Source organism: Ailuropoda melanoleuca, chromosome 5, assembly GCF_002007445.2.
Source record: "Ailuropoda melanoleuca isolate Jingjing chromosome 5, ASM200744v2, whole genome shotgun sequence".
Lineage (NCBI taxonomy): Eukaryota > Metazoa > Chordata > Mammalia > Carnivora > Ursidae > Ailuropoda > Ailuropoda melanoleuca.
In genome coordinates, this window is record NC_048222.1 from 18,908,133 (window position 1) to 18,978,502 (window position 70,370).

General features: G+C 46.6%; 2 protein-coding genes and 1 long non-coding RNA gene across 11 annotated transcripts in view; 2 read left to right on the forward strand and 1 right to left on the reverse strand.

The window, feature by feature from the left end:
• Nucleotides 1-2,202: 2,202 nt before the first annotated feature.
• SSR1 (signal sequence receptor subunit 1) lies at nt 2,203-40,889 on the forward strand. 3 transcript variants are annotated; one of them, XM_011219490.3, is made up of 9 exons: nt 2,203-2,369; nt 5,192-5,304; nt 8,812-8,899; nt 10,140-10,402; nt 12,361-12,437; nt 13,214-13,292; nt 14,735-14,828; nt 24,847-24,910; nt 40,033-40,889. In XM_011219490.3, exons 1-9 carry the CDS (start codon nt 2,291-2,293, stop codon nt 40,055-40,057), a joined length of 882 nt encoding a protein of 293 aa, XP_011217792.1. In that variant the 5' UTR covers nt 2,203-2,290; the 3' UTR covers nt 40,058-40,889. The 3 variants fall into 3 exon arrangements, with proteins under 3 accessions (XP_011217792.1, XP_019650574.1, XP_002915076.1); XM_019795015.2 differs by lacking the exon at nt 40,033-40,889 and adding an exon at nt 34,028-34,082; XM_002915030.4 differs by lacking the exon at nt 40,033-40,889 and having other exon boundaries at nt 2,204-2,369; nt 24,847-27,417.
• Nucleotides 40,890-47,172: 6,283 nt separating this feature from the next.
• LOC117802290 lies at nt 47,173-57,264 on the forward strand. 3 transcript variants are annotated; one of them, XR_004625386.1, is made up of 3 exons: nt 47,173-48,845; nt 51,537-53,668; nt 57,064-57,264. It is a non-coding gene; the product is annotated as an uncharacterized LOC117802290 (long non-coding RNA). The 3 variants fall into 3 exon arrangements; XR_004625387.1 differs by lacking the exon at nt 57,064-57,264 and adding an exon at nt 56,792-57,025; XR_004625388.1 differs by lacking the exons at nt 51,537-53,668; nt 57,064-57,264 and adding an exon at nt 56,792-57,025 and having other exon boundaries at nt 47,184-48,845.
• Nucleotides 57,265-58,346: 1,082 nt separating this feature from the next.
• Nucleotides 58,347-70,370, reverse strand: part of RREB1 (ras responsive element binding protein 1) — a 126,096-nt gene continuing 114,072 nt past the window's right edge. For 4 of the 5 annotated variants that reach the window (XM_034660364.1, XM_034660365.1, XM_011219492.3 and 1 more), the window contains 3 exons: nt 69,027-69,191; nt 63,218-64,045; nt 58,347-61,792 (listed from right to left, as the gene is read on the reverse strand). In XM_034660364.1, coding sequence (XP_034516255.1) covers nt 61,275-61,792; nt 63,218-64,045; nt 69,027-69,191 — 1,511 coding nt within the window. In that variant the 3' untranslated portion in view covers nt 58,347-61,274. The remainder of the gene's footprint in view (nt 61,793-63,217; nt 64,046-69,026; nt 69,192-70,370) is intronic. The other variant, XM_019795019.2, reaches the window with a different exon arrangement.

Here is a 70,370-nt window from a genome sequence, read left to right on the forward strand (position 1 = left end):
AATTCAGCACATCAGTTACGTCCAGAATAGGCACATTTTATTTGTCCCCGACAACCATTTAAGAGCTGGTTATCTAAAATTCAAGTCCCAAATAAAATCCATTAGAAGTCATTTAATACCTGGTGTGGCAGTCCAGGTTAAGCCTAACTGGATTATCCTTACTGGTTCAGGCTGTGTCTAAACATGTCCTGCGAACTGGGGAGACAGACCTACTAGGATCTCATTTTAATTATGATGAGAATCCTCCCCACTGGAAATCAGTCCTCTGAAGGGAAAGGAGTCAGTGAGATATCCTTGGTCCAGAAGGGAGGGAAGAGGTGATTTTGAGTACTGTATAATGTCTATTTTCTGTGACACAGTTCACACTGCATGCTTTCTGGTGTGAGGAGACAGCAGCAAGTTAAATACAAGGATGTGTTTGTCAAAAAACCTGTCAGACATCAGGAACTCAGAAAAGGCCTGATTGGAAACTCGCGAAACATAAAGCTGGGGAGGGAGAGTGTTCCCTCGCCAGTAGAGAGTACTCGGCAAGGTTCAGCCACTGAGTGGTGGCCATGGCCTTGATGGCTTTGGCACACTGGCAGCTTTGGCAGCAGAGCAGAGATGGAGAGAGCAGCAGAGTGGGAGGGTGCCCTCTGCTTCTGCCAGCTGCCTTAGCCATGCTAAAAAACCAAAACTGAACCAAGTAAATTTGAAGGTCTAATTGGCTTTATTAAGTGATTCATGAATTGGGCAGGATCCCATCTAGCAAGGGACAGCTCCGAGGACAAGGTGTACAAAATGGAAGGTTTTTATAGGAAGGAGGGTGGGGCAAGAAGTTATTAGAAAAGAAAAGAAAGGATTGTTTCAGGCACCATCTCCTGCCCCTTAGGGGGAAGGACAGGCTGTCCTATTAGGTTGATTACCTTCTTTGGGGGGTTGGAGAAGGGCCCATGTGACAAGATTCCTCATTGATGCTGATCAGAAAATTCCTGACTGACCGGTTAAGACTCCTTTTCCGGGGGAAGTTGAAATTGCAATTAAGTTGTGTATCAAGTCCACATTTGGTGATTTGGCCTAAGTGAGGCGATTTTGGGCCTGTGATTTTTCTTTTCAACAGCAGCAGTGGCAGTGGCGCTGGCGGCCTGGTGGAGTGGCGTGGAGCTGAGTTGGTTCGGCCCAGCACTGTCAGATTGTGATTTTAGCAGACAGAATTAGTGGCAACAGCAGCCACAAGCTGCTTTTACAGAGGCCCCAGGCCAGTGAGGCCTTGAGCAGAGCCAATTCAGGAGTAGAAGAGCAGATGGTTCTAGGCCATGGAGCAGGAATCTGAAAACCAGACTGCCAGGTTCGATCTTCCATTTGCCTTTGACTAGCCTTTAAGCCTTGGGTAAATTACTAACCTCTCTGTGTCTGTTTTCTTCTCAGTAAATAATATCCAGCTCATAGGGATTTTTAGAGATTATATAGATTACACATGAAAGCACAGCTCTAAGAGATAGTGATTGACAATAGTAAGCATGCAATCAAGGTTAGTTTGTTTCATCATCCGTATGACATCTCACACTAGTCCAGTCCAATAGTACTTGGTATTCACATTGTTTAATTGCATGAAATACCAGAGTATTGGCAGCAACCTAAAGTCCAACGAGATGAGAAGGAAAGTGAAGGACATTGAACAGCCAATGTTGCCTCTAGTATATATTTGCCAAACGTTTACCATATGCCAGGCACTGTTCTAGGTGATTTATAATTCTGGAATGTCAAGAATTTAAGCACTCGCTATTTAACTATGGCAGATAGGAGCCAAGATTTTCCACTATTTTTTATGCTTTTTGCGTTTTTTGAACAATTATATATTACAAAACAGTTTTGCTTTTCAATGCCACATACGGGTAGTTCATGTTCCTTCTATCACTATTACTTAAAATTATACAAAGACTACCGCGCCGGACACCAGGCGAATCATCATTCAAATAAGGTAACTACTTACGACGCTAATTAATTGGGACCGAAGGACGAGCGGGGCGGGGCGAGCAACAGACTGCAGGTGGCCAGCCAACGTCTACCGCGGGAGGCGGACTTTCGCGGGAAATGTCAGAAGCCTCCTGGGGCTGCCCGCGCTCCCCACCACTCGGAGCCAAGCAGCCACGTTGGCGGCGTTCCTCAGCCAGAGGAGGGGGCGTGGCAAGGGCCCGTGCGTGATGCGTGCCCCGCCCCCTCCCGGAGCCCGGATGAAGAGTAACGCCATTACCGCCGGAGCCGTGGAGAGCACTGGCGGGCGGTCACCAGACGCCGGACCGGCTGCGCCATGAGAGTCCTCTCCCGCCTGCTTCTGCTTCTCTTGCTCGTGTTCCCCGCTACCCTCTTGCTCCGCGGCAGCCCTGGAGGTGAGGCGAGGGGAGTGGGCAGCGGGTCTTGGCCGGGAAGGAGACGCCAGCCCCAGCAAGTTTGAAGCTGGAGGCGGCAGCGGCTCCTGGGTCCGGCGTCTGTCCCGCCAGCCTCTCCCCACCCCATCCCCGACCTCCGGTTCGTAGTAGGGGGTCTCATTGCGCGCGGGGCGAATCCCCACTGGGGCCTCCGCCCCTTCCACGCGGAGCGCGGGGTAGTGTCTGGCGACCTTGCTTGGTGGCCGCTCGTAGCCTTGGGTTTCTCCTCTTGCCCGGGACCCGTGCCTGCAGCTGTGGCCGGAGTTGGTGGGTCCTCGGCTTAGGGAAAGAGGCGAGGGGGCAGCGGGCACAGCTGCACCGCGAGCGCGTTGCAGCCGGTTGTATTTCTTCTGGCCGCCTCTGCTCCACCCCCATCCGCTCTGGGCTGACGTGTCTTTAACTTCCACGTTTGGGAGCCAGCCTTCATTCATTTGCTGAAATTCTTGGTTTCTACACACCTGAGCTCTTATAGCATCTCCTCCCTACCGCCCGTTTCTGGTCATCTCCCTGTTTATCAGCACCTGAACTCTTGTGTGTTACCAGGAGTCTTCATTTCAGAAAAACTCCACATCTTCGCCTTCATTGTCCACCCCAACTCCCAGGCCGACTGAGGAATTCCAGCCTATTACTTGAGCCCTTATTTTTCTTCTCCTTTTTTCTGTAACTGTTTTTTGTTTTGTGGAAGCATCGCATTGTCCTGGGTTGGGGGGGATCGAATTCGACATTATACGTTTATTTCGGTTTATTCTTTCCAGTAGTTAATATGATGTGAAAATAACAACATTAAAGATGCGGAAACTTGACTTTTTGACCTGGTTCTATTATGATCTTCAGTTTTCTAATCTGTAAAAGGCAATCTGACTGAACGATCGCTAGAATTCCTTTTATTCTGTAAGTTTAAGCAAGTTCTGTGGCAAAGCGAATGATAGTGACAGGTATCCACGAGTGCTTTTGCAGAGAAAAGTGAAGTGACTCGCTTCTCTTTAGTGGACAGAAAACCAAATGAGATAATTAACCAGACCTGTTAATGAATTCATTTGCAGGTTTAAAGAGGGATTCTTTTTCCTTTATGAGTTGCTTGCTGGCTGCTTCTTATTTGGATTTTTAAAGAAAATTTGACAGTTGTACTTATTTAGAACCTAGAGTATGTTTTTCAGGTTTGAAAACATTTTGTTTTTTAGGAAACATCAATTGTATCTAAACCTAACTGGATATCTTTAAACATTTTTGTTTTGTGAGGAATGGTCTTTCTTTCAAAGGATGTTTTTTCTTAATTTTGCCAATTGAGAATTGCTAGACTTTTTAGGCACAAAGTTGTCACTGGTTAATATTAATATCTATTGAAATGTAGGATGAAAAGCCATTGTACATATTGAGGAGTCTTGAAATTTAAGTCCAACTTAAGATTATGTCAGCATAGGTATTTTTCTTATTGGTTTTAGAAAATGACTTGTAAATTATGAATGCACTGTCTTTGTTCAGCAAACAGTAGAAGCTGTTTTTCAGCTGTGGTTCAGTGTTCTTTAATGTTTTTCATAAATCTTAACAGCCAGTAAAAACTCAAGGAAGTGAAAAAGGCTTAAAATGCAGCGTCCTTAATATATACTGTTTTTCCTGGGTATTGCAGCATGTACACATGCTTCCTTTCCCACATTTTTTTTTCCCCTACTGAATTGCCACATCATCATTCTTTCTGAGAAATGTTGGAAGAGTCACTAGAACTTTGAAATTTCTTTTGAGTGTCCTGCCTGAGGTAGATTTAATTTGACTTACTTAGTGAACTTTTGCCTATAAAATTATAATTTCTTGGCATTACAGTTATGCTTAATTTTTTTTTAAGATTTTATTTATTTACTTGATAGAACAAGCGGGGGGAGCAGCAGCCAGAGGGAGAGGGAGAAACAGGCTCTCTGCTGAGCAAGGAGCCCAATGCGGGACTTGATCCGAGGACCCTGGGATCATGACCTGAGCTGAAGTCAGACGGCTGACTGAGCCACCCAGCTGCCCCTATGCTTAATTTTTAAGTGTAGGGGAAATAAAAAAGTACTTAAAACATGTTTGAAACCATATGCAAAAATAGATGCATGCTTTCAATGCTATCAACCCTGAAGTTGCCAGTATAGTTTTTATTTTACCAAATGTGCTTTATGCAAGCTAGTTTTTACCGTGGATGCCATACAAATATTTGTTCCTCGGAATTACATGCTATCAAGTTCTAAGAGAGCTGTAGTCAACTTTAATGACAAATGTTTCTTGCCTAGTTATTGAGATTGCTATTTTCCTTTAGACCTGAGCGGGGTTTTTTGGTTTGTATGGTTAATAATAGGGATTAAATTTTGGAGCTTCTTACTCCGATTTTATTTATTTATTTGGCAGAGCACGATGCACATACACACAAGCAGGGGGAGCAGGAGAAGTAGGCTCCCAGTGGAGCAAGGAGCTCAAGCACCCCTGGAGTATCTTAGTTTTAAAACAAAATTACTTAAAGTTTTTTATTTGAGCTTCAAGGCATCTTTAGTTTCAGTTCATTTTCCCAACAATTAAGTGCTTTTGAAAATTAAACGGCATTTCCCATTAAAGTTAACATAGAGTTGGTAAGATTATCCGTTGATAAGAGAAAATCGTATCAAAATATTCTAGACACATTGTAATTTGGCATCTTTCAGGGGAACTGGGAGATTGAGTTACTCCAAGGGTAAGAGTGTATTGCCTATACCTGGGACTAAAAAACATTGGTATGCTCGGGGTAAAGGTTAAGTGCTTGTTTTGTATTTTATTGTTAGGCTCATTAGCTGCAGCCCAGGATCTTACAGAAGATGAAGAAACGGTGGAAGATTCAGTAATTGAAGATGAAGATGATGAAGCGGAGGTAGAAGAAGATGAGCCCACGGATTTGGTTAGTGTTCTACGCAGTGTAATTGGTGTTTATATCCTTTCTAGAATTTGTCTTTTTATAGACTAATTTGGTATTAAAATTCTTGCTTTTAGAGATTTGTTTTCTGTGATCAGAGTGGATTGAAGTTGGGAGAAAGGGGCCAGTGATTGAGGATGGATCATGAATATTTTCTTGCACAAGGAGGGAGATACGAAACAAAGAACAATTAAAGATCATACGAACATGAGTCTTAGAGGGTAACAGAGTGGGAATGGCACTGGACCAGTGTTGATAGATTCGGGATGCATGCTACTTAGCTTTTTAACTTTGAATAGCTTTTTTCTCTGGATCTCACTTTCCTCCTGTTTCTTTCCTTCATTCAGTAAGCAAATATTTACTTGGTCCCTAATATGTGATAGGCACTGTTACCAGTGCTGGGGTAAACAAACCAGTTATTTTCTCTGTTCTCATGGAGTTTCTGTTCTTGGGGCAGTATATATGTGTTTTGGTGGCAGGGAGTGAGGAGCAGGCAGTAAACAGTATATAAAATGTGTCTTGTGAAGAGGAAAGGGCTTAGAGAAGATCTCTTAAAAGTCCAGTTTTGAAATTTTTACTATAAAATTACAGTTAAACGGTAAGAATGTTGGGCTGGAATCAAGATCATTGCAGCATGCTTCTAGCTAGTTTTATTTCCTCTCTTGGGCTACTACGATTTATCCTACATAAATTTTTAAACTCCAGAATCAGGGCGCCTGGGTGGCTCAGTCGTTAAGCGTCTGCCTTCGGCTCAGGGTGTGATCCTGGAGTTCTGGGATCGAGCCCCACATCAGGCTCCTCCACTGGGAGCCTGCTTCTTCCTCTCCCACTCCCCCTGCTTGTGTTCCCTCTCTTGCTGGCTGTCTCTCTGTCAAATGAATAAATAAAATCTTAAAAACAAAACAAAACCAAACCTGCAGAATCAATCCTTTTCACAGACTTAGCAACACATTGCCTTCAGCGTCAGAAAACGAAGGCCATCAGGTGTGAACTCTTCCAAATTTCTACTTCTGAATATATTACTCACTCATCCTTTCTACGTTTTCTCCTTAAAAAGTAGTGAGTTGTCTTTATTCTTTTCTAAGGCCTAGCCTTACCACCTGTGTTCTTGTTCCCATCTCGTCCTGTGGGACTTTGTATTATTCTTTCCTTGTGTGACTTCATTGTTCTTTCTCAGTGGCTTGATTGTGTTAGGCTGTGCGTGTACTTATATATGCCACTTCATATTCCTCCACTTTAAGTTGCTACACGTTTTCTTTTACCAGCACATACCTTGAAAGAGTAAATTGTACCACTCATTTCACATTTGTATTGTGGTCTGGTCCGATGTAGCAAGTAAAACTGTTCTTGCTAAGTCACCACTGACTTAATTGTGAAATTCCTGGCCTGTTTTTCGTTGTCAGCCAGTTTGAACTCTTGTTAGCATTTGTGGAGTACCCCTTGAGTCCCTTCATGTTGGCTTCTGTCCCCCGCTCCTTTAATTTCCTCTGCCCAGTTGCTGCTGCTTGGTCTCTCTACCACCTTTTCTCCCTCTGCTTGGCTCCTTAATGTTGATGAAGCCTGTGGTTTCAACCAGCACCACCTTTTACCAATAACCTTCAGATCTTGCCTCTAGCTGTTGACCTTACTGAGCTCCATACCTTTATTTCCAGCTCTCTGCCAGACAGCACCATCGGGATACTCCATTTGTACCTGAAATTTTGTGTGTTCAAAATGGAATTCAGCTTTTACCATCCATCCCACCTCCATAAACTATTTTCTGTTTTGGTATGGCTCTAGTGATTCAAGCTCTTGCCTTATGACTTCCATTTCTTTTTATCCCACAACCCATTAATTTAATCTTCGGGGTGATTTCTCTTAACCTTTTTTCAAGTATACTCTTTCCTCCTTATTACAGTTTATGGTTCCTGCCTTCTTGTCTCTGGTCCCTTCCTATTTGTGGGTCTCTTTTCTCAAAAGTAGAAATTCATTAACTCTTATTAAATGAATGGTGTCTTTAAGGATACTTAATATATAACATCAGACAGTTGCGCAGTCATTGAACAAATGTTTGTCTTCCCTTGAGTGTATGAGCTGGGTGTGAAGAATTTTTAAAATGTAAGACAGTCTTTGCCCTTAAGAAGTCTATTGGGGGAGAGAGTGTTTTACTTAAGTGAGAAAAGCAAAATGCCAATAAACAGTGGTGCCCTTAGGCATCTCAATTTATTAAAGGTCTGAACACTTAAAGTGTATGAATATCTCTAATCCTCATTGATGCCTAGAGAATTGCTGCACTGAGAACATTTAAAAAAAATTTTTTTTAAGGTAATTTTTTTTAAGATTATAATTATTTATTTGAGAAAGAGAGAGAATGAGTGGGGGGAAGGGGCAGAAGGAAAAGCAGGCTCCCCATAGAGCAGGAGCCAGAATCAGGGCTCACTTGATCCCAGAGTTCAGGACTCTGGGATCATGACCCGAGCCAAAGGCAGAGGCTTAACCAACTGAGCCACCCAGGAGCCCCGAGGATTAAAATTTTAAATTAAAATTTGCTCGCATTTTGTAACTATTCCGTTGAGATATAATTTACATATCATACTATTAACCTGTTTTAAACATACAATCCTATATTCGTAGTAAATGTACCACGTTGAGCAGCTCTGAATTTTAGGACCTTTCCATCATCCTAATACGATCCTGCTCGTTTTTTTTTTTTGTTTTTAAACCACTTCTTCCAAGTTGTGTGACATCTTCTCAAAGGAAAATTGTTCTGTTAATTGGGATAGAAATCTTTTGGGGTGATGACAAGGTGCTCTACAACAGAGGTTGGCAAAATGGCTGCTGGCTAAGTCTAGTTGTCCTTTTTGTTGTACATATTGTCTGTGGCTGCTTTTATACTGAAGCCTCAGAGTTGAGTAGTTGCCAGAGGGACCTCATGGTTCCCGAAGCCAAAAATATTTGATACCTGGGTCCTCAGGTGGGTGCTGCTTTCAGAGTATTTTTTCCTTCACCTTTGTGGGAGGATGGGGGGCAGGGAGACTGAGTTTGAGACTTTTGTGTGAGGTACTATTCCTGGCATTTAAACTGAAGGGGAAAATAAATACTATTTGTTTTAACTGCGAATTAAATGTTACTTTGAAAGATACTTTTTAAACTTTTTTCAAATTTGACATTTTACCAACCCATGCTCTAGAATCTTAACAGTTCCGAAGTATGGTTTGAGTACCTGCAGCCTTGGTGTTTCCTGGGTGCTTTTAGAAATACGGAATTTCAGGATTTCCCTAGAACTGAATCAGATCTGCATAAAATCCCCAGGGGATTGGTATGCATATTATTCTTTGAGATGCGCCACTCTGAAAATTTTATGTTAACTGATGAGATACACTGAAATTCATACCACTACTAATCCCAGCAAAGCCTAGGAGAAGCAGTATTTTGTCCCAAATCTAGTGGAGTCATTATTTTTAAATGATGTATTTTCCTCCGTAATTATTTTTTTAATGTTGTTTTTGTTAGGCTGAAGATAAAGAGGAAGAGGATGTATCTGGTGAACCTGAAGCTTCACCAAGCGCAGATACAACTATCCTGTTTGTGAAAGGAGAAGGTAATAGAGAAGTGTTAGTTTTAACTCAGACATAGGAATTTTTCAAATGACAAGCTCACTTTTTGGGGGAAGCATTTAAGATCTTTGTTCATCTTCTTTCTTACACTACAAGTATGGTGTAAATTCGTATTTCAAAAAAATCCTCTTATATATGTGATTACCCATATCCATAAGATAATATTCCTGGCATTTAAACTAAGGGGGAAATTAAATGCTATCTATTTTAATTAGAAGTTGAATGTTCTTTTGGAAGATACTGTTTTTAAACTTTTTTCAAACTGCCACAGTAAAGTGACTCATAGTTTGAGTGTAAATATTAGTGAAATATTAATTCTGTACGATTAGGCCTGAATTAGAGCCTAGTTTTATTAAAAGAAAATATAATGTCTTATATTTATGGAGAGCTCTTCTCAATATTTTGCGCGCATTCATTTAATCTTAACAGAAACCATATGAGGATAGTTACTGTTAAACTGAGGTTTAGAGAGGTGAAGAACATGTCCAGGGTTACTCAATTGGTAAATAGATTGTGAAGACAGACCCAGAAGTGTCTGTCCCAAAGCCTCTGCTAAACTGGTTGAAACCCAGCTCTGTAGGCCACATATAATTATTGAAGACTTTTCTTTTTTGAAGTTATTAATTATCTTGGTCTTCTCAAGTTTCGTTTTATTCCCACATATATTCAGATTTTATGCCTACAAAAAGTATGATTTGATAAGAGATTCCCCCCCCCCTTTTTTTTAAAGCTTCCTCATTAGGTCATACATTCAGATTTGTGTTTGAATTCGTAAAGTGGTATGGGCTACCTGGTTGTTGTTTTTTTTTTTCCAATATTTTAACAGATACTACAGTTTTCAGGACCTCTTAGACTTTTCTGTCATTCTTTTCTTATCTGCACAGATAACAGATGTAAGTTGGAGGTGACTTCAAGACAAGTAGTCTCACTGCAAGATAATCTTACAGCTCTTTCTTAGATCACATAACGTGAAAGTGATGTAGTCTAACATTGAGATGCTCCGTTCAGTTCTGAAGTTGGAATGCTAGAGTACAGACAAGGGTTTCAGTTTATACACCAATTGTAATCAGTTACTAGTTAGTGGGTAACTGGAGTGCACTACTGAAAAAGATTCCAAAACCAAGTCCACTTGCAGGAAAGGGTGCCCAAATCCTTAGTAATTTCTATTTATTTGTGTGCTTTGAACATTTTCTAATCTTCTGGTTTCTTTTTTTTGTTTCTTAGATTTTCCAGCAAATAACATTGTGAAGTTCCTAGTAGGCTTTACAAACAAGGGTACCGAAGATTTTATTGTTGAATCCTTAGATGCCTCATTCCGTTATCCTCAAGACTACCAGTTTTATATCCAGAATTTCACAGCTCTTCCTCTGAACACTGTAGTACCACCCCAGAGACAGGCAACTTTTGAATACTCCTTCATTCCTGCAGAGCCCATGGGTGGACGACCCTTTGGTCTAGTCATCAATCTGAACTACAAAGATTTGAATGTAAGGCCCTCTAAACCTTTTTTTTTTTTTTTAAGTTAGAGATGGATGAGGTCAATTGACAGTGTTTAATGAATACTCTTCTATTTATTCATTCAAGTGCCTGTTTATGGTTGGAACTGTGATGGGCAACAGGGAGGCAAAAATAAGTTGCGCATGTTTGTCTTCAGGTCTAGAATCCAGTGGGGCAGATGGATACGAACAGGCGATATCCCAGCATAAGTGATACATACTAGAGATGAATGTTAGGGGCTGTAGTAGGAAAGCGGATGTGACTTGAGCTTGAAAGACCAGTAAGCCACACAGTGGAGTCTACTGCTTATTAAGATGTTAGATATATAGAGTAATTTGTTTTGTACCTCTGTTCATTGCTTGTATTTTGCCCATATTACTGCTTTTATTTTTAAGTTTTAAGGGCTTTCTGTAACTTTTTCCATCATTGTATGTACTCATAGATAAAAATATAACCAGGTATTTTTAGGATAGAACAGTGAGGTTTATGGTTTATGAGAACCAAATAATCTAATATAAGCTCTGTTGTCTTTCTTGTGGGGTTTTTGTTGTTGTTGTTGTTTTTTAAAGATTTTATTTATTTTTTTGACAGAGATAGAGACCGCCAGCGAGAGAGGGAACAGAAGCAGGGGGAGTGGGAGAGGAAGAAGCAGGCTCATAGCGGAGGAGCCTGATGTGGGGCTCGATCCCATAACGCTGGGATCACGCCCTGAGCCGAAGGCAGACACTTAACCGCTGTGCCACCCAGGCATCCCACTTTCTTGTGGTTTTTAATATATATATTGTATGTCCAGTGAATGAATGAGAAGCCCACTAGAATTTTACTGCTAAGAGTTGACCTGTGGGTGCCAACTATTACATCCTTCAGATGAGAGCACATCTAAATCATTCCCTTCTCGAAAAGTTTTCAGAGAAGGAAATTTTATCCTCTCTTGGAAGCTTACTCAGCCTTTTCTTCACATAGAGTCAACATGTTTACTTGTGTCTGAGATAAATTTCTCAAGCTGTAATTAAGTTTTCTTTTTTTTTTTAGTGGGGTTTTTCATCTTTAAAAATAATGTATTCATCTTCCTCAACTTTATAGTCAAGCAGTTTGAATAATTATATATTTTGTCTTGTTTTCAAGCAGAATTAAACTTAATCCACAGACATATATGTAGTTTTAGTACCATTTTGAACGTTAGTATCATCAATGTATTCTGATTCCTGGAATTGTCATTGGAGGAATGCAGGTGGAAGGATTTTGAAGTAAAACTTATGTAATTACAGTTTAGCAATAAGTGACAGTTTTGAGTAGCGCCTTTGTGTTAAGCATCAAACACTGGAAACAGCTATCTCTGTATTGTCCCAGTGATTCTTGTGTTTGAAAACTGAAGTTGTGTTGAACTGACAAAATTATTCCAAAACCTCAACAGAAAAATATGTTGATACTGAAAATTGAGTTTATTGTAAATTGATTTCCAATCCATTGTGAATTTAGAACATGGATTTGACTTCTGTTCAAGTCTAGTTCTTAAAATCTGCTACTGCAGCTGCTACTATATACATTTTCATGCTCTTCCCGTCTATTTTGGAGGATTATACACAACAGAAGTTATGGCCTCTAGTTGATGGGTGTTCTGTAGGCTTTGTTTCTTTTTGTGCATTTTATCCCCTTTTTATTTTACTTCCCTGGTTTCTCACACATTTCCCCTTCCCCACCCTCACGAAAACAGAGGACAACTTTAGCAAAGTTGGAGGCATTTTTTATTTTGTGGAAGAAAGTAATATTATAATTTTGAGTCTCTGACTTTGAGTTAGTGCAATTACATGTGACTTCTTTGAGTCTTACTGACCTAAGTGATGAGAAAGCTTTTTTATATCTGTTAGGGTAACAGTTTTTAAGAAATCTCATAATCTTTTATTTTTTTCAATGCTGTTGATATTTTTGTGATTTATTTTATTAATAGGGCAATGTATTCCAAGATGCTGTCTTCAACCAAACAGTTACGATTATTGAAAGAGAGGATGGGTTAGATGGAGAAACGTAAGTAAAATTTGCAATATGTAGATCTCACAGGGCAGGTCTGGAAGGCTTACTCCTGTCAACAGTTGTTTTAATAGTGAAAATGGACCAAACTATAGATTTTTGTGAAATCCTGCCTACATAAATCCATATTTTAGGTGGTTTTTAAACTATTAATATTGAGTTAGGAACGATAATGGAAAATGACGAAAATTGTTTTAAAAAGATGGTTGGCTTTCTGAATGGTCCCTCTTTCTAAATTCTTTTCTACCTCATGCTCATGAGCTAATCACCAGCCTCACCTAAGTTACATATCTCTTCAGTTGCTACCAAAAATATAAACTAGGTGTTATCTTAGAAGCTGTGTTCTTGGCGAATGATGATGAGCCATTTGTCACTGTATACATATATGTAATTGATTAAAAGCAATTTTTAAGTTAAATTGTGCAAAATAATCTCATATTTGAGGGAAACAAAACCTAATGCAATTATTTTAACTGAGCTTGAGTATAATAAATTATAGAGTAATTTTATTTATTTTAGATCATATAATTGCTTTTTTTGGCTAATTATTCTCAAAGATAAAGTACATCTGTGAAACCTATTACCTAGATCTAAGTTGAATATAAAATATTTTCTTCCTTTGCCCCACAAGTTATTTGGAAAGCCTATAATGTGTTAGAATTATAGTTGTAATTACAGCTATGGTGTTTGAGTTAAAGCAGAATTACAGTTCTGATTAGTTGTGGTGTTTCTTATGAATTAAAGCCAATTTGTTTTTTCTCCTTTTATGTCAGAATCTTTATGTATATGTTCCTTGCTGGTCTTGGGCTCCTAGTTGTTGTTGGCCTTCATCAACTCCTGGAATCCAGAAAGGTAATTCTAGATGAATGACTCTTACAGCCATACTTCAGAAGTTGTTACTCTACTAAGTATAATCTAGTTATTTGTGGCTTCTTGCTCTCAGCTGTGGGTTTATGTATTTATAGGTTGTTGTACCTTTTTAAAATAAAACCTGAAGATGATACCTTGGGTATGTGACTTGGATCTGTTTAGACTTCATTACACAAATGCATTTAGGGTCTTTTGGCTACACCCTCCAGAATGATCTTTACTTTCATATTATAATTCTAAGTCATGCTAGAATTTTTCTTCCTTAAACTCAGACATAAGATTTCATTGTTATATTTACTATACTTTTTCATGGATATGTTATTCTACCTGTACAGCTTTTATATTTGCTTTAATACTCTTTTAACTCCAGGGATAATTTCCAGTTAGCTATTAAGTGAGTCTTTTCATTTGAAAAAGAAAGAATGAATTTGGCTCTATTCTATCAAACTTCTGCTTTCTTGTTAGGGTAGTAAAGTGGCAACACTGAAGCACCTGCTATAATCCTGGTTTCTTTTTCTCTGGATATGGTAGCTAATTCCACCACTGTATCTTTATCTCCCTGTCCTCCTGCGAAAAACAGAACAACCCATATTATTCCTCTCAATGGAAAGTATAACAAGATTTGTGTCAAATTTATATAAGTACTTGCTCTTTAAAAGAGAAATACTTAGTGCTCAAGTGTTAATTTCCATAACTTTCTTTACCTCATTTTCATAATAGTATTTTTGCTATGAATTTATGTATTAGGTATAATGGCATCTCCACTTGTTTTTTCATTTGAATGAAGCCGTTTTTAGTTACTTTTTGTGTATTCAGAGTCCAGTTTTTGGACTGTATAGCTAATACTCTTATCTAAATCATTAGGTTTGTTTTTAAGAACAAGACTAAAGAGGGAATTGAATCACTTTCTTCCTAGTCGTTTTGTTGCAAATACTCCAGGAGCAAAGTTTGAGGTTGTTAGCTTAAATGAGATTCTACATTTTGTTTTATCTGTGCCAACTGTATTTAGCTGAAAGTGCAGGAAGCTACCTGCCTGCGTGTAGTGTTTCAATAATTATCTTAAATTTTGTTGAATGTGAAAATTTATTCTTTAATTTGATTGCCAAAGGGAGAGAAAATCACTGTATAAACAGAAGTTCTTAGTTGGTCCACCAGCCCACTGACATATGAAGTTTTATAGCAGAGCAAAAGGCCTTTAAAACCTGATTAAATAAATCGTTGTGAAGATGTATTCGTTATCATTTATTTATAATTGGTGTTAGGCATGATTTTCTCCTTCTAATTAATAAAATAAGTAGGAATATGTTTTGAAGAGGACATATTTGCTTAAGATATTTAAATTAGGTCGCTTAATATGATTTTTAAAAATTATAGTGAACATTGTAATAGAACTCCTTCAAAGTAATGTTTTTATGCTCTCTTAGCGCAAGAGACCCATACAGAAGGTAGAGATGGGTACATCAAGTCAGAATGATGTTGACATGAGTTGGATTCCTCAGGAAACTTTGAATCAGATCAGTAAGTACTCTTATAAACTTGGCTGGAAAATTTTTCCCTTGAATGGAAATCAAGTTAAGTATTAGATACAAAAATGCTTGGACAATGCTACTTAACATTCATCTTTTCCATTACTTGTGTAGAATCTGGTATAATATTAATAAACACTTTAAATTTTATTCTGAGTATTTTTATGCTTTAATTTAGAATGCTTCCATATCTGCAGTTTTATATACAAATGTGTGAATTCTCTATATTCCTAATCTTTTCCTATCTCTTTTTTTCTGTTGCTTCAGTGCAGAGTAGAAGAGGTGAGGCAATTAATTTTTTTAATGGTGTTTGCTATATATAGTATTGGACTTTGTATAGCATATGAATACTTTACAGTAAGTTTAATGAGTAATGGAACAGTTTTCTAGCCCTGTATTTATTAGAAAAACTACTAACTACCCACTGTAGTTTGAAAGAATAAACCTAAAACATTGCCTAGTAGTTTGCCTAACATATATTTCAGGTTCATTATGTATGTAATTAGTTAAAATATTAATCTTTATGAAAGAATGTAGGACTTTTTTTCTCCAGTTGTAAATGGACTGTTTTTGTTTTGTTTTAAGATTTATTTATTCAGAGAGTGAGCAAGCAAGCTAGTGTGGGGTGGGGCAGAGGCAGAGGGAGGGAGAATCTCAAGCAAACTCCATGCTGAGTGTGGAGCCTGGTGTGGGGCTGATACCACAACCCTGAGATCATGACCTGAGCTGAAACCGAAAGTCTGTTGCTCAACCAACTGTTCCACCAGGGGCCCCATAAATGGACTTTCTGGAACATCATTATAAGAGTAGTATGTCCTCATATTTAAAACATTAATAAATAGTACAGAAGTGAAAAAATGAGATTACCTGCTGGCTCCGCTAATTTCATTTTCTATAAATAATAGATGTTTGTTATTCTAAGTATTTTCTGTATACTTAGTATGTATGTCTGTTGTTTGTGAAAATTTTATACAGACGTCATCGTGCTGCATACACTGTTCTGCCGCCCAAGTTTTCATGTCCTGGATTTTTTTTTTTTTTGATAGTGACTTATTTACCTCATTCTTTTTAATAACTGGATAGTATTCCTTTACATAAGTGTGTCATGATAAGTTAAATCTAAACCTGTTCTGTATTGAAGGTTGTTTATTATTTCCTGTTTTTCATTCTTAAAACTATAATGAATGTTTTTATATAAAAATTTATAGGATAATTTCTCATTTTTTTAATTGAGATGATTGACATAACATATTAGATTCAGATGTTCAATGTAATGATCCAGTATTTGTATATATTGTGAAATGATCACCACAGTAAGTGTAGTTAACCATCTGTTACCACACATAGTTAAAAATCTTTTTTTTTTTTTAAGATTTATTTATTTACTTGAGCACATGCATGAAAGCATGGGGGAGAGGGAGAAGCAGACTCCCCGCTGAGCAGGGTGCCGGACTCGGGGCTCGATCCCAGGACTCTGGGATCATGACTTAAGCTGAAGGCAGACACTTAACTGACTGAGCCACCCGGACACCCCAAATCTTTTTTTTTTTTCTTGTAACAAGAACTTTTAAGATCTACTCTCTCAACAAACTTTCAGATATACAGTACAGTATTAAAAATTGTAGACGCCATAGTATCCATTACACCCCCATGACTTAGTTATTTTATAGCTGGAAGTTTATGCCTTTTGACCTCCTCCCCTTTCACCCACCCGCCTACCTGGGATACATAATTCCTTAAAAGTGAAATAGTTAGGTTTAAGATTATGTACATTTTTTTAAAATGAAAAGTCCTGTTTCCCTTACAAAAGATAGTTTTTGTTCTCAACAATGTACAGTATTGCCTATTTCTTTTCCACTCTCACCAGTCTTTCTCAAGTGTTAAATTTTATCAAATGTTTAGTTTGGCAGTGTGGTACAAAATGTTGTCTTTCCTTTACAATTACGAATAAGGTTTGACTTCTTTATACATATATATTGGCCACTTAGAATCTACTTTCTTGTGAATAGGCTGTTCGTGTCTTTTACATTATATGAACTTTGGTTACAAAGTGAATTGTTTTCATTATTACTTTCAGGGAGCTTTCTCTTTTGAAACAAAATTATGGTGTGGTAGTTCCTTTATTAAAAGTGGGTACAAAGCCATAACAGCATAGGAGGGGCCTTCATCCTCTGGGAGAGAGTAGGGGAGTCATTCATAACCGTTGACTTGGACCATAGTACTTAGGTGAGAAGGAAGCCTCAGGGATTTATGTGCTATGCTAAGGACTTGGCTTTCCTTCCTGGTAAAAGGCAGCCATCAGATACTTTAAAGCAGAGAAATAACAAATTTGTATTTTTAAAAGAAATTACCATAGTTTTGTTGGTGTATGGTTTAGCAAGAGGATCTACTAGAAGTAGTGATACCAGTTAGATGATCTCAGTAAAACATCTGAGAAATCCTTAGGGCCTAAGCTAAAGCAGTATGATGTGGAGGAAAAGAACTAGAAAGAGATTTCAGAATTGGAGCAACTGGGCTTTGGGTGACTTTTTGGCTGTTTGAGGGAGGAAGGAGGGAAAAGTAATTTTGAGTTTTAGGCATCTGGATGGAAGATGATCCCATAACTGTTAGGGAATATAGGAAGAGTAGCACACATGCATGAGGGGAGAAGAATTGGAACTAGATCTGTTGAGTGTGAGGAGCCCAGATAAGGATGTCAGTAAGCATTCGAAAGTTGTATTTAGAGCAGAGCTGAATTAGTATTTGGAGACATTGATGGGGCGCCTGGCTGGCTCGGTCTTAGAAGCATGCAACTCTTGATCTCAGGCTTGTAAGTTAGAGTCCCGCTTTGGGTGTAGAGATTGCTTAAAAATAAAATTAAAAGATTTGGAAACATTGGGGCATATAGCGTAGGTGGTAGCTGAGATCCCATGAAATAATTTATCTCCAAATTAAAATAAATCTTTAATCTTTAAATAATCTTTTCCCTTTAAGGACAAGTTTTCCATATTATCCCAATATTCATCATAGCAAAATACAGAATTGAGTTGTAGGGTAGACTGTCGTCTCTTTATAATGCATCAAAATTACTTATGTAGTTTGGTATGTTTAAAGGTTCTTCAAAAATAATTAAAAATTTTTTAAAGCTTTTATTTATTTGAGAGAGAGTGAGCGAGAGAGAGTATGCAAGCTGGGGGAGAAACAGAGGGAGAGAGAGAGAGAAGCAGGCCCCTGTCGAGCAGGGAGCTGTATTCCGGGCTCAGTCCCAGGACCCGGGCAATCACGACCTGAGCCGAAGGCAGACCCTTAACCAACTGAGCCACCCAGGTGCCCCCAAAATAATTAAATTTTAAATGTCTTACACAGAATTGGTTGAAACTTTGAAAAACATTAAAAGTCACAGTTAAAAAATAAAGTCACTCTAAGCTGTGGAGTCCCCCCCCAAAGAATTCCCACATGACAGATAGATTGGCGGGGGGTAGGGGAGGCTAATAGTATCTTTCTCCCTGACATTGTTGTTCATGAACTTTAAAGCTGAGAATTATTACACTTCCAGAGTGTTTGTATTTATGATTGTATTTTCATCAGCAAGTGTCAGGTATTTAGTCTGTCATGATACTATGCTAGGATCTGAATGGGTATGTTGAAAAGAAGACTATTACTGTTTTTTCAGTTTACATTTCTACCTGAGGAAAGTAAAGCACATTTATGAAATATTTGAGTAATCAGAGATGGTATGTAATATGTGATAGAGTGAATAATATGGACAACTTCTAAGTTAGGAAAGGGGACCGCATTAGAATCTAGGGAGCGGGCGCCTGGGTGGCACAGCCGTTAAGCGCCTGCCTTCGGCCCAGGTCGTGATCCCAGGGATCTGGGATCGAGCCCCACATCGGGCTCCCTGCTCAGCAGGAAGCCTGCTTCGCCCTCTCCCACTCCCCCTGCTTGTGTTCCTCTCTCACTGTGTCTCTCTCTGTCCAATAAATAAATAAAATCTTTAAAAAAAAAATCTAGGGAGGCCTTGTTGAAGGGAAGAGTTGAACTTCTGTTGAGCGCCTCCTTGTGCGGGGCATTCTCACTCTTCAAGGTGAGGTGCTGTCTCTAGTAATGAGGAATTGCTACTGAGGAAAAATAACTTGCTGAGATTCAGAGCTGGATTGTCTCATTCTGAAGCCCATGTGCTTTCCCAGGAAGACTTAAGATTCAAAGATGGATAGAGTTGAAGTCACTAAATGTTTTTTTAATGGTACTTGCCTTTCTTGCTCAAAATCTGATTTTATTTTAGGATCATGTCTTTCCACCAAAAGACTTGTATTATTCCTTTTTCCATTTACATGAAACCCCTCGTTTTGAAAAAACTTCATAAACAACAGTGAAGCTTCTAAACAGCATTGAGATAATCTGATTTTCCAATTAAAGTGATAAAAATTTTTATCAAATTTAGGGTTTTGATGCATTGCCCTCTACAGGCTTATTGAGAGGCATGTTATTTATAAATTGTTATTAGAATTTGAAAATAGCTGGAACACTCTCATACATAATCAGTCCTTTCTCACGATTACTATTTTTAGCAAAGCCTGGGAGCCAGGAGGTCCTAGTTAGAGCCTCATCCTGTGAAATCAAAGGAGTCCTGGACCATTTCAGAAATTGGGGGCACAATGAAAGACTTTTAATGATAGAAAGCAAACAGGGTTGTTGGACGGAGGTAGGTGGGGGCTGGGCTAGATGGCAGATGGGCATTAAGGAGGGCACTTGTGATGAGCACTGGGTGTTGTAAGTAATGAATCACTGAATTCTACTCCAGAAACCAGTATTGCACTGTATGTTAACTACCTAAAATGTAAATTAAGATTATATATATATATGTATATATAGACTTTATTTGAATAAAGGAAAAAAATTTTTAAAAATTGGCACAGAAGTTAAAGAGGAAGAAGGGTGTGAAAAAATATATGTGATTAGTAAAAATGTGATTATTTGCTTTTTTTTTTTTTTCTTCTTCTTGTAATCTCTATACCCAACATGGGGCTCGAACTTAAAACCCTGAGATCAAGAGTCCCATGCTCTTCTAACTCAGCCAGCCAGGCACTCTGATTATTTGCTGTTTTAGAGTGCAGATTTTTTTACAGTGACAAACTACCTCTAAAAAAATTCGGACTTGCAAAGAAATAACTCTTTTCCTGACAAATAACATCACATTTAAAGAATAATGAATTATTTTATTTATTAATAAATATTCATGTTGAAATTTCTTCAGTGGTTTCAGAAATATCCTTTACAACTGGTTTTTCCAGTGTAGGATGATGCAGTGCGTCTGGTGGTTCTATCGTAAGTCCCTTTTAATTTGTAGCAGCTCAAGAGATTGGCCACTTGACCTGTGGAAAGCAGCTTCCAAACTTTAATATGTGTACCAATCATTTGAAAATCTTATGACGCAGGTTCAGATTCAGTTGCTCTAGGCTGGGGCCTAAATGTTGGTGTTTCTAACAGGCTCCCAAATGATGCCAGTGCTGCTGACCCATTTATCACCCTGAGGAATGAGACTCGAAAAAGTCCCATGTTCCAGATTTCTGATTATTTTCTCCTGGTGCCTTTTAGTTAAATTTCTTTAACTTGGAAACTAAATCTATAGGTTTGATTAGATTGAATCATTTTGGCTGATAGCATCATGTATCATAATCGTCTCCCTGGATCACATCAAGAAACAATATCTCATTGTTCCATCATTAATGATGCTAAGTTGAGCACTGGTTTAGGGTAGTAGCCACATGATCTTCCCATGTAACCAGGAAAGGGTGGTGGTTTCTGCTTGCAACTTAGAAGTTACCTCTGTGGTATTTGGCATCACACAGATATCCAGTTCTCTAAACCATTCACCAGTTGATAATCCTTTCATGAATCAGTAATGTTTCAGAAGTTGTAAGTGATGATTCTTAATTGAAATTTCTTTGGTTTTTACTAACTGCCGTTGTTTTGTGAAATAGAGCTTTCCTTCATCAACTGGGACTTTTCGGTTACTTTATAGAAGACAGTCCCTGTTGGAAAAGGGGATAAGTGCTAATTCTTCCCTTTATTTTCCTATTTTCAAAGAGTTATTTTAAAAGCCATCCCAATGAGACAAATGAGTTTTTTTCTAATTTTCTCCTTTGTTTTTTGACATATCACGGAAAACTGAGTTTTCCATAGAATCTGTATTTTAGTCAGCTGTATTTTTTTTTGATGCTCACGTTGTTAGTTTTGACTACTGGTTGCCTTTTTATGCTTGATCTCAACCAAAAGGCTGAGAAGGGTTTACTGATTGCCTTTTTTTGAACCACCTCCAATCTTACCCTTTGGATCTTTGAATGATCCCTTCTTTTCTAGCTCAACAAGATAATCCAGACATTTTGTACTTGCTCTAGGCATGGAGCAAGCTGTTTCTCCAAGGACTCCTGGATGATATTAGAAATGAAATGAAGTGAAAATTTAGACTTTAGGGATGTCATTGATACTGGGTGACATTGTTTTTAGGCCCATTCTGTGAACTGAGCTAGAAAATACATATTTTTTTTGAATCCTGAACTGAAACTGGTACTTTCAGTTCAATTTTAATATTTTTACTTAATTTTGTATTTGAAACAAAACACAAATTTTGTTTCTCTTATACTTGATTCCTTACAGCAGTAGTTCTCAAACTGTAGCACTCACCAGAACCACCTGGCCAGCTTCTTACCCTTGCTAGGCCCCATCCCCTAGAGTTTCCAGTCTAGTAGGTCTGGATGAGGCTCAAGGATATGTGTATCCATGTTCTCAGGTGATTTTTGAGGCTGCTGGTCCAGACTGTACTTTTGAGAACCACCCTTAGAACGTGGTTTTCTCAGAGTAAAGGCGTTGAGCCAAATTGAAGATAATTTAGGAAAAAATAGCCAGATCTTTCAAAGATAAGATATATGCTTTGCATATTTGACGACAGAATGGAGAAAACCAAGATAATGGGGCAGGAGGTGTGGATGGAAGTGGAAGTCTCTCAGCTTCCAGGAATTTTGGAGAGAGGTAGTGTGAAGACAAACAGGTTTCAGGGGCCCCTGTTTAATTTGGCAAGAGATTTTTCTCGTCTTCATCTGACTCATCATAATGTAAAGGAAGGAGGGGTGATTTGAAACGATTTGAGCCTGCTACTAATACATTTTTTCCTGATATGTTTTGCATTTCAGATTAGGGTGCTTCCGTTTCCCTCAAGTCTTGTTAACTGTAAATGACAAGTTAGCTAATTTTAATAGAAACTTACAGGTCCTTTGCTTAATACTAGTGTTTTAAATGTATACATAAGGCAGTCTTAATCAGAAGCTTATAAAGATGAAGTCTTTCGTGTAATTTGACTTTTTTTTTTTTTTTTAAAGATTTTATTTATTTATTCGAACAGAGATAGAGACAGCCAGCGAGAGAGGGAACACAAGCAGGAGGAGTGGGAAAGGAAGAAGCAGGCTCATAGTGGAAGAGCCTGACGTGGGGCTCGATCCCATAACGCTGGGATCACGCCCTGAGCCGAAGGCAGACGCTTAACCGCTGTGCCACCCAGGCGCCCCTCGTGTAATTTGACTTTTAACTTGGGGATCCATTAGAAAGCTTGCAGTTTTTATCTGATTAAAAAATCCATCTGACAGCTGTTTATATAGCATGACTTCCCCAGGTGTGATAGGAAATGGGGTAGATTGTGCAGTCTGAGAAGGGGGTGTGAGGGACTAGTTTAAGTTTCTGCTAACATTTTGCCTTTGTTTTTTTCTAAAAATGAAAAAGTTGCAGTTTTGCCACAATTAGGTGGCTTTCTATAACATCTTTCTTTTAAAAGGTCAGAGTGGGCATTTTCAGATCTGCCCCATTTACTGAATCTCATTAACGTCATGTTCCAGTGTTTTTTGTTCTTTCAGTTAGGTGATTTGTTTCATATAGTTAAGCTTTGCTCTTAAAAGCTAAAATATTTTGACCTTAAATATTGTGTCGGGTTTTTTTTTTTTTAAATGGTTTTTTAGAGTTTTGGGTGGGGCAGGTAGGTGGTAAGAGGGGGTGGTTTTTTCTTTGGCTGAAAAGCATCATTACACACATCAGTTTATTGTTTTTTGCTGAAGTAAAATGCTGCTTTCTAGGCCCTTGAGGAATTTGGAGCCATTTTCCGAAAAGCCGAATGACTCTAGAATGCTATCTTACTCTGTTTCTCATTGATCTGCTTCTTAACTTTGCCATGCTGGGCAAGTGATGGAGGTTTTTAGACTCACTGTTAAGGTAGGCAGAGTCGGCTGCCTTACTGGAGTCCAATTGATAACGTGTTGAAACAGGCATTGCAGGTCCTCTGTGGCTCTTTTTCATGTGTTCTCCTAGTGAATACGCAGTTGAAATTGTAAGTGCTGATTACTAACTTCAGTCTGCGTAGTAACCGCTACATTCACACAGATGGCTATTTGATTCTAAAGCACTTTTTGGGGGCACTTGGGTGGCTCGGTGGGTTAAGCGTCTGCCTTCGGCTCAGGTCATGATCTCAGGGTCCTGGGATCGAGCCCCACATTGGAATTCCTGCTCAGTGGGAAGTCTGCTTCTCCCTCTCCCTCTGCTGCTCCCCCTGCTTGTGCTCTTGCTCTCTCTCTCTCAAGTAAATAATCTTTAAAAAATAAAGTACGTTTTGAGAGGCGCCTGGGTGGCTCAGTTGGTTAAGCGTCCAACTCTTGATCTCAGCTCAGGTCTTGATTTCAGGGCCCTGAGTTTGAGCCCCACATGGAGCCTATGTAAATAAATAAAGTACTTTTTGAGTCCTGAAAGATCATATTCAGCATATTGTTTATTTTAAAATATCTAGTAATTATTATCTGATAATTGGTCAGTTGCATAAAGGCAGTAGTTTTATTGTAACCTTTCTGAAGTCTGATCAAAGTTGTAAGCTTTCTCCATTAGAAAAATGCTTCTATGCTCAGTTTTGGGTGAGTTGAGCCCCCCCAAACAGATCATTAACCTATTTGTAATAAAGTACTGAGGTCAGTTTTCATGTGATTTGCATATACTCAGTCTTAATATTTCAGTCATTATCTCTAAAGCATATTTTTTAAAAAAAATTCAGCTGCTAAATATTTTTGATAAATATTTACTGTATATTTTTAAAATATAGTTATGGTGATCTAGCAATTTTAGAAAATAAAAATTAAGATCTTATAGGTAAAATTTTTTTCATACCATTGTTCATGAAATGGTTACAAAAGAAACCCGTACTTTGGTGTTAAATATTTTTTCCAGCCCTTTGTTTTTTTTTAAGCTGGAAAAATAATTGTAATTTGTAACTGTTACAACAAAGGACTTAACTTCCTAATATGTAAAGTGCTTCTAAAAATTAAAAGAGTAGTGGTCAGAGAAAAAGATAGCCTTACTTAAAGAAACATATAGGTGACTCCTCTTACTGGTTGGAAGTTGAAAATCACCACCAATTTAGCTTTTGTTTAATAGAACCCACTAGGAATCTAATGTAAGGAGATAAAGAGAAAAAAGTATACAAAGAAGGCTTGTGTATGCAGGACGGTTTCGGTATTGATCTTCTGTCTAAAAATTTCTCTAACCTGCTCATTCCATTAAATTTATGAAATTGCCAAAACTTATGCAAACTGTGTGGCTGCGTTTATAAATATTAATTTGTAGACAGTATAGGTGTTTTTAAGCTGCAAATTTCATGCCTTTGACACTTTCTAAAGCATTTACTTATGCATGTGTAAACATACTAAATTATAGAATTTAAGATTTTGCTTAGTGGCTTAAGTATTCATGTAACCAAAATTAGACCCTTTCCCACCCTAATTATACAAAGTTTCGTTTGGATTGAGTTATTTCTTGAGGGATTATTTTAAAGGTTGTTTAATAACCTATACCAGATAAGAGGCACTTATTACTAGGGTATTTTTGCGTGTGTGTTTTTTTTTTTTTTAAAGTGGTAAAGTTGAAGGAAAATGCTTTTTAAAGGTCTTTTGAATCCATCCTATTTACAATAAGCAAGTTAAAACTTTTCTCTTTTCTTCCAGATAAAGCTTCACCAAGAAGGTTGCCCAGGAAACGGGCACAGAAGAGATCAGTGGGATCTGATGAGTAAATGTTCCTTTGTGCAACAATTCAGTCTTTACTTAACCTGCCCTAATGTTTTTCGGCCTGATGGGAATTAGTGCAGAGAAGCCATATCACCATAGAAGGCAACTACTACTTATGTGTGGACTGAGCAATCAGAGTCTGTGGCGATAATATTACTGAAAATGCACTGCATTCATTTTTCTAAAGTAACAAATTTGGGTTTTTTTAAGCCATTAAAATCTATATGTGTGCGTGTGTATGTATGTGAGCAGTTGGTGTTACCAGAATCATTGTTGAACTACCTGAAGCCTGCCTTTAGAATACTAAATATAATGCTGTTGTTTCTTTTTGACATTTTCTGATATTTCCCCCCAAAACTCAATATTTGTCCAATATGATTGTGGATGTCCTGCCTTAGACTGTTTGAAAGAAAACAATTTGTTTCTTTTTTAGAATTCCTCAAATCCGGTTGATGGCACAAATTAGTATTTTGTTGTTGCTGTTCTAAACAACTAGTATTCTAAAGGCACAAACAGGAGTAGCTGCTTTTTAGCAATAGAATTGTTTTGGTATTTTGCTGCTGTTTACTATAATGCGCGCCTTCAGAAAACTTCCCAAATGAGTCCGAGGAATTTGGGGATTTCTAGCAACAAAATTGTGAAGCATGAGAATTCTGCCGATTTTGATACATAAAACCTACCCCCCACTCTTTTTTTTTTTTTAAACAACAAAAAAAAAAAGGTACATTTTTGGGACCTGAGTTGTGTGTTATCCATTGTGTTTTATTTCTGACCCACTTTGTTTTTTTTTGTTTTTTTTAAGAGATCATATTTTTTCCTTAATAGGAGTATTTTGCTTGAGAAAAATTGCCTTGGTCTATAAAGTAAGCAAAAAGTCAATTTATACGGGCAGAGATACATTACAAGTAATACTAATTTCTTAAAAAAAAAATGAGTTGGATATTTTTTTAAGTGGTTAACCAATTGGTTTTATCTAATCTTTTGGGTATTTTCAGAAAAACTTTTTTTAGTTAATCTGAAGAATTCTAAAATTTTAAGCACTTAAGATCTCAGAACCAAAATTAAATTGGACTTCATAAAATCCTGTTAAAGTCATTCTTGTCCTAGGTGGTAACTTAAGTTTGGCATTATTGTCAGACTGGATAAAGGGTAAAGTAAAAGAGTATGAACAGATAAGAGGCTTTTCCCCTCTGTCTTTAAGCCATATTCTGCCAGTATGTTTTATAAAGAAATGGTAAATGAAATTCTAGTGGCTGTTTAATTCCTCATCTGTCTTTATTACAGTGAACTGACCCCTCCTCCCCTCTTCATTATAATCCCCACCCATGCCCACACGAAACAACAGCAAAACAAGACACACAAACAAAAAATCTTACCAAGTATTTAAACATCTGAGCCAAAGCCTATGACAGTAGAATAGAAGTTATTATTGTATAGTTGTTAATCACTTTGCAAGTAGGGGCTAAGGTGTCAAATTATCTATATTGGCATTGCTGAACTATAAACTTTCTATACCTGTAATATAAAGTGTTTGAGTTTTTAATTGGGCTGTATGATCAGTAGCTTATTTTGAAAAAGCTCTATGAGCTGTAAAAACTGCATGTTTTTGTTTAATGTAATATAGGAGACCCTCCACCTTCTCAAGGAATATAATTCAAAACATTGTTTTGTGAATTCCTAAGTTTGTGAAACTGCTAGAACATAATGCAGTGAGGTGTAATTACAAAATTTAAATGGCTTCTAGTCAGTTCATTGACTACTTGGTGGTACTTAGTGGCAAAGCCACACTGAGTTACAGGTGCCAGCCCTTCTGACTCCTACGTGATTGCCTTACATGCTAGCCTGTCCACTGCTGAGGCTCAGATCAATGCCTCAGAAATCGTTTGTCCTGTTCTATTTTTAGCTTCGATTGGGAACAGTTGAAAGCTCTTAAATCCTCAGCTGCCAGGGTCTTCTATAGTATCAGTATGTGTTTAGCAGAAAACTAACTCCATAATGAATGGAATTCAATTCCACACATGGTTTGTTCAAGCACACTTAATAAGTAGCCTATTTTTTAAATGTTTTTTTTAAATGTAAATATTTGGATGAAGTTTTTAAAGTTTGTTTTGATATATTCATTCACCATGGTTTCAGAATTCACCTTTTGAGCAAATGGGTCTCAGAATCTGTAAAATGAACCAAGAATCTTGTGTATCAAACCTGTCACACAGACATGTGAGAATAATGTGTTCATAAAGCATGGATCTTGCTTTGGTTGTATAGCTTCATCATTCATTTCACGGTCTTACATAGTCAGTGACTTTTCAGACTACCCGTGCCCTCTGAAGTGGTGTCTGAGCGGGGGTGGGGGCGGGGCGGGTATGGGACCTGCAAGGTCCCTGAGGAAGATAGAAATCAGAAGAAAAGGAACATGGCTTGATTTTAGTGGCTTTTAATTTTAAGTAAATTTCAGAAAATAGTGACTTTGATAGGAAAAGGTAGATTTAGATCTTAAAAAAAAAAAAACAAACCAACATTAAAAAGCCACTGCCTTAAAGGTGTATTTGCAGTGCATTAGTCTATAATTGTACTTAACTCTGTTGAGGAGTAGTTAATAGTGGCATTGTGACCTTGAAATCTTTAATGACTTAACGTTATTTTGGAGGTACAGGAGTAGGTAAATGTAATATGTTAGTCTCTCATATAGCATTCATCTTTTTTGGCACAATGATACCCAAACCCTTGGCTGAAAGAAGAGAGAAACTTGGTTAGTGCATTTAAATAATGATGTTTTTTTTTTTTTCTTTAACTTTGAACTTGGCAATACACATTGTCTCTCACCAGGATTTTGATAGGTTACAATCCTTGGTTTTTCATTCTTTATTTTAGTTCCAAAATTAGATGTTAGCTTTAATTTAAAAATTTAAATCTGTATTTCCAGGTACACTTGAAAAAATTGGCCACATATTTGCACAGCATCATTTATAGCTGTAAAATCAATACATTTGTTCTAGTTTTACTAAATAAAATCCTACTTTGAACTAATTATCTACAGCTAGGGAAGAGCAACCTGACCCGTCAACCCCTCACTTACCAGCATGAGCAGAATATTAGGATAGTATGAGGCAAGAACAGAACTTAACTGACCTGTAAACTTCTCAACGGTTTCTTTAGGCCTCTTACAAACTTTACCAGTTAATATTTGTATGATTTTATTCTTTGTTTACACAAAAGCCTAGACTTTTATAGTAATTAATTCTATATATAATCTGAAGTTCTGGAGTTTTCCCTTTTTCAGACTTTGGAATTATTTAGGAGTATGGTTCTGAGGTTCGGGTACCATTTAGCTGGTTTTTTAAAGGCAGTAGAAAAGGAACTCATTGATTAAACATCAGCCATGGACTGTGTTCTGTTGGGCCTTTCCATTCATCATCTAGTAAACCTTCACAACAACTCCCTGAAGGAAGGTGATTGTCACTTTATAGATGGAAAGAAACAAAACCTCTTGAATTTGAGTAGCTTGCTCAAGGTGTTACATATTGAATTTAGATTCAGAGCTTTTGCTAAAACTCCTGCATTCTTTCCCCTGCACCATGTTTAAGATGGAAATTTTATAAAACCAAGCACTTGGGCAGGTTACAAATACCAAATTCAGCAACCGAAAAGTTCCAATAAACTCAGTACTTAATACACTCTATTTCTACTTGTACTATACAAAATAGTATATAAATGCCACTCAACTCCGGAATACTATAAAATAACCCCCAAAGAGTCTTCTGAGCTGTTATGAATCGATTTGTGTGTTAGTTTGTGGTATATACATATAATTCGAAATTTTTTATATAATTCAGTTATCCACAGTTCCCTATTTAATCTCAATAATGACACCTCTTTAAATACCCTTGATTAACAAAATCATGGTCTTTAAAAACATTTTAAGATTGATATGCTAGTTTGACTGGATTTTCAAGTTTTAAAGGGTTGAAGATTCATCTTCATGTTAAAAGATGAGAGTGAAGTACAGTTGGCCTCTGAACAGCGGGTTTGAACTGCATGGGTCCACTTCTACGTGGATTTTTTTCAATAAATACAGTTCTGTAAATGTATTTCCTCTTAAGATTTTCTTAATCTTTTTTCTAGCTTTATTGTATGTGTGTTAACTGTATAATTGATAATGGGTCTGGCCCACCATAGGCTATTAGTAGTCATGTTTTTGAGGCATCAAAAGTTGTATGTGGATTTTTGTGCAGGAGTCAGTGCCCCGAAGCCCACCTTCAAGGGTCAACAATACTCATTCTTGGGTTATACAACGACACAAAACTGGGATTGTAAGTTAGGCTTCTGTCTTTTTTCTGTTCAAGTGTGGATTTCCCTTAATGGGCACTGTAGAGCATTAGAAAGAAAATCCAGTATCCCCTAGAAAACATGAAGAACAACCCTTACATAGATTTTTGTTATAGTACTTGTGATGATCTGTCACCTTGGTGGTACGTCTGTGTGTCTCCTGGACCGTGAGTTCTGCATCTTACTTGCCTTTTATCCCCCGTTTCTAGCTTGCAGTTTTCATGTGGAAACCTTATCACAAATGTATTTTAAAGAAAGAATGAGAAAATGCGGGCCGGTTTTCATTTGTCATTCTTCCATGGGATTGCGTTTAGAAGCATTCCTCATGATAACTCAGTATCATTGGCAATTCCGTGAGGTTGAACAAAGAAAGATGGTATGGTTTGCTAACTCTGTATCATTGGCAATTCCGTGAGGTTGAACAAAGAGAGATGGTATGGTTTGCTATCCTTCGGATTGGGAATGAAGTCCAACCTGGCCACTAAGCAGTGTGACCTTGAGAGGGCAGCTCATCTGTGGAGTCTTAATGTGTTCTTTTTAAATTGAGAGATTCTTTTTAGATTGAGAGAGTGTCCCAAATTGATTCTTTTACCTACAGACCCTTAATAGGATGTTATTAAACGATTCTTAAATTTAGTTAGCAAAAGCGAAAGAAGTAAGGTATAGCATGGACTCCTTTGTGGCTGCCCGGGTTCAAATTCCAGCTCTCTCTCAGAGTCAGATTGCATCATCTCGTTGGCTTCAGTTTGGGTGCCTACCTTTTAGAGTTGTTAGCTGTTCAGAACTTTGCCTGGCGGATCAGAAGCTACGTAAGCGATCGCTGCTGCTGTTGTAAAGGCCCATGTTGTTGTAACGTTGTGTGAAGCATATGAGTGGGAGGTGTATATGGTACTTTCTGGACTTTAACACGGATAGTAGTAAAATTCTGTAGAGGAAAGCCGAATTAGTGGTATTTTTTTTAGCTGAAGAGTGGAAGTCCTAAGGTGGACAGGTGATGTGGCTAGCTCTCTGTGTATAATAGTGAACTAGACCAATAGGGCCGCCAAGGGGAGTGTTATTATAATCTATTAGAGCCTGCCCATCAAACTGAGAATTACATTCTTCAGAACACTTGGGGCGGCTGACGTGTTTTCCAGTGATGGCGTTGCTCTTCAAAACATTTTTTAAATTCCTCTCAGAATTTCTTCGAGCTTCACAGAGAGCTGCCCAAAGAGAATCCATCTGATTGGAACATTTTCAGAAATCCATTTGATCATCTGTCTTACATTTGTCAGAATAGGTGCTGAGGTTCTAAAGCATGTTAGAGAGGAGTATGAGAAGTATTTTCGTCAAGAATGGTGTTCAGATTGGCAGGTATATGTGTATCAAACACCAGCTCTGTTCCACCACATACATTCCTACTTAATCCTCACAACCACCCTAGATAACCCCATTATCCGTGATGCAGCCGCTTCAAGGAGCCCAGAGGCACGCGTGGTGCAGGTTTGGTGCGTGGCTGCCTCCAGCTGTGTTGCAACAAGACCTGTGAATCCTGGACAGGGAGACCTTCGCATTACCGCACAAAATCTGCTTACCTGTGTTCTAGGTGCTTCGCTTGGGCTTTGCCTGATAACTTTCTCTGAGGTAGATACCTTCGTATTTCCTTGTGCAGCCACAGCCAACAGTCAGGATAGATTTCTCAATACTGTGGACAGTGGCTCTTTGACGAGGACCTGTTGCCATCGTCTGAGGTACAAGAGTGAAAGTCACTGGTCCTCAGCACCATGAAAACGGGGCTTCATCCCTTGAACTCTCCTGAGCAGTTTGTTATTAGAGTCACGTGTGTTTTAAGGTCTTGTATTTGATACCACAAACTGTTGATAATCAAGTGAGCTTTTCATGGCTAAAAATACTGGTTATGTATTTCAGTTCGCCCCTGCTAGCTGCTGGCACTGTGTGTCTCCACTCAGCGGGACGTAAGAGCTGGAGCAGGCTGCGGCCTGCCGGCCCTGAAGCTGTCTGCAGAGAAGGTAGTGGCGGGAGGACGACTCCACACGGTAGTTGGAGAGCGTTCTAGCTTGACTCCTTAGTGGAATTCTAACCGGGTAACAACCCACATCTGGTTTAGAATGAAGCCCCTGCCTGGAAGTAATCTCATTTCGGGAACCACCAGTAAGATCCTGTGACTGTTTGGTCACTGTGGTGACTTTTCATGTGGCTGATGGCCTGATAGTTTGGTTTCAAGGAGAATTCCTGGATGGGTGCTGTCTTGGTCTGTGCAGGGAGACCACTGTCTACACAAGGTGTTCAGAACTGTTATTGGGCCTTCTTCGTTGTCACCAATCCTGTCTTTCAGATTCTTGAGACTTCTGTCTCCAGATGTGCACTTCCTTTCCCATCATCCTCACCATCTCTGACTTTTCTCCTTTTGTGCACATCTATACAAAAACCCTCCTAATCTTAAGTCTTTTGCGTGATTCTCTTGCCCCTCTAACTGCATTCCTGTTTTGTTGTTTTCTCTCTTTGTCAGAGTATCTCTTAGGCTACTGGCTTCTTTTTCTTCACTAGGCTTTCAGTCTTTCACATTTCTTTCAATTTAGCTTCTGTCCAAAAAACCCGTTTTCAGGATCTCATGGTTTCCTATTTGCCAGCCTTCTGCACTCCGAATTCTCTGGCCTTGACTTGTGCGATTAACCCATTGACCACCAGCTCCCCCCCCCAAGAGTTCCTCTTCGCTTCTGTGATGCTCTTGCCTCCTTTTCTGATCTCTGACTAACCCCAAACTTGGGGGCATCGTCCTCTCTGCACTAGCTCTGGAGAGCTTTACCTGCTGTTTATTATCTCAGTCCTCACTTATTTTCCTGGTGCCATTCTAACCACCTCTGACTGGTTTCACTTAAACTTTCTATTGTAACCCCGAACAAGCAAGTCACAGATGTTTATTTCCCTCCGTAATTCTCCCCAATCGAACATCTTGCCATTCTCCAGTAACATGGCTCCCACTTGTCCAATATGAAATCTTAAAAAGTCCAAGTAGTCATTTGCACATAAGCATTTAATAAATTCTTACTAATTTTAGCTCTGCTATGAATTAGATTGCAATTCTCTCCATAATCTAACAATTTCAGAACTTCAAAGACATCTGAATTCATTCATTATAGGCAAAATACCTCTGGTTCCAAATATTTCTTTTTATATTTCCTAATTCATTACAGGAGGTCTTGTGTTTGCTATTTTTTTAATTAGAAATTTTTTAAAATTTTTTAAATCATGTTAGTCACCATACAGTACCTCCCTGGTTTCTGATGTAAAGTTCGATGATTCATTAGTTGCATATAACACCCAGTGCACCATGCAATACGTGCTCTCCTTACTACCCATCACCGGTCTATCCCATTCCCCCACCCCCCTCCCCTCTGAAGCCCTCAGTTTGTTTCTCATAGTCCATAGTCTCCCATGCTTCATTCCCCCTTCTGATTACCCCCCTTTCTTTATTCCTTTCTTCCCCTACTGATCTTCCTAGTTCTTATGTTCCATAGGTGAGAGAAATCATATGATAATTGTCTTTCTCTGCTTGACTTATTTCACTTAGCATTATCTCCTCCAGTGCCGTCCATGTTGCGTTTGCTATTGTAATTCTCGTGCTTTCAAACTCGGAATGTGATTTCTGGCGTATTTTCATCAGATTATTTATGACCGCTTTCTCCCTCAGGTTTTACTTGGTGACTGTCTTAAGGATGTTCTCTGGCTGTCATTGAGGACTGCTTAATGAGAGTGGGCCTGAGTAATCCATAACTTTCTTGTGCGCCTTTGAGAAATATTCCTGCTCTATGAGTATCTGGAAATCACGGTTTTTCTAGTTTGGTAAACCCAAGAGTACCCCTTTTCTTTGTTACTTCCATTGGTCTAGCCTACCACCTAAACCGGCCTGCTGTCCTGCAAAATGCATTTTTAAATTTACATATCCCTCAGTTAAGGCTGGTCTTGAAAGTATTTGTACGCAGTACAGGATGTTTCCTAAAGTGGCACTGCATATTATTGCTAGGTCTTAAAGATGAGAAGCACAAAGTGAATCTAAAATACTAACCAAAAAAAAAAAAAAAAAGAAGTACAATATTGATCTTAATTTCCCTCTGGAATTTGTAAAAAGAAAAAAATCCTCACGCATTTTCTGCTTTTAAGTAACAGAGTCTTGTTGTAGAATAAAGATGATTTAAGATGACTTCCGCTTGTGCTGTTTGTCAGCTAGTTGACTTTTCAGGTGATGGTCATAAAACAACTCCCCACCCCACCCCCCGCCCAAGTACTCACACACATACTGAGAGTTTGGGTTCCCAGTAATTGTACAGACTGCATATCCTGACCTTTTAAACATTTTTAAACAAGCAGAGAGGCGTCTTTGGTTTAACTTCCTCATCTACGTTGATGAGTCAGTACTTAGAATTTCCTTTTCAGGATTTTATTGTAAGCAATAGAACTGAATTATGTGTTCTTCATAGAAAAAGTATGAGATCTCCAAAAAACTTTGGAGAGACAGTGATTGTAGCTATGTAATGTTTTTAGTCTTTGCTAAAGGAAAAAATGAGGAATCAAAAAATATTTGGACAGTAAGAACCAGCATTTTAATTTCTTGTCCACAATGCTGGAAACACTGAGTATTAAATGTCAGATTAGCCCACAGTCCGAAGAGCAAAATACCTACAAGGTGCTAAAGCGGGTTTTGCGGTAGGATGGTAGGTTATTTTTTCCTTTTCAAAATGTCTATAATATGCTTCTATTTTTTTTAATAGATTTTTATTTATTTATTTGACAGAGACAGCCAGTGAGAGAGGGAACACAAGCAGAGGGAGTGGGAGAGGAAGATGCAGGCTCCTAGCGGAGGAGCCTGATGTGGGGCTCGATCTCAGAACACTGGGATCACGCCCTGAGCCGAAGGCAGACGCTTAATGACTGCGCCACCCAGGCACCCCTATAATATGCTTCTATTTTATAATGGAAGAAATAAATGTATCTGAGCTTCCTACAGTGAGTATAATAATCACAATGGTTGTGGGCACTTTTGCTGTAGCATAGAAAATGAGCCAATTTTTAAAAACTTGGATGTATTGTCACTTTACATACTCAGAGAAAATTAAGATAAGATTATTGGTGGAAAATCCTTGAGAATATTTTTTTCCTTTTTTTCCTTAAAGCAACTCCAGCTTCCCTTTTAAAAAAAAACAGTAGTTTTTTTAAATGAATAAACTCCATCTGGAGCTGGGTTTGGCCAGGCACTGTGTTGAGTGCTGCCGCTTCTGCCCCACCCTTTGCCTCCCAGTCCCTGTGCCCACGTTGACCCAGCGAGTCCCGTCCTGCCCCTCATCTGGCCTCCAGTCACACTTCCGTGAACATGGAGACCACCGTTGTCCACGGGCCATCTGGTCCTCCCCTGCCTCTCCCCCGCCCTCTGCTTTCCTCTGGCCCCCAGCCTTAGCTGTGATTCCCTCTGCCCCGGTCCCACCCATGCGGGATCCTTGCCTGTCAGCCTTCCCCCACCCGCTCCCCTTGTCCAAGGCATCAACTCCAGCATCTGCGTCACACAGCACTGTTTGTGCTTGTCCGTCTGCCCTCGCCACTAACCTGAAACTACCCTGTGCTTCTGTTGTCTGTCACCCCCTTTTGAAGAACTGTATTTACCAGATCACCAAGTCTTAAAATGGTACCCGACATATGATAAATGTTTTAACAAATATGAATTACTATCCCAGCCATACAGTGAAGTAGGTATATCCTCATTTTGTAAATGAGGAACCTAAGTACACAAGTAACTGACTAAAAACCACTCAGCTACTAAGTGACAGAGCTGAGATTGGAGCATAGACATGTCTGTGTCCAGAACCTTCACATGGTTGTCCTGCCTCCCTCATGATACGGAAGGTGTCCAGGTGGGAGCCCGGTCACCATTCCCTGAAAACCCAGGAGAAAATAGGTTGAATTGCTGTGCCCAAGTCTTGGCTTGATCTTTGCGTGCGCGCGCGCGCGCACACACACACACACACACACACACACACGACTTCCAGCTCCTGTGGCAGACGACTGCACCTGGAGGATTCTAGAGAAGAGGCCGAAATGGCCTCTGGGTGTACATTGCAGCTCCAGCAGGAAGCAGTTACCAACACAAAGCCCAGGAGACTGGCAAGCAAGTGCCCAGGAGTTGCTGTAAGTGTGATTCGTGTGAAATCCCATAGGTGAGTTCTAGAAAAGGAAGTGAAACAGTAGGGAAATCACAGCTATAGGTTCAAAATGAAGAGTCAGTTCCCAAACTGTGAGTGAATTGTAACCTTAAATTTTTTTTTGTTAAATTTTTTTTTATGACTTAGCAAATTGTACCAAGTTGAGAGAATTCAATAAACTGTCATAGGTGCTCAAAAGCTGCCCACCAGCCATTACAAGATTACTGAGAGGAAAGACAAGAAAAGAGAGGTGCAGGCCCCCTTCAAGTAGTTCACGTCAAGAGGCTAGCTGTATTAAGATCTTTTTAATTACTAAGTTTGTAATAAGGGAATAATTAATTACTTCCGTATTTTGGGTTTCATAATTTTAAATCAGTGGTACTTTTCTAGAATTCTCCAAATGATAGGAAAACACTTGAAAGCACAACCATCATTCTCAGGCTAGACTGGAGACCTGTCTGCATTGGTGCGTTTTGCTGCCCTCTGCTGCTAACAGTTGGTACAGCAGTGAAGGGTTCGTTCGCGGGGCTGCCCCTTGGCATTCATTGCTAGAAAGGTGAAGAAGGATTGGGAAAGACAGGCAAGTCTGTGTTAGGAATTTTTCTCTCCTACATCAAACTACTGCTCCAGCCATTGCAACCCAACCAGCCTCTGCATGCCTGTGCTCCACCCCCCACCCCAAACAAAACATCAAAGTGAAAAACACTGTTTTAACTAAGTTGTCAATGAAATGATTCGGATTTTTAAGGAATTAGAATGATCATGTCAGAACAACGAAGGCTGTAGAAGACAGCCCTGTGTGTCACCTGTGGCGCTGGCCAGCCGCGCCCAGAATGTTCTGTAGATTCATCTTACCTTCCGAGAGGGAAACATGGTCTCAGAGGACAAAGCCAACCACCCCTCTGCTTTGCTTCCATCATGTACACACACACACACACACACACACACACACTTCAGATGAACTAACCAAATATTTTCACTTGGACATCAGTGCAGTATGATGGTTGATACTATTGGAATTCGATTTTGTTTGACTCAAGGCTCACCCCATTTAGCGGCTGGATAACCTTAGACGAGCCACTTAACGGGTCTCAGCCTGGTTCTGTAAAATGGGATCATAGTACTAGAGTTATTAGTTACTAATATTCAATAATTATTTACAAAGCCCTCACTATACATGAAGTGTTGCATTGAATTTTTTAAGATACTGCGTGTCATAAAGCTTATCCCAATGCCTGGCCCAGAGTAACCTACTTTTCACCCGTAAGAAGTAGGTTTCTTTTCCTCATAAGGATTGTTGATGCGTCAACCAACTAAAGACCATCATCAGTAACTTTTTTCCCCCTAGAACTTTGAGATTTTGTTTAAAAGGTGTGGTCCTCTTATTATTTCTGGACCTGACGGAGCCTCATATATGATTAGAGTTGGAAAGAATCTTACGAGTTACCTGGTCCAGCTTTTTCGCCCAGTGCAGGACTCTTCCGTAACCCCCTCTATGGACCCCTCCTCTGGGCCAGGCACCCACTCCCCTCCTTGGACAGCTCAACTATTAGACAGTTATTTCTTCAACCCAAATCAACCTCCCCGTGATCTGTGTCCCAGTTCTGCTCTCCAAATCATCTTAGAAAAAAAATCTGCTTGCTTTTTCTCATGACAGTCCTTCATGTATTTGAAGAGACCTAGGATTCCTTCCTTTGTCAAAAGTCATCTTTTATCCAGGCTAAAGTAAAAAGTAATAATAACCACCTCAACTACCCGAATTTTTTTTCTAAAATATTCCAATAATTTTTTTTCAGTGGAACACTGTCTTCATTAAGATGATGGAAAAGATCTAGCCCCTTAAAATCGTACATACTTTATTGAACCATGTGTAATGTCAGGGTCCAAAATAATTATTTGCGATTAAGGATGGAAATAATTGCCCTTTGTTCTCTCCCCCCAAAATGCGTTACTTCGACAGTTACCAGCCGTCAGGCAGCACTTGCGAACGCAGTGGCCCCTGAGATTGCACGGGGGCGGCTCGCTTAAAGCGCGGTGTTCAGGGCGTTGTGCCCAGGGCTTCCGACTCTTGCTCTGGGCGGGGGCCAGCGCTCCCACATACTGCAGCGCGCCCCAGGAGAGCCAGGGGTCCCACCTGAAGGCACCGCCTGGTGCAGAGTAGTGAGCAGCCTGCCCTGTTACGTCTGGGAGCCCCTAACTGGCCAAATGGCAGGCTGGCATTTGTGCCGCAGGCAGCGATGGCTTGCCGGGCCCTAAGTACTCTCCTCTTGCTTGTAGAGAAACGGGGCTGCTTCCCTTGCCTCTTCCTATTGTTCCTGCCCTCTTGTTGGATGCCCCAGAGGGCAGCTGAAGGTGGCAGTGGCGGCGGTGGCGGTGGCGGTGGTGGTGGTGGCTGACCCCTTGAGCACTTCCTGTGATCCAGGGACTCTTGTAAGCATTTTAGTTGTGTTCACTCGGGTCATTGCCAGGGCGCCCTGCCCTATGAGAAAGGTTCTAATCCCATCATGTTCACCCAAGGAAATGGAAGCAGAGATCCATAAAGCAAATTGCCCACTGTCACCCAGCTTTCGAGATAGGAAGGCCATCCAGGATTTAGACCTGGGCAGTGTGACTCCAGGAGCCCTGCCCCGCCTCTCTGCCCCAGCACCCCGACCTCTCCTGGGGCCGTCAGAGCCACCGCCAAACACCGGTGTTCCAAAGACACCTCAAACTCAACACGGGAATTGGCCATTTTCCTCCCTAAACCACTTTCTCCTTCAGTGTTTCCTGTCTCGGTTGGTGACGTCACTGCCACAGGAAACTCCCTTTGTACAGGTACCCAACCCCCTGCCTACCTCTTAGCACTCTCAGCTCAGTCCCTGTACTTGACAAGTGCAACTGCCCCACGTGGGGAATAGGGGTGCTGGCCATTGCCCAGCACTGACCCAGGGTCCTGCTGCCGGGCTAGTCCCTTCAAGCCTCCTGGCCCTGTCGCTCTCCCCTGCTTAAAACCTTGCCGCAGGCCCCCACAGCCTGCAGGACCAAGACCAAGTCCCCTACTCTTTGCCTATACCTGACCTTCCAACCTGCTCTCTCACTAGTGCCGACCTTGAACTTGGATCCCAGCTGAACTGCCTGTTCCCTGCGCCCACCACACCCGTGCCACCTTCCAGCCCTCTCCCCAGATGCCACCCCCACCCCTACCTGCTGGCTGAGCGCCTAGCTTGGGGGTAGCCTTTCATTTTGATATCATCTCAAACTTACAGAAAAGTTGCAGAATAGTACAAATTCCCTATAGCCTTAACCACACTCTGATCATTACTTGCTAACGTTTTGCCACATAGATGCACGTACACACACGCGCACTCTTGCTGACCTGAGAGTGAATTGCAGACATGCCCCTTTGCCCCTGCACACACCGGTGTTTATGTCCTAACCACAAACACACGCTCTTCTTACACAGCCAAACGACAGTTCTCCAAGGCAGGAAATGCAGCCCCGACGCGAGGTTTCTAATCCGCAGGCGCCGGTCGGTTTCCCGAACCGTGCCGGCCGCTCCTCGCCGCTAGCTTTCTCCTGCTTCGGAGCCTCTGCGAGATCACGGGTTACGTTTCGTTGTCACGTCTCAATTTCTTTTAATCCGAAACATTCACTCAGTCTTCCCGGACTTTTAAAGTGTTTTTAAGGCATCCACGCAAGCCGCTTTGCAGAGTGTCCCCCAGCTAGAGCTCGTGGGCTGTTTCCTTGTGAACGGATTCAGATTATGCCTTTTTGGCAGGAACGGCACAGAAGTGACGTGGAACCTTCTCAGTGCCGTGAGTCAGGAGGCACCTGCCGCTTCTGGCTCGTCCCATTACTGCCATGTTGAGACGGATGCCTTGGGAAAGGTGGGGTCTTAGTTTTTCAAGGTCACCTCTTTGAAGGACGCTTCCTTAGCCTCCCCCACCCCGCTTCCAGGCACCCACAGTTAGGTCTGGGGTCTCTGTTCCCATAAGGCCGTTCATGGAGATTTGACTGAATCCTGGTGGTGGCGTGCCTGTCCTCCTCCCAGGCGAGCTCTGGGAGAGCGAGGACCCCTCTTGCTCCCTGACCTGGGGGGGAGGGCTGGCTCAGCACAGGCGCTTCAGACGTATTGCTGAGTGAATGAAAGGATGCGTGGAAGGATCCGGGAGCTGGTTCACTTACTGAAACAAACCCCCAGCTCTCTCCGCATCAGGCTTCGTGGCTTTCTCTGCTTTACTCGTGGAGCATGGCTAAGTTGTTTTCTTTCTGTGTACGCCGGGTTCTCACTGAAAGTGTGGAAGTCTCACTAAATCCCAGTCAAGAGGCACGGTGTTCAACCTTCCTCTGGGGGCCTCACAGGATGGCCCAATTTTAGAAACCTTGAACCGCAGTTTTAGATTTTCCCATTTGTCTCTTCCTGGGGGAAGGCTGGGCAGAGGGGAGATTCTCGGGGTCTCTGATCCGATGAACTATTTGGCCCCAAATGAGCACTTTGGGGGGAAGGCGGGAGCACAGCTCTGTCGCCTCTGTCCAGCCGGCCCCTCGCTGCACCTCGGGGAGGGACGTGGTTCCAGGGCTGTCCTGAAGCCTCTCAGGAGGTCACTGTCTCCCTTTGTTGTTTCAGACGCAGGCGGAGGGAGACGCACTGATGCTGTCAGCAGACCTCTCCTGTGGCCTCCGCCGTCTCCCGGTGTCCAGGTGCCCGGGCTGTGCACTGCGCCGAGGCTGCTGCAGGAACTCCCCTGGACGTGTGGGTGCTGGAGACTGGCCATCCTTTCTGCACCGTTTTGCTCTTGTGACACCTAGGACCGCCCCAACCTGCTCGGCTGGATCCTCCCCCAGCTCCCACTGAAAAGTCGCCCCCAGGAATGGCTGTGGGACCAGGGCTTTGTGGTTTCTGAATAAGAGCTCTTGTGCGTTGTTTCGGGTGGAGAGTTCCTGGTAAACCAGGCTCCCCTGCCCGCAGGTAGGATGGGGCTGTGGGGCCCCGCCAGCGAGGACCGCTTCAACTGTGCGACCCAAGCAGTCGGTTCCTCCAGCCCAGCTTGCTGTTCCCCCATGACATAGACGGTGACGGCGCTCAGGAGATGGGCGGCTCAGGGTGAAGGGAGCTCACCGGCCCCTGGGACATGATGGTTGTGACACATACCTTAGCAGCTTCCAGATCCGTCTTCGGGAAATGGACAAAGATGAGCTGGGCCCGAAGGGGCCTCGGATGCGGTTGGGCAACCACAGGAGTGGCAGGGCCTCGGGAGCAGGAAGAGCTGAGTAAGGAACACTCCCTGGGAGTGCAAGTCCCCAGGCCCTATCAGTGAGGGGGGGGGTCCCTCCAGCCCCCTGGAGGCCTGCTTTCCCTATGCTGGTGCTCCTCGTAGGCTCCCCGGGCTCTTTCCTAATGCTGAACCGAATCAAGTTGCATTGCATTGAGTTGAATTGGACTGAAATAAATTGAATTGAAAGGCCTACAAACAAACATGCATCTCTTGCTGAGTACCAGGCCCTGGGGAATCTCACACCCGGAATACGGTCCCCTCTGCACCAGCTGGGCTTATAGCGATCATCCGGCTGGCTCAGCCGGCTCGCAGCGGGAACACATTTGGGGCCGTGGGTGAGAAGGGGCAGGGAGGGAATGGGAGGCTCCAAGAGGAGGCGCTCTCTGAGCTGAGCCTTCAAGTATGAGTGGGGACTTTGGAGAGAAGAGGAGGAAGGCAAGAAAGACGGTACAGACCAGGGAGCCATGCAGATGGTGTTTGGGGAACAGAAGAGAGATGGCAAAGAAGCCGGTGACAGCTGTCTAGCTGAGAGATGACACAGACGTACACGTGCATAGACAGAGTCGCACAGAGAAAATGCCTCACGGTCGCCCGGAACATCCCCCACACCTAAAGCAGAATCCCAGGGAGCTGGCCCAGGAATCTGCATTCCAAAACCAACGCTTGGTTTCAGACTCACAGGGGGCGGGGCTGAGCCTCTGCCAGGTGATCAGTGCCCGTGTCAAGTGGGTCATTGTCACACTTGGAGCAGGTCAGAACCCCCGAGGGCCCCTTAACACACAGATGGCGGGCCCCAGCCCGAGAGCCTGTGTCAGCAGGTCTGGGCTAGGGCCTGGATATTTGCCTTGTTTTAATTTGTTCCCAGGTGGGCTGTGGGGTTGCAGCTGGACAGCCAGTCTGAGGAGAGACCCCTCTGCCAGAGTTCTGAGAACCCAGCCAGACTGAAGGAAGCCCACTGGACCTTCGAGGCTCTGAGGAGTCAAGACAGTCATGAGATTCGGAGCACTCACATTTGGTCAGATGTGTCTTCTTCTTTTTTTAAAAGATTCATTTATTAGAGAGAGAGGGAGAGAATCCCAAGCAGACTCCCCAGCTAAGTGTGAAGCCCGACACGGGGCTCGATCTCATGACCCTGAGTTCATGACCTGAGTCGAAATCAAGAGTCGGACACTCAACTGACTGAGCCAACCAGGCGCCCTCCAAATGCGTCTTCTTATCCGTACTCCCATCCTCAGTTTCCGTCTGTGACAGAAACTTGCTTGGGCATGGGACAGACACCCCAGCCTCACTGATCCAGGGGTGGGTGAGCCTCAGCTGAGCAGCCCAGTGGTCTGAGCAGGGCATTCTGGGGCCCAGTGCTCAGGGTCATGCCATCACCCAAGCTGGCCCCGCAGAGGCCCGTGGCTCTGAGCCGCTTGGAAGCATTTCAGGGGATCCACGGGATACCTAGGTTCCTATGACCAGAAGTCGTGGAGGTTTCCCCAAGGTCACAGGTCAAATCAGCAGGTGACCCTTGGAAGGGCTGTCAGGAGCAACTGTGTCAAACCACTTCCTGTTATAGATGCCAAATGCCTTGTTCAAGGCCACACAGCTCCGGTGACGAGGGTAGGAGAGAGGGTGGCTCTCCCCCACAGGGCTTCTGCCATTTAAATGGGCACATAGGCCGTCAGCATCCATTTTACCGTGAGGCACCCAGAGTTGAAAACCTTATTTGAAGATTTATTTTGAGAGAGAGAGTGAGTGCACTTGAGCAGGGGGAGGCCCGAGGGGAGAGAGGATCTCAAGCAGGCTCCCCGTTCCTGCAGAGCCTGACGTGGGCTCCATCCCAGGACCGTGAGATCACGACCTGAGCCGAAACCAAGAGTCAGAGGCTCAACGGACTGCGCCGCCCAGGCGCCCCAAAAACCTTATTTAAAGAAACCAATGTTCCCACCCACCCCAAAAAGAAGTCAGGTCACAGGCATCTAGTCCCCTAGGCCAGGGGAATCTCTTGCTTTTCCAAACAAAAACAAACACAGAAAAGCAAAAACACTTTATTTCTCTGAATTCTAAAAAGATGCATCTAATGAGAGGTGAGGGTCAGACAGCGTGACGACGGCAGACCGAGCTCAGCACCGCAGGCGCCCGGCGAACAGAGGTCCGTGTGACCTGTAACTCCTGGGGCACGGTCTTGGGAACGTGGGCCTGTGTTCTCCTGTGGTGAACATCAGGGTAACTATTCTCCTGGGAATGCTGGTAGGAATCCCTAACACTTCTCGAGAACTTACCACATACCTGACCCTCTGCCGCATGCTTTGCAAGCAGGAGCCCCTCCGCGCCATTTTCTCCCCTCTCCTCGAAGCCTGTCGTGACCGACTTGCGGGTGGTGTCAGGCGCACGCAGAAAAGCCATCTAGGCAGTGTTTTGGCCTCTGAGAGCTGCTGGGTGGCTTCAGCGACACAAGTTTATTTGCTCACGGCTCTGGAGGCTGGACGTCCAAGATCAGGTGCCATCAGGGGTGGGTTCCCTTGAGGCTTCTCTCCTTGGCTTGCGGATGACCGCCTTCTCCCTGGGTCCTCACGTGGCCTTCCCTCCGTGCACACGTATCCTTGGTGTCCAGGCGTCCAAATTTCCTTTTCTGATAAGGACACCAGTCGGATTGGATTAGGACCCTCCCTGAGGGTCTCATTTTACTTCTATGACCTCTTCAAAGGCCCCCGTCTCCTCATCCAGTCACAGTCTGAGGTGCTGGGGGATACGACTGAACATGCGAATCCAAGGGGGGACACCATTCAGCTCCTGACAGGCAGTATTTCCTTTACCATAATCTTGACTATATATGTGATTAAGACCTTTGAACAATGTAAGAAGCTCTATCTCTCAAGCTTAAGCTGCCCTTCTTTACCTCACAATCCAATTTATTTTATCTTCAGATAAATATGTCCTATCTGCAGCTCCAGACTCCTGGGGACACGCGAAGCCCCTTCCGTTTTTAGAATTTGAAGGAGCTTCCTGGAGAGCCTCTCTCTAGTATCATTAAAAACTGAATTCTGGGCCCAGAATTTCCCGGCTGTCACCACCACTGTGGCGTGGGAGAACGTGGAGGATCTTGTCCAGCAACGCCTGGGACGCACGAGACCCGTGACTCCCACCAGCGAAGGTTCCTCACACACCCACGGGGCCTCAGGAAGCTGTGTCTCCTTCGGACAGTCCGGGTGTGGGAAGGAGAAGGCTCACACCGCCTCCTGGAGAGGTGAAGGGGTGTCCGGCAGAGTCCACGACCCTTCTTGGGGCTTAGGTGGGGGGCACCACTGGGAGCTGCCAACAGAGGGACTGCACCCCCAACTGCAACCCCACTCCCCAACGCAGGGTCTCTGCTCCTTTTTAGAACATGGAAAACCCTAAAATGAATAGATAAGAGAGGAATTTGTATAACATGTAGAAAGAGGTACTTAGGTCAATTTAGAGGAACCATGAATCCTTTTCTCTATAATCAGAAGTAAAATTAAGTCCTCTCCCCACTCCCCCAGCTCTGTGAAATAACTATGGCTCCCATTGTCTGCACCGGGAACCCCTTGAAGGGGCTTCATTGTCCCCACATAATCCTGAATATGGGGTTTATCTCCATGAAGACCTTAAGTACTCAGGGAGGCCTGGGGAGTATCATTTTAGGGGGTTAGTACTTATTTGAAGCTCTGTATGCACCTTACATTCTGAGAAACGGGCCTGTTATACCCATTTTTGAGATAGGCCATCAAGGTCCAGAGGATCCCAAGCAATGCAGGTAGCGGGGCTGGAATTTGAACCCAGGGCAGTTTGGCTCCAAATCCCATAACCTTTGCACTGTATCTCACTGCAGGGTACCCGGAGATGAGTGAGTCCCAGCCTTCTGCACATCAGAAAGTTCCAGGGAGCTTTTAAGATTCTCGGTGTTGGGGCGCCCAGGTGGCTCAGACAGTTGAGCGTCTGCCATTCTGCTCAGGTCATGATCTCAAGGATCCTGGGATCGAGCCCCGCGTCTGGCGCTGTGCTCAGCCAGGAGTCTGCTTCTCTCTCTCCCTTTCTCTCTCTGCTCTCTCTCACTTGCCCTCAAATAAATTAAAAATCTTCAAAAAAAAAAAAAAAGACTCCCAGTGTTTAGCCCCACCCCCAGAGACTGATTCAACTGGCCTGGCGTGGGTGCCCCGTCATGCAGAGTCTAAATAGTCGCCGGAGAATCCGAATGAGTAGCCAAGGCCGAGAACAAGTGCCTTCCAAGAAAAGCACGAGGGAAGGTCAAAGCTACAAAATGTGCAGTCGGTGAGGCGAGTGGGAAGTCATTAACCGAACACTTGCATAGCTACCGGGCTGGGCGGCGTGAAAACACCCCGGCCCAGGCCTGCGCCAGAGATGAGGCCACACCTTCCGTCCCCACCCGTTGCCCAGACCACACAGCCCCTCAGGACAGCGAATCAGGGCTTGGCTTCCATCTGTGAAAGTACAGCCAGGGACTAGCTAACATGTGCAGGGCGCTGGCCTAATTTGGAAGAGACACAAAAAAGAATACTTGTCCCTGCCCTGTTCTTGCTCCTGGCTGAGGAGGCAGAGCTCAGCTAAAGAAAAAAAAAAGAAAGGCGGTAAAAAAAATAAACAAACAAATAAATAAATTACATTATATGATAAGAACCCAGTGAGTGATCTTCCCAGAAGGGCTGAGTAGTCTGGGAGGGCCTCCAGGAGGGGGCGAGACTGAGGAGCGGAACCCCAGCGGAAGTCGTCTGGGGGAGTGGTCATTTAAGGGCGCGGTGGCGCAGGAGACCCGGTGGGTTGGGCCGCGTTTGGGAAGTAAAGTTTGGGTGTCCTTTTCCCAGCTCCCGGGGCCACCGGAGACGTGGGGAGTGTGTACCAGCTTCACTTTGTCGTAGGGTCCCCTCCGGAGGGCCCCCCACGGCCACGCGCTGGGCTAAAGTGACGGGTGGGGCCTGGGAGGGAAAAGACAGGTGTCGCGATCACGGAGCAGGTGATGATAAGCCCGGTCTGAATGCCACTCCCCGACACGCACAGTCACCAAGGCTCCAGTGTGACGTGGCTTCGCCTCTTCCCAGCCACGGGAGAGCGTGCCGTTTCCTGCCGCTGCTGCTGGTGGCTCCGCAGGCCCACGAAGAGAGTTGCGGCTTCTCTGCCCCGGGGCTAACCTGGTCTTTCAAACTCCCACCGCCCCTCCCTCCGCCTTTTCCACCTGGGGGCGGGGCTGGGAGTGGAGCACACAGGCCCCGCCCCCTCGTCTGCCCCACTCGGGGGAGGGGCTGGCCCGCCTCTGCTTCCCCTGGGCAGGTCTTTGGTGCCAACAAGAGCGGCCCTTGGGCCTTCTTCACAGGGCTGCTCCCGCCTGACAGCTTGAGCTCTGCGGCCCTCCCCGCCCTTCCCTTCTCCCTGGGGGGAAGACCTTCCTGAGGCAGCTGGCTTTCTCATGCTGACTCTCCCTTCTCTGAAAACATCCAAATACCCAGGGGCTGACCCTGTTCTGGCAGGAGTCCCTGGCCCTGACTGCTCCAGGGTTGAGCGCTGACCCTGCCAGGCCAGTAATCAGATATGCTTGCCTGGGAATTCAAGAGGTGGCAGGGAGAGACCCAGAGTCCCCAGGGGCGCCCTGCAGATGGAAGGGCCTGGACTTCCGTGGCCTTAAGCCAGCCAGAGTCCTTTCCTGCCGGTTTGCATTCAAGAGACTCAGCTACTCCTACTGGTCCTTCCCTACCAGCCCATCTCTCCCTTTTGGGCTCACCTGCCTCCTGCCTGGCCTCCAGACTCAGCCCTCCCAGCCCTGGGTGAATGCAGTCAGCAGCTTGGTCACTGCACTGAGTGCCTCCATTCCTGGACACTGGAAGATGGGTAGAGTGCCGTGAGACTTGTCTCGAACTGAGCCACATTCTGTGTTGCAAAGCCAAGCAGTATGCTCCCGGCTCGCCAGAGTCCCTGCAGATCGGCCCTCCTGGGGCCCTGTCACTTGTCTCTCCAGGGCTGCTCTGCACCCCCATCCCACGCTACCCCTGCACTCCATTTTGCTCTTTGCAGACAGTCTCTGGCTTCCTGGAAACAAGGAGGCCTTCTAACCGGAATTTCTCAACTTCCTCCTCTCCCTGGTGGGGTCATTGGTCTGCATTTTCCTCTCTCCCTGGGTCCCCATCTGTTCTTTAGAGCTAGGTCATCGGCCTGACAGTGCTTTGAATCCTTCCCTTTGTCCCTGCTCCTGGGCCCTGGTCAACCACAACCCACTTTCTTGCCTTGTTGGTGATACCAAACCCCACTGCCCCCAAACACAGACTCTTTTCCTTTATCCTTAAGTCTCCCCAGGCCCCTGCCATCCCCTCAGGTGACAGTCTGGTCTCATTCCTTCCTCACTCCCCAAGCTACCAGTCTTCACACCTGCATCTCCACTGGGTCCCAGCTCCCGCCCTGGGGCTTTGGCCTCCCCCACTTCCTCCAGGGTGGCAGGAAGAGGCGGGCAGCAGCCCTCCCGTTCCAGGACTGGGCGTGTTCACCCTCCTTCCCATTTTTAGGCAGTGATATTCTCAGCCCTGCCTCTCCGAGCTTCCCTAGTGTTGTGTCTCTTTCTGGGTCTCTCTCCCTTTCTCTCTTACTTGTGATCCCATTCAGGACTGAAACTGCAGCTCATGAATATGACTCAAAGCCCTCTTGGCTCCCAGCTGTCCCCTAAGCTGCAGACAGCCCCCCACTCCGGATCCCCACAAATTCTCCGCTCCTCCTGGTGGCAGCCCCCGAGGTCTCCTCTGGGGCGCTTTCCACCTCCAGGCCGTTCAGGGGCATCCGGCTTGCCAGCTGCTCCAAGACCGTGATGGGACCCGGAGATGAGCCCGTGGCTCAGGCCAGCCAGGAAGACGACATCCTGCTTGGCTGCCGGAACTGGCCGCTGGCTTTGCCAAGCCGTCCAATACAAGGTGAGCTGCAGCTGGGGCCGCCGTTGCTGCGGCGTGGGGGACCCTCCGTGAAGAAAGCAGACCAGGGACAGAAGAGGAGACAGGTGAATCCGGCTCCGTCCCCCGCGCGTCTGCATGGGGCCGTGCGTGCAGGCACCTGCTCCCAGTCTTCTCAGCGGTGGGGGCTGACTCGGTCCCGCCTTCGAGGAAGCTGGTCTGGTTGGGTTTTGGTCACTTGCTGTCAAAGTAGGCACCTCAAGCAAGACTGAGGCCACTCTGTCCCCGGCCCACCAGACCCACTCCTCCTCGTCCGGCCTCCCTGGCTACGTTCGCGGCACCGTGTCCTCTGTCTGCCGGCGACAACTCCAACATGCTGACTCCTCCCTCCTGAGTGTCCCTTACACGTGGTGCCAAGTTGCATCTCTGAGTTGTTTCGGTCATTTCCTCACTGGCTCCCTGTCTCCACTCTGCAGCTTGGACGTTTCTAGAGCACAGCCCTGAGACACCTACTGGGACGCCCAACGGCCTTCACCAACCCGCCTTCGTCCAGAATCTAGGTCCCTGATCCAAGCTCTGCTCATTCCTTCCTTTATTACGCATGCGCTTTTCATGTCCTCGCTGTGGGTCGGCGGGCGTCCCCACCTCCCCATCAGCCACTAGCCCACCGCCGTCTGGCGGGCCCCACCGCCCGCATTCAGGGCTCCCCGCACTGTCCCCGGGCCTCCCTGGCTGCCTCTCCCACCGCCACACGAGTGCCAGCCTGTGGGGCGCCTGGGTCGCCACCCAGAAGTGTCCTCCTGCCTCTGAGCACCCACAGCACCCTGTGTTCCTGCACAAGTTGACACCACCGGTCCTTTACGGGGATCGCTTGCCTCCGTCTTTCCCTCCGAGATTTCTGGAGAGCGGGGTCTGCGTCTCCCTTGCCTTGGGATCCCCTATCCGTACCTGCCCGTCCTGGATGCTCCCAGATACTTGCTGAGCGAATGAAGGAATAGCCGCGCCCGAGCACTAGCACGAGGCCTCCTGAGCTCCAGCTCCCCTCCCCCCGTTAAATAAGAAACTTAAAAAAAAAAAAAAAAAAAAAGACCCGACTACGCAGAGGAGAGAGGGAGGGATGAAGAGTTGAACGTGGAGGATTTCTCGGGCAGCGAAACTACCCTGGATGATACCATCATCTTATGAACATTCTTATGAACCCACAGCATGCACAACCAACCCCAGGAGGGAGTTCCAGGGTGAAGGATGGACTCTGGGTGACGATGACCTGGCAGGTAGGTTCATCCTCTGTAACAACTGCCAGCTCTGGGGACACCTGGGTGGCTCAGTCGATTAAACGTCTGCCTTCAGCTCAGATCATCATCCCAGGGTCCTGGGATCAAGTCCCGCATCGGGCTCCCTGCTCAACAAGGAGCCTGCTTCACCCTCTGCCTGAAGCTCCCCCTGCTTGTGCTCGCTCTCTCCCCCCCCNCCCCCCCCCCCGACAAATAAATAACATCTTTTAAAAAAACCCAAAAACCAACTTCCAGCTCTGCCTGGGTGTGGATGCTGGGGGAGGCTGTGAGTGTGGGGACAGAGGGCATATGGCAAATCTCTGCACCTTCCTCTGTTCTGTTGTGAACCTAAAATGCTCTAAAAAAAAAGTATTTTTTTAATTTAGTGATTCATCATTTACATATAACACCCAGTGTTCATCATAACAAGTGCCCTCCTAAAAAAAAATAAAGTCTTAAAAAATATAGTATGTAACAGGGAACATTGGTATGGTATAATTCAGTTTCAATAAAAATTAGTAGGTGTTTTCTTGTATTTACTCCCATATCCTCCTCCATCCACCTCTGCTCACACCCTCCCTGGCTTTTGCTTTCACTGTTCCTTTCATGCTGACAGTGCTCCTCTCTGACTCAGGGGCAAAGCCTCCCCTTCTCCCTTACCTCACCTCACAGACCAGCCCTGCCTCTCCCCTGCAGCATCCGAACTCTGGCAGTCAGCACTTACCTCAGGTGAAGGAGGGCTGGGCTGCCGCCCTGGTGCCAGTGAGCCGAGAAAGAAAGGCAGGTGGGAATGATCTGGAAGATTCTAGAAGGATGTGGGCAAGGCAGGGGTGGGGCAGTTCTGCTGGCTCGTCTGGCCCTTTGTGGGTCCCAGAGCTGGGTACGCACTGCACAAGTCAGAGTTCTGTGCTTTCACCAAGAGCTCGGGGCAGGGCTTGGTAGGGACCTTATGTGGTGAGGATGGGAAAGCCAACGCACCATTAGTGCTGGCTTGACTGCGCTTCACTGGTTCTGATCATGAAACGCGAGACCACTCTCAGGAGAGCAGCAAATACAACTGTGTACAGACCAGGGAGAGCAACTAAGCCCTGGGCTTGAGGTTAGTGGGGGAACAGCAGCCCCCAGGAACAAAGTGGTCAGGCCTGAGACACCAAGGGGTGCTGGGACCCATGGAAACACAGAGGCTGGATTCTGGACCTCCAAGAGAGGAGAATGGGCCACTAGGCGGTATTTAGGAACTTAAGAAGGTGACCTCCGGGCTGAGGGGCTGAGGCTGGGGCCGCTTCCTGGGAGCACATCCAGCCCAGTCACACAGCTCAATGCTCAGAGTTTAGTGCTCTGAGGGCGCCATCTTGAATTCTTCATGATTCTATCTTTGAACTGGGCTTTGGGAGTGAAGTCCAATAGGACAAGGGAGCATGCACTAGGGGCTTGGCTCATGTGTGGTCCCGCTTTCCTTCGCCTCCTACCTTGCTGGAAAGGGGTCTTGGCTGCCTGCCTCCCCCACTTCCCAAGTGGAGGACGGGGGGCAGATGCAGGGAAGGTCGGTGTGTTGGAGTGTATGCTCCTCATGTTTGGGGTTCTGGGGTGCAGTCTCTGCACCTGTGGGCACTTCTCCGTGAGGATTCCCCCATGCCTGACACAGTGTGGGCTTAAATAGCAAATAAGAAACACCGTGGAGGCGGTGGGTGGGGGAGACAAGGAAAGGGGTTTTTCCTGCTTCTTGAACAAGGGCTTTACATTTTCGTGTTGCACTGGCTCCCACAGGTGACATAGCCGGCCCCCGCAGAGGGAGAAGCAGGTCCCAGAAGACAGGGCAGCCCGAACTTCCAGGCAGGGGCGTCAGGAGCAGGCACCTGTTCCCAGAACACGGTGCCAAGGCTGAGCCCTGGCATAGGCTCGTAGAGGCTCCCTTCCTGGGGGTTGGGGTATGGCCCCAGGGTGAGGGGGGTGCTGTGAGCAGGCACCTGTTCCCAGAACACGGTGCCAAGGCTGAGCCCTGGCATAGGCTCGTAGAGGCCGGCCCCAGGGTGAGGGGGTGCTGTGGGGGTTGGGGTATGGCCCCAGGGTGAGGGGGGTGCTGTGGGGGTTGGGGTGCGGCCCCAGGGTGAGGGGGTGCTGTGGGGGTTGGGGTATGGCCCCAGGGTGAGGGGGGTGCTGTGCTCACATAGGCTGTTGAGGAGCTACACAGGCTAGAAGAGCCCCCCCGGGGGTACTCGGATGGAAGGTTCTGGTGCATTTCCTAGGTTTCAGAGAGCGCATTTTTGCAAACAGTTGGGCTAATGTGAGCCTGAGGGGCAGCCGGAGGTGCCACTGAGGAACCGGAGCAGCGGACCGTCTTTAATTTCTGGAGCCCTGATTTTTCAACTTTCCTAGGTCTCAGAATTCTCTGGGGGTTTGCTAAAAATGCATATGGCCGGGTCCCACCTCCTGAGATCCTGAATCACTAGGCCTGACGTTGAATTTTTAACAAGTAATCCAGAAATTTCTCTTCAGTGGTTGGGTAATGCAGGCGGGGGATACCCACACTGAGGTGCCTGGCGGGAGGGAGAGAAAGCATCCGTCCATCCGTCCATCCGGGAAGCCCTGCCCCAGCAGACGCCTCGTGGGGCAGAGAACAGCGGCCCCCCACGGAGCCCAGCCCAAGCAGCCCGACCCTGACCCCACGTCCTGGTGGCCTTTGCTTTGCAGTGAAAGAGCTGGAAGAGGTGGGAACGCACTGAGTGACTCTGAGGACACCGGGATGGCGCCCACGTCACATTTGTGTTCCTGGTGTTCGACAGACAACACGCACCATCACAGGCACCCCACGACACCCACGATCTGTCTTAGGGTTTTTCTGGCGGGCGATGGCATCCTAACAAGGCCACCGATGAGCTGGCCGGCCTGGGCAAATCCTTCCAGCCTCTGTCTCGGCTCTGAGACGATAAGGACTGTTTCTCCTTCCCAGCTCCCTGGGTGTGGGTGACGACAAGGGAGAACACCAGAGGAACACTGCAGTGGGCACACGGCTGCATAAACACGTCCCAGATGAGGAAGGGGGAAAAAAAAGTGGGGCCCCCCTAACACATAAGGATTCAACAAATGAAAATAGCATCTGAGCAGCGAGATGACTGCTTTACTTTTTCCCTTCCTGTTCTCCTGTGGTTCCCCAATTGTCTCCCCTAAGCAGGCATCGATTGCTTTGATTTAAAAGGCCCATCCGGGAGCTGCTCAGGGCGCACCCCACCCTGGCCTCCCGGGCCCACAGCATAGGTTCCACCCCGACAGCCAGGCGGCCCCGGGCGGCCCACAGCGAGGGCCAGACACGTCACTGCCGCGTGTGGCTGTGGCTTCCTTCCCCGACAAGTGAAACGGGAAAGGAGAGCCTGCCGCTCTCTTATTTGGGACACTGGTGCTGGCAGCCTAGCATCCGAGGGGACTGTTCCGTTGTTGCTGAAAAGCAACCTTCAATTTTCAGTTTAAAATAAACCCGGTCGCCCTTCCCAGTTCGTGGCCTCCCGGGGAGTTGCTGGGGGGTTGGGGTTGGACAAGGAAAGGCCCTGGGCTGCTTGGCGCCCAGGCGGGGAGCGGGGAGCGGGGAGCTGGAGGGCCGGGGCACGCTGGGGTCTCCTTCTTGCTTCTTGGCCCCTTCAAGGAGCCTTGGGCACCCACGAGGGGGGCAGAAATGCAGCGACTCCGAGGAGATTCAGGCTTATGTGTGAGCCCATCGAGTGGCTGAAGCAGGGGCTGGGGGTGTTGCTGCCAGAAGGGCCCAGAATCCAAACACTCTAAAATCCTACCTGGGCTTCGCGTCCCTGCTGCTGGGGTGGTCTCTTTCTTTTGAGCGCGAGCCTCCAGCTGTGCTCTCGGGACCCAGCTCCAGGCTCCGGCTCCCACATCAGTGTGACCCACGCCCCCAGGGCTCTTGCCTCAGTGCAGAGGCTGACTCCAGGTCTGTGGGCCTGAGAGGCTCCTTGTGGCAAGGCAACAAGGCACAGACCTCATGCCGGGTTTGCGGGCTGCACTGCACCCCCCGCAGGCCTGGTGGAGGCAGACCCCAGCCTTCACTGCAAGGGCGGAGGCCTTGAGGCAGGCCCTTCCTAAGGGCCTGGGGTGCCTCCCTCCCAGCAACTCCGGGGTGGGGGGTGGGGCGGAGGATGTCCGCTGCACACCAAGGCCCAGTGGAGTCCCCAGCCACCGTGAGGCCTGCGGCATGGAGTGGCCAGGTGACTGCCCTGCCTGCCGCTTTCTGGGCCTCTCCTGCTTTGCAGGGAGAATTTTGGCTGCTTGGATGAGGGCCCCATGTTTCTCCAGCCCTGGGCAGCAGAGCAGGGTGGCCCAGAAGCAGGTGGGGGGCCCCCAGGACTCTCTCTGGGGCCCTTCGTCTTCCTTCATTCAAACTGGAGAAGGCCAGCTGGGCCGAGAGAGAGAGAGACACGTGCACTCTGGGGCCATGGGCTGACTTGGGACCTTGGGGACTGAGTGTGTGCAGAGCTGGCCAGGGATCGGGTCTACCCACCGGAGAGCTCCTTCCCTGCTTGTCTGGCTCTCCTCCCTCCAGGGAGCCAGCAGGGGCTCTGAGGAGGCCTAGACCTCTGGGGCCTCGAAGCTTGGTCATCCCCCACGACCCCCTTGGCAGGCTGTTCCCCCAACATCTATGGAACGCAGGTGTCCTGTGGACGTTCTGCCCACCTGCCTCCCGGCAACCAGCATGGCATCCTTAGGAGGAGCAGCAGGAAGGAGACACTCGGACTGTCCGCTTTGCTTACATGGTAGCAGGGGCTGTTCCAAGCACCTGTATCATAAGCTCTTCTAGTCTGCACGGGAATCCCACGAGGCAGGTAATTATTCTTCTCCCCTTCATAGGGATGGGGAAACTGAGGCACATGGTCATTCACTAGGCCTAGGAGGCAGAGCTGGGATTTGCACACCAGCCAGCTTCCCCTGCGACCCGGCTCTTGGCCATTTCTCTATCCTGCCTCTCTGTCACAGGGGCAGACAGCTAGGTGTGTCTTCAGACAGAGGGACCTGACATTTGGGACCCCTCGCGCAGGGGCTGCCTCCCCTTCATCTGCTACCTGAATAAATTCCACACAGGCAGGCTTGTCCCCCGTCCGAGCTCCCACTTATCAGGCTCTCAGGGCACATGTGTTGAGGAAATTCTCTTTCAAACATGTGATGTTCCTTCCACTTCTCGAAGGTCCCTAGAGGAGTCCAGTTCACAGAGACAGACAGTAGAACCTGGCTGCCGGGGGCTGGGGTGGGGGAGGGGAGTTTGTGTTTGATGGGGGCAGAGTTTCGGTCTGGGAAGATGCAAAGTTCTGAGGCAGATGACACGCAGCGTGAACGTACTTGACGCCACTGACCTGTACGCTTGGAAGAGGAGTGGGTAAATTCTCGGCTGTGTGTTTTACCACACATAGTAACGTGTGCTGTTCTAACCTGAGACCAGTGGCAAGAGGCAAGGAGTCCTTAACGCCATTTCTGGGGGGAGAGAGGACAGCGACAGGATGCCCTGCTTGGACCTAAATCCTCAAGGCACAGAAGGCGATGGTTGCCCCGCGGGTCAGGAGCACTGACTTCAGAGTCAAGGGAGTCAGGGTCAAGCCCAGACCCATTGGGCACTTTGCCAGCCGTGGCTCCTCCAGGAGGGGCCAAATCAGATACCATATGAGGGAGTGACAGGCATGAATAGGCAAGTGACGTGTTCATGTGCGTCTGTGACCACGTGCTCGTTCTCATCTTGGAGAAGAGTGATGGGAAAGCGAGGCCATGCCCTTTGGATTAGTGTCCCCTCGGCCCATCAAAGCTGATTTTGCTCAGGAAGAGCCACTGGGCTGCAGTCCAGGCTTGAAATCCTAAGGCTCCCCCTCCCCGTCGAGGAGCTGTCCCATCGAGGACCATGTGTCTGGTGCCCCAGCCTTGTGGTACTGCCTCCTGTCCCATCCTTGCTCAGGACCTCAGTGCCCCCTGCAGAGGACAGGCAGGCTGGGCGATGAGCTGGGGGAGGGGGAGCAGCGGGGGTCAGGGTGTGGGGAGGGGGGGTCGAGCATGCCCGGAAATCATGCTGGCGAGGGAGGAGCCTGCAGTTTCTTTGGGACCCAGTGCAGAAAGACTTGTGTGCTCCTGGTCACAGGGACAGTAGCAGCCGCTGCCAAGAAATGGGGTGCTTAGGTGGTGTGGACAGAAAAGATTAAGGACTTTTTTCTTTCTTTTTTTTTTTCATTAGCCACATATCCTCTACCGAGGTTAATTTTCAGTACTGAAGCCCCCTCTTTTATTTTTATGTATTTTTATAATTAAATTTTAAAATTTAATTCCAGTATAGTTAACATATAGTGTGTATTAGTTTAGGTGTTCAACACTTCCATACCTCAGCCGGGGCTCTTCACAAGTGCCCTCCTCCATCCCCGTCCCATTCCCCCCCCACCTCCCCTCTGGTGACCACCTGTTCTCTAGAGTTAAGTCTGTGTCTTGGTTTGCCTCTCTCTTCTTTTTCCTTTGTTTCTTTGTTTTGTTTCTTCAATTCCACGAGTGAAGTCGTATGGTATTTGCCTTTCTCCGACAGACTTATTTTCCTTAGTATGATACTCTCTAGTTTCATCCATGCTGTTGAAATGGCAAGATTTCATTCCTTTTTATGGTTTTATAATATTCCATTATATATATATATATATGTGAGATATATCTCACATCTTATCAATTATTCTGTTGATGGACACTTGTGAAGCCCCCTCTTCTAAAAGTGAATTCTAGGGGTGCCTGGGTGGCTCAGTCTGTTAAGCGTCTGCCATCGGCTCAGGTCATGATCCCGGGGTCCTGGGACCAAGCCCCACATCGGGCTCTGTGCTCAGTGGGGAGTCTGTCTTCCCCTCTCCTCTGACCCTCCCCCCCACCAACTCATGCTATCTATTGCTCTCTCTCAAATACATAAATGTAATCTATTTTTAAAAAGTGAATTCTGAACATCTGGACATCACAGCTAAGCTCTGAGCCTGTGTGTTCTGGGAGGACTCCCCAAGCTTGACTTCTCATGGATCTGATGGGTCATCCAATGCTGTCAGCTCCCCTTGAAAATAAACTCTGACCCCACCCTCTTTTCAATGTCTCCACCTCCCCACTCTGCTCCAAGCTGCTACCACGTCTGGCCTACAGCACTGTGACTGCCGCTTGATGGCCTCCCTGTGTCCACCCTTGTCCCATCGTTCCACAGTCCACATGCAGCCAGCAAGCCCCTCTGCCCTCGTCCCCCGTTGCCACACCCCTTGCTCATCCCACCCCAGTCGCATGGCTTCTGCAGGGCCTGGCAGCCTCCCCCAACGGCTCTCTCTCCAGGGCCCTCCCCTGACACCCGTGTGGGTGACTTTCTTGCTGCTTGCTGTCCTGAGACCTCCCGGTCACCCTGCTCATGCCTCCTGGCCACACCCCGCCATGGTCTCCTTTTCCCCTTGGACTTGCATTAACTACACATCCTCCTCGGCTAGTCTGGGTATTGTCTACCACCGTCAAGACCCAAGTTCCACAAGGAAAAGAGATCTGTTTTGTTCCTGCTGTATTCTCCGTGCCCGGGACAGTGCTGGGCGCACAGCGGCTGCCCAGGAACAGCTTTGTTGAATAAATGCAGAATCAACGTTAACCGGATCCCCGGAAGGGACTGACGACTCAAACACGTCCCCAAGCTCGGGGCGGCTCACAGGCCTCAGCCACGTTTGGACAACTACAAAAATGAAACGGACTTTATTTTTGAAGATTTTATTTATTTGAGAGAGAGTGACAGAGAGCACAACTAGGGCGGAGAGGCGGAGAGGCGGAGGGAGAAGGAGAAGCAGGGAACCCGACACGGGCTCGGTCTCAAGACCCGGGGATCGCGACTGGTGCCGAGGGCAGACGCCTAACCATCTGAGCCACCCAGGCGCCCCTGAGAAACGATTTTAAACATAAGTTCCTTTCGTTCCCCCTTCCAGTAGGGAAAGTAAACATCCAGAAGAGGGTTGAAAGGGAGGATGCAGCACAAGGCGTGCGGCTAAGACGGCCTTTGGTATACATCGGAGGGCTACCTGTGCTGGGCCGGGATTCTTTGAAGGCACCACAGAAGAGAAAACCCACACCCACCTTCTTCCCTAATAAACAGACTATGGTTAAACGAAGCTCATTCTATACATTTCTATGGGAACCGAAAAATAAATTCTGCAAAAAAATGTCCAGTGTACATGTGCTAACTCCCTCCCTTTTCCAGAACAGCAGCCTGGAAAACCGGCCACCATCCAGGACGTGGGCTTCGCAGGGCTGTGTGGGGCTCCAGCCGGCGTGGAGCTGGAAGCCGGGCACCAAAGCTTGGAGTAGGCTCTGCCCTGGGGCAGCGATGGGACCGCCAGCCTGCCAGCGAGGGGACGCTGGACATGTGTCTGCAGTGAGCCCCCAGGGACCTGAGCAGGCTCGCCAGGGACAGGGACAGGGCGGAGGCGGCCGCCCAGACACGCTCCTTCAGCAACCGGCACAACTCTTGGTAAACCCCACCTTTTCACCTCCTATATGCCTCCTCTCACAATAACCCGGGCCTGGGGCTCGAGCTCCCCGCAAGATGGGCGGAGGCCTTTCCCACAGGGCTGTGCCCTTGTGACTCTTCTGTCCCGCTCCTGGGAGCTGCCCCTTTGTTCTTCACATGGACCAGGTGCAGCCCAAATCCCACCAGGAAAATGACTCCACCCACGGTGGCGGGGGCAAGGGGGCTGTATGCGCTGCTGGTCGGCGGCCAGCGCACCCAGACCCTGCGACTCGGGAGGCTGGTCCAGTTAGGATCTAGTCATTCTCAAATTATTTGCTTATTTAATCCAAGTTCAGGACCCCTGGTTAGCATTGTGGCCAGAATCCTGGGGCTGGTGAGGGAGGGCTGGACCCTGGAAGCCTTACAGACCAGAGCACTCTAGTGCTGGTCTGTCCGTGACCCGGCACTTGGACCGACAGCAGGGTCAGCGCATTTTATGCCCCGTCCGCAGTTACCTGGCCCTGAACCCTGCTTCCTCCAGAGTTGCTTTCTGAGTCCTGGCTTAGAAGATTCAGACCTTGGCCCATTTGCGACTTTACCATGACAGACCTCCCCTCTTTGTGGGTTCTCCCGCGCCCACGGACAATGCAACCCCTTCTAACTGATCAGAGGAGGAGAAGGCAGAATGGATGTCCCAGGAGGTGCTGCCCAGAAAACACAATTCCTGGCTTTAGGGCTTGCGAGAGCAGTACAGCCTTGTCACCTCCCAAGTCGGGGGGCTGCCCAGTGAAATCACGACCAAGGCCCTGCTCTCTCCTCTTCCTACGCTCCTCCCCGAGCCAGCCCTGCACCTGCAGCCATGAGCCAGAGGCTTCTTTTCTGAGACGCCGTGTGTGGGGGAGCCTGTGCTGAGCGGGGGCGGGCTCGCGGGTCCCTTGATGGCCCCGGACACCAGTGGCCCGTCCTGTGCGGGCTGCAGTGCGGGGGCCAGACCAGCTGGCGGGATGACAGCAAATCACAGGACGGCCGTGTGACCGGCAATCTGCCATTTTTAAAATATAACATTTATTGCTTAGATGGTTTGATACAGAACAGCTTTTCTTCTCATTTTGAATTTGGAAGTACTATACAAACTGAATACAAAGAGGAAAAAGTACCAAAACCAAACCTGTGATTCTGTTCATGTGGCATAAACCGGTTTTGTACATAACACGTAGCAGCAGTTAAGTTCCCTTTAGAAAAATATGAATTCTACACATTTATTATTGTTTCCTGTTTAATGCATGGGCTGAAATCACTGGGATCAACTTCCTTCTTGAAGAAAGAGAGGACAGAGACGAAGAGCGTGGAAGGTACGACGCATCTTTCTGAAACTAGCATCTGACTGTCATGTAGCTTCCCCCGGGGCTGCATGGAAAACAGCCCTGGGTTTTATATTTTGTTTTCACAGCCAGGAGTTTCATGTAGTGATTGAATCTCAGCATTGTGTCCATAAATCAAAGAGAAAAACAAGAGAAAAACTTGCACCTCAAAAAACTTTTCAGAAGATCCATATATATATATATATATATATATGGATATATATATATATACTATTTTTTTTTTTTGTAAAAGCCCTGAGAGAAGGAGAAAGAGAATCAAACAAAATGTATAGAAACAAATTAGCTGGACATGCAAACTAAACTATGATTCACCCAGAGTTTAAACAAATCACAAATTTCACAGTTTAATATTGGGGGGCAGAACAACAAACAAATAATACATTTCTCAACCTCACTAATAAAATGTGGCAAGACCTTATCGACTACGAGGGTACAGATGGAGGCTAAATAAAGCTTTAAATCAATAGTGATTATTGCAAGCTGTGGCCCCTGGCCGCGCGGCCGGGCCCATTCCTGCTACATCTCACCGCAGCGCTAAGTCATGGCTTCTCCCCACAGAGTCGCGAGTTTTAGTGTGGAGAGCTGCAGAGAAAAACAAAACACAAGATACCCCAAATAATAACAACAACAAAAACAACAATAACAATAGTCATAAAAAAATGCAGGGATGCATGAACTGGTTTTTCAACTAAGCAAACCACACTGGGCATAAAGTGATAACAAGGGATCATTGGTTCTGATTTGGATTCATCTAGAGTAAATCAAACCTCGGGTTCAGACATCCCCAGTACAGTTAAAAGTCATAGATACCTCAACCTTTTTCCTTTCACATGCAAAGAGATCGCGCGTCATTTTCCCAAAAGAACATAGATCTTCCTTCGAAGTCTCGGCAGTTGGGATTTTGGCCACGAGAAATCAGTCAGGAAGTGGGGAGAAAAGGGTCTGTGTGGGTCTGTGTTGATGAGTGTGGGCAGAGGGGGAGGCTCAGGGCCGAAGCGGCTGGAGCGCGGGGAGGGGTGGCCGGGGGAAGGCCGGAGGATCTGGCAGTGGGGCAGCAAGCGCAGGAGGCCCCTGGCAGCGAAGGCTCGGGAGCCCTAGAGGTCTCGGCTGAGGACAGGACGCTGAATGCAAGCTCAGCTACAGCAGGGAAATCTCTCGTCACTGCTGGCGGCTACCGTGAGGGAATTCTATCGCCTGCATGGGATGCTCACGAAAAAAAAAAAAATCCTGCCTTTTCGCACCCAGGGGTTGAGGCTACTTCGGGAACACTAGAGACAGCATGTTTCGCTTCAAGCACCAACCCCACGTCACAGGAAGGTAAATACAAATCTATTTCTCATCTTCCAATCTTGCATGTGCAGTTTTATTACCAGTAGTAGTACTTCCTCGCTTTGCAAACGACAGTAGCACAGGCGGGTAAGGCTTGGGCCGGGTCTGGCAGGGAGATCAGTGAGGGACAGGTCTCCTCGCTGCCTGGCTTTCTCAGAAGCCCCGGGCAGGGCGCGTGCACCCTCGCTCTCCCCTCTCTGAGCTGCTCTTCGGCTGGCCGTGCGGGAGGACCGCTCCTGGCCCCCGCTGGATTCTGCAGTCACGGAAGAAAGGCTTGTCTAAGTACAGAAGAGCTACCACCCAGGGGAGGGGGGAAAGCTGCGGGCACATGCCCACATGGGGAGCCGGGGGCAGCCCAGGTCTCCCCGGACAAATATTGCCCATTTGTTTCTGCTGACTGCAGAGACCAGCAAACTGATGAACTAATAATAATAATAATAATAATAATTAATAATACATATACCAAAAGGGGGGAAATCAGATATAGGACATCTGTGCATGTTCTCCATAGGTTAAAGTTGCCAGCGTAACTCTTCTCTGGAAGTTAAGAACGGATGTCTTGAAACTTGAACAGTAATACCACGTCTAACGCTGAAAACACGTACAAGGTTGAAGCTAGAATCTCTCCTGGCTTTGGCTGGCAAACCTTCATCAACCATATCCCGCCATACCGGGGACCAAATTACAGCTCCACCATGTAGCAAACAGAGTAAGAAAAAGGTCTATTTGAGAAAAAGAACATCTTATCCATCTTTCCTCTGGTAATTTACATGAAATTCACATCATTCTCTTCCAGTTATTGGTTATGGGTGTCCAAGGGCATATTTGTTTTCTTCTGTTTCCAGCTCACAGAACATACGTTACTATCACAGATTCGCAAGAATGAGCTCACACACACCAACACAGAAGGTAACGTTAATGCTTAAATGAAAAGGTCCTCTCCAAATAATTCATTAAAATATTTGCTTTGTTTTTCAAAAAGTCCTTTTGGGGAAACACAACACCCAGGCTGACAGCAAAGGACTGGTGAGTACTTAAGGCACTGGAAGTGTGCGTGCTGCGTCTCTCGCATGGAGATGTAAGGCTATGGCACTGGGCAAGACGGCCCGCTCCTGCTAGTGTCTCTCTCATTCTCTCTCTCTCACTCCCCGACAGCTGAAGGGCACTGAGGAAACCTCATGAAATACAGATTCAGGACACTTTGCTCTGCTGGCTTTCGTCTGTGTGCTGGTGGGGGGACAAGATGGGCTGTCATTCCATTCCCAGGAGTGGCGAGGCACCATCTGAGGCCAGGATGGGGTGGGCGGGCCTCTTGCCTTGCAGCTCGGGCAGGTCCTGCATGAGGGCCGCCGGGCTCTCCGGGTCAGGGTCACCCTGAGACGCCTGCTCCTTGGGGCTGCCTGATGGGGCAGCCTTGGCAGCACTCCTGCCAGCTTCAGCCTGGCTGGCACCCGCCGTCCGACCTGCCGCCCGCTCCTCCCTGCGGCCGGGATCCTTGGTGGCGTTGGCCAGGCTCTCCTTCCGGCTCCGGGTGACAGCCACGTGGTTGCTGGCCGGTGGAGCTGAGTCGGCCTCGTTTTCTGAGACGGGGTTGTTGCCGCTGTGGGTGGACTCGCTCTCACTGTCCTCCTCACCCCGCTCCTCCTTGTCGCTGTCCTTCCCATGCTGCTTGGCGTGCCTGGCTTTCTGGTGGACCCGCTGATGGCGAACCAGGCTGTGCTTCAGGGTGAAGGTTCGCTCACAGGTCTGACACTTATATGGCCTTTCTCCTGGAGCAACGGGAGAAAGAGGTCGTGTCTGTTAACCGTAAGGCCACCAGTATCCAGCTCTCTGTCCTACACAAGAGCTGCAGCCGTGTGAGCAGGAAAAGGAGCAGCAGGTAGTAGGGGCCAGGCCCGTGCCTCCCTCTCTGTCCGCCCCCCCCCCGCCCCACCCCAACTCAGGAGGAACCCTCCTAATTGTCTGAACTGGCAAAATAAGGAAGCAGAAATGCAAGGGGCCGGCCTTGGCTTTGCTCTGCCTTCCATCTCTCCAACTTGGTTGTTCACATACTGAGGCAGGAACCAGGGTCCCCAGGTGGAAGCCTCACGGACACCCAGACTGGCCTGAAAAGAACCTCAGGGGAGGACCGCAGCAGGGTTCCTGTCACAGGGACAGGGCGCCACTCCGGTGGCTTGTGCATGACAGTGGCACCTCTCCAGTCAGAGGCACCATACTCTGCGTTCTGATACAGAACAGCTGGGGCTTTCCCTCTCGCTCGCAAATACTGGGCTGTGAGCAGCTGAGTGCAGCACCTGCCAGGAGCCCAAGAATATCTCTCTGTTGGGAGCCAAACACCGGAGCCCTCCTAATCCCCAAGCGGCGGGGCGAAGGAGTGTGTGGGGAGAATGTGTGCACCGTGGCTGCCATGGGAGGGACAGGCGGAAAGTCGAGACCAAGATGCAGGCTCTAGGTGGGGTTTTTTTGGAGGGGGGGGATAGGTTTAAATCTTTTGGCTTTTTGAGTATAACCAGGTCTCCTCCTTTCTACCAAAACAATGGCCCCCTTCTTCAGGGTTTGTAGGTGGGGAGTTCCAGGAGGAGCAAGGACATGTGTGGAACACGGCCGCCCTGACATGCCTGTGAAGCTCCTGTTCGGTGACATCAGTCAGGCTGCCACACAGCCAGGAAAGGACAAGCCCCGGGCTGTGCGCATGTGCAGCCAACTTTCCCCCGAACGGCTGAGGATGAAGCCCAGGTGCCTCCCACAGAGCCCCGCAGAGCACCTGCCCTATGCCCGCTCCCCAGGCCACAAGCCCAGTCCTTCCCAGGCTCACCACGGGCCCCAAACAGCCAGCACCCACATTCTTCTAGCTGCTTCTATGGGACAGGGCAGCCCTCAACCCGTTCTACAGCTAAGAAAATGGTGGCTCAGAGGGCTGACCAAAATGCTCTCAAAACTACCACTGCTGAAGGGCCACCCCTCCGTGACCCTGCCAGGAGTTAGCATGGGCCAACTGCGAAGGCAACAATGCAGCTTCATGGGCCCATGCGCACGCCAGGGCCTGGGCCGCACTGCTTCGGGGGAGAGGCCTCGTCCAGGCCGAGGTGGCCCGAGGGAGCCCGCGCCAGCAACGCGGCCATCCACGGGCAGGCCCCGCAGGTGTGGGGGGCAGGCCCCGCAGGTGTGGGGAGCAGCGGCGCCCCGCCCCTTACCTGTGTGCGACCTCATGTGCCGAGTCAGGTCCTGCAGGGACCAGAACCTCTTGCCGCACACGCTGCACACCTTCTTCCTCTTGTCTGCCTTGCTGGCCGCGCTTCTCGGAGACTCCGTCTTTGGCTTCTTGTCGTCGTCACTCTTCTCTGAGGACTTCTTCTCAGCCACGCTCTCCCCGTCTGAGGCGCCCTCCGCCTCCTCGCCCTGCTTCTCCCCCGAGGCTTCCGACGACAAGGCCACCCCCTCCACCAGGGGCTCCTCCGGGGGGAGGGTGGGCTTCTCCTCTGGCTCGGGAGCTGGGGCCACCGCAGGGCCGGGCAGCGGGCCCTCGGCACCCCCTCCGCTGGTGCCCGGGCTGTCCTCCTGGGGCTCCTCGCGGCCGTGCGCCTTCCTGTGGCGGCTCAGGGTCCCCTGGAACTTGAAGCTCTTGCCGCAGACGTCGCAGGCGTACTTCTGGTCCTGCTGGGCGGGGCCCCCACTGCCCGCGGCGCCCGCGTCACCCTCGGCCAGCTTGAAGCCCATTAGCCTGCTGGCGAGGTTGAGGTCCAGGCTCTTGTTGCTGACGGTGTCTTCCTCCGGGCCGTCTGCGTCCTCGTCCCTCTCCTCCACTCTGCGCTTGTCCTCGTGCTCCTGGCTCTCCCCAGCTCCCTGCCCCTCCCCATCCCCGGGGGGCACGGCCGGTCCCTGTGGCACCTCCTCTGCCGGGAGCTCCTCCTGGACCTGACTGGGCGCAGGGGCTCCCTCGGCTGTGGGCTGCTCTTTCTCGCGGGAGGTGAGGTCCAGCACTTCGCCCCCCGCCGCTGGTGTCTCTGCGTCCGACTGGCTATCTGTGGGAGCGAGCACAGGGGCACAGGCTGAGGCCCAACGCCACCCAACACGCGCCTTCCAAGAGCCCCACTGGGACTCTCGGCTGGACCCACCTCCCCGAGCCTGTATGCCAACCCCAGCAAGGATGCCTCTTCCCCCCACTCCTTGTTCCCACTCACATCCCCGGAAGGCCGTGGTGAACCTGGGGTTAGTTTACAAAAGGCAAAAGGAGCCTCCACATACACACAGGTTGGGGTCAAGGGGCCAGGTGCTCTCAGAGCTCTGGCCCTCCCCTTCCACTGCCCCCCCCGTAGCGGTGCCCGGCGCCCTCCACTGCCACACACAGGGATGCTCAGGCCCCCAGGAAGGTGTGAGCGACTCAGGGCAGCACAGACAGAAGGATCGGCGAGAGAGGAGAGCTGGTGCATTCCAGAAACTCGCAGCACTAGGGAGGCTGAGGAAGCGGAGCTGTCAAAGTTATTTTTCCAGTGCAAAGAGATACACACATGCAACATACACAGGACCGCTCCCGGAACGTAGTACCTGACGAGTGTCTCACAGAAAATGGCCCAAAGCGTGTACTCTGTGCTATGGTACACGCGCTCTCGCCTGCCGGCTAGTTCCCAGAGTTCTGAGGTGGAAAAGGCGATGCATGCACACCTGTAGGCCTCCCTGGCTGTTGTGAGGACCCCACGCAGTGAGTGGAAACGTCTCCTAGCTCTTCATTTGCTCCTACCTGTCCACCCTCCACAGCAAAACCAAATGTGGAAGTCTCCCAGTTTTTAATGACCTTCCTAAGGGACGGCACTGTGGCAACACCAATGACACCCAACAGACAACAGGATTTATCAGAAGCACCATCTGCTCTTCACTCAGGCTGAATGAGGGCTTAATGACTTCTTCATTATGTGCAAAAACCATGAAGCTGTCTGCTGAGACCCACTATTTAATTATCGATCCAGTGGCCAACTTACTACTGCAGGGATTCAGATTCCTCCGACAATTGGGCTGACAAAATCCACGGTTTCGTGGCACCCAGGTCCGATGTACATCCCTCTGTATGCCAGATACCTAATTACAGTGCCCGAGCCAGCGGATTCTGGCACCTAAGCTGGCCCCTCATGTACGTGACCAGAGTACCACCATGTCCACCTGTACCCATCTACCTGATCAATTCTTTGCCATCAAGGTGGTCCTACAGCAGGGGGCGAAGGAGCTGGCCCTACCCTTGCCATGGTCACACCTGCCTGGGGCTTTTGGCTCATCTACACCCATCTACACTTCCTCTGACATCATTTCATTGGTTTTATTCTGACTGTGCCTTTTGACAGGCACTACTTGAGTATCTCAAGTTTCAGAAAGAAACAAATACTGATGGTGTGAATACAAAATGTGTCAATAAATGATTTTTAATAAATTATCCAAAAGTTTAAAGAAGAGGACTCCTGAGATATACACACCAACGTCTAGGCCTTATTCTACAAAAAAAACTAGTTTTCTTGAATCATCCCAATAGGGAGCATCTATTAAATGAATTTTGGTATAAAGTCTATTACAAAAAAGTATGGAATGCTCAGATCTTAAACAAAAAACTTGATCTCTGGTTACTTTCCTGTTTGTCCCAGTATATTCTAGGCTGTTTCTCTTCATTATTTTTTTTCACCAAAGAACATGGGTTTTCAAGTTCACTGTAGCAGAACATACTTAAGATGATGCTATAAAAAAAAACAGTGATGAATTCTGGAACCAAACCCAAGTAAATATGCTAATCTCAGATTGTCCTCACTCTTGGGCCCTTCCTTAGTTAGCGTGGATAAAGGAGAGCTCACCCTAAATCCCTGGAAAAGCCAACTCACTTCCTCTGGTGAAGAAAAGGGGGCTTGGCTGTGCTCTACAAACTTCCACTAGGGGGCGTGTTTTAACAGGGCAGCCCGTGCCCTTGAAGTTCTAGCCACTCCAACGGATTCTTATTGATTCTTGGCAACAGTAAGACAGCCTCTTCTCATTTCATGAACATCCAGCTTCTAACGCCAGGTCCTACTTTGATCCCCACCTTCTTCAACCGCCTACAGTTTCAAATGCAAGCAGCAGCACAGATAGGCTTCTCTAAGCAATGCCACCTCCCTTACCTGGTAATTCTCTGTCCCTGCCAGTTCCCTCATTCGTGATGCTAAACCTAAGAAAACTGTGTGAGGAAGCAGGACTCCTGCGAGCACTCGTAGATGATAAACCCACAGCTCCTCCTACGGGGAAAGTGGAGACTTTTGTGTCAGCTCGACGATGAAATATCTCTTGCTTCCTAAAATTCCATGTTCCTCAGTTGATGTGATCAGCTACCAATCTAAACACCCAATTGGCCTGGCCAAGGGCATGGCTGTTGGGGAAGTGACCATGTGCATCTCGCCTCCCCAGAAGCATGTCCTGCGGTGCCGTGCTGCCCCCTGCGCTCTTCCGGCTGGTAGGGGCGATGCCCGTAAGGAGCGGTATGAAGCGTCCACGTTTCTCCTGACTTAGAAAGTCACGTGCAGGCGCCCCCCCAAATAGGAAGGCTCCCACAGGCATCACTTGAAGAGGAACCATGAGTATCCCCCAAAGACAAAGTGGGCTAGAGAACCTCTCTGCCCTCGAGAAAGTGAACAAAGAGCTTCAGTCCAATGACTGATGGGCCCCTTCTAGCAGCACTGTTAGCATTCCTTGGGTGGGTGGGTGGGGGATCTAGGGAATATTTTCTTGAAAGAACTTATATGACTGAAAAAGTCAGACTTATGTTATAAAACATGTTTAGGGACTTGAAGCTAGGCATATAAACCTAGAAAACCCCTCAAGAACTTCCTTGGTCATTTCCTGCCCTTTTTTGTTTTGTTTTTATGGTCTTCCTCTAAAGCCTCACTTTTAACTTCACGGGAGGGAGCCCCAAAAGCAAGCTTCACCCCACACCCCCGCCATGCTCAGCTGGCTTTGCAGCTCTCCTTGAAATCACTGAACTCCACCTCCCTGACTCCTTTGTCCCCCTCTTTCTTACTATGTATGGATTGTGACCACAACGAAACCAAACATTTATTTTCTCTTTGCTGGTTTCACATTACAGCTTTCAGTGAATTTTCTTTTCTCAGAGGTTTTGTCCCTTAAAGAAACCCTACACAACGTCCAGGATAGGGCAGATATGGGGCCTGGATGGGCTCTGGCAAAAAAGAACTGGTGTAACAGCAAATTTAAAAAAACAAATACAGACACAATGTAAAGTTTGGTGCTGAACTGAAGCTAAGATGTATATTCTGATTAGCTTTGTGTCTGCAGGCTCCTACAGCTGCCCCACCCCCCGCCCCGTCCCCGGGATGTCGGTAGGAGGCCTGGGTTCCGGACTCATCCACAGGCTTGGGAAGCTGAATGTAAAATGTGCGCCCAGCACTTGGTTCTTCCTTGCCGCCTTGGGAAACGGAGGGCTCCCCTCAATTGACCTCAATGATCCACTGCTTTCCCTCTTTTGGGACCGCTATGGGTAGAATCACATAGCTGCTTTCTTACACCAGGCTTCAAGAAAATGCTCGGGGCTACCAGGTGACACAGTGGCCAGCTACTAAACGTTAAGAGTGATCGTCTGCAGCAAATTTGAGTTCCGCCAGCATCGTTGTGGGTTTCCTGGGGATGGAACAGCTGATCTCTGGCTCATGAGGATCCAAGGTTCCATATCTTTCTTCACCCAAAGATCCTGGCAAGTTATGCAGACATGGAAGCTGGGGGGAGGTGGCGGCAAACTGGCTTACATTTTTATGCCCTTAGAGGGTTTGATGTTAACCAAAAGGGCCTGGCAGTTCAGGGGCTGGCTTGCTTCACTAGGGCTTGAGGGAAGGCATGGGGAAAAGCAGAGGGTTGGGATCAATTCCTCTTCCTGGAAATGCTACCCAATCAGATGTGTCCCTCTTCCCCTGTAACTCAGATAAGGACAAGGGGGCTGAGGAGAAGGGGGGGGGGCTCCCAGAAAACACAGCTCCCCACCCCCACCCACATCTGAGAGAGAGAAGCACAGGACACAATTACAGCCCTGGACAAACGCCTCTGGGGAGAACCTCTCTGGCTTTGAGCAATGGGGAAATGTCAAGCTTCCAAGATTTGCAGGGCTGAATCCACACCTGTTACTAACCCATGGCCAACCAGTAATGTATGTAGGTAACCCACAGCAGCCAATTTTCTGATCTGTTTCGGCGGGGGGGGAGGCACAGAACCCCAGTACTTGGAGATGCCGGAATGTAATGAATAGAGGACAGGACTCAATACAGAAGCTGTAAGGAAAAAAAAAAAAGGTGGCAGGAGACGCATTGAGCAGCCGTTAATTGCTCTGTAGGGGCTGGAGGAAGGAAGCACATATCAGCACATGAGAATAATACCCGGATTCAGGTCAAGCAGAGATGTGATTAAAGAAAGGACATGCAGAGTGCTTTTTCAAACAAGACAAAGTTTTTTACTGGGAAGAGAGTTACTGGAGAGAAAAACACCCCCTCCCCACCCACCACTCCCCTGTGGAGGGCTAGGCATCACTACTTCCTGAAATAACCTGACATCGGAGGGAGCCCATCCCTGCTCTGTAGGATGCGGCAGAGGCTGGGCTTAGAGAAAACAACACCCCAAGCCAGCAGGGTTTCATATCCTTCTTAGATGTGATCCTACAGCTAGAACTGCATCCCCAACCTCGTCTCCCACCTCCAGAGGGGCCCCGCAGCAGGAAGAGAGGGTCTGCTGGGAGCACCACAGATCTCCCCTAGTGGCTCAGGAAAGCAATCTAGGGGCACTGTCAGTGTTTCCCCAGGCCCCCTCCTGCTGCACGCATGCTCCCAGTCCTCAGCAGGGCCGGCTTCTAGGGACCGCCTGCCGAGTCCTACAGAGAGAGGCATGGGAAAGGCAGCCACCATGCTTGCACGGCTGGAGTTCACTACCGTGCTAGCAGAGCTCTCGGAGCGGCCCTCCTCTGTCCCTCTCCTCCTGTCCAGCACCCGGAAGCACTACCTGTGCTATCATGGGGTCCAACATCACTCTCTTTTGACTGGGGGATAAGCCCGTTTCTTCTCAGGGAACAGTTGGTAACTCCGTGTTTGCGCAACTGGTGGCGTTCACAGTTAGATTTGGTAGAAAAGAAGGCATCGCATTTTTGACAAGGGAAGGGTTTCTGACCTGAAGCAGGAAAAAAAATATATATTTATCTGGCTTTCTACTGCAACGAAAAAAAAAAAAGTCGCTTTCCATTCATTCTCCTGGGACAATTGGCATTTGTTTTCCCCCCCATCCAACCCCTTCCTTTAAAACACACACGCACACACACACGCACACATTAAAAAAAAATACTGGTAACATCAACAACCCAAGTGATATCTTCCCTTATCCTGAGTGAAATGGAATGAAGGTTTTGTCTTCAACATGTTAAAAGTTAACAATGAAACCAAGACGTTTAAAACAATAGTATTACAATTAAAAATCTTAACAGTAACAACAAAAAAGATCGAGTAAAGGGATTTTAGAGCACAGCAAGGAAACACCTCCAGTCTGTCACAAAGAGAAGCCACCTCTTGGTAATTTCTGGCGTGGCAAGGACTTCTGATGCTGGGAAATCAAACTGGCACCATGAAGCCCAGGATGTCCCCAGGAGCCATTCTCCTCCCCCTGGCCAGGCGGGTGTGGCCCGCCCACCTGCCCGCCCTCAGTGGCCCTGAAGCAGGGAAATGCACCACCTCCTGTCCGACCTGCTCAGACAGTCCTACGGTGACCTCTGCCCGAGCTCACTGCAGTCCTAGCAGGCAAGGAGGCCCGCTCCCTGCATTACAGGTTCTTTGTTCCCTTGGCTCTATGCCCTTGCTAGTAGTACCTAGTGACCCACAAAGGACCGAGTCTGTGTTGGGAGATCAAGTGCTCTGGGCCACAGACCTGCCTGTGGAGAGAAACGGCTGAGAGGCCCTGCCTCCACCCCACTCCACCATCGGGTAACTCCCGAGAGAGGAGTTCTCTGCTCTGCTTTGCCTGTCTTAATCTTCCAATTTGATTCCTTTTGTAACCATACAGACAATATTCCAAAATGCAGACCAGGGTCCTCTGCAACTTGTCCTGGGTTTGTGTGGCTGGAGGTGCAGGGAAAGCCAGGGCGAGGAGGGAAGGGGGAGGAAGGGGGGGTAAGAGGGATTGGAGGGAGCTGAAGTTCTGGAGAGAGAAGGTGGAGGTAAATCATTTACTCTATCACTGGATTCTTTTGTTTTCCCCCAAGTGCTAAGGTCCCAGTTTCTGGTTTGACAGGGGAACAGGCTTTGTGTACTAACAAACACAACGTCAGAGCTGCAGCCTGCCCTGGGTGCCTCATAACCT

Coding starts and splice junctions, on each gene's coding strand:
- SSR1 (XM_011219490.3), top strand. CDS start 2,291: ATGAGAGTCCTCTCCCGCCTGCTTCTGCTTCTCTTGCTCGTGTTCCCC. Junction 5,305..8,811: donor AAGATGAGCCCACGGATTTG/GTTAGTGTTCTA, acceptor TGTTTTTGTTAG/GCTGAAGATAAAGAGGAAGA. Junction 13,293..14,734: donor AACTCCTGGAATCCAGAAAG/GTAATTCTAGAT, acceptor ATGCTCTCTTAG/CGCAAGAGACCCATACAGAA.